At 42.3% G+C, this 60,948-nt stretch overlaps 3 protein-coding genes across 8 annotated transcripts; 1 reads left to right on the top strand and 2 right to left on the bottom strand.

Moving 5' to 3' along the window:
- Nucleotides 1-5,478: 5,478 nt before the first annotated feature.
- On the bottom strand, nucleotides 5,479-7,761 carry LOC118395909 (gastrula zinc finger protein XlCGF26.1-like). Its single transcript, XM_035789991.1, has 2 exons — nucleotides 7,620-7,761; nucleotides 5,479-7,285 (listed from the first exon to the last, which is right to left on the bottom strand). Exon 2 carries the CDS (start codon nucleotides 7,243-7,245, stop codon nucleotides 5,623-5,625), a length of 1,623 nt encoding a protein of 540 aa, XP_035645884.1. The 5' UTR covers nucleotides 7,246-7,285; nucleotides 7,620-7,761; the 3' UTR covers nucleotides 5,479-5,622.
- Nucleotides 7,762-14,079: 6,318 nt separating this feature from the next.
- LOC118395907 (AMP deaminase 3-like) lies at nucleotides 14,080-38,572 on the top strand. 6 transcript variants are annotated; one of them, XM_035789985.1, is made up of 16 exons: nucleotides 14,080-14,387; nucleotides 24,342-24,444; nucleotides 31,226-31,448; nucleotides 31,665-31,833; nucleotides 31,978-32,143; nucleotides 32,389-32,608; nucleotides 32,718-32,847; nucleotides 32,987-33,181; nucleotides 33,447-33,578; nucleotides 33,655-33,818; nucleotides 34,300-34,426; nucleotides 34,745-34,908; nucleotides 35,105-35,225; nucleotides 36,051-36,224; nucleotides 36,484-36,594; nucleotides 36,862-38,572. In XM_035789985.1, exons 2-16 carry the CDS (start codon nucleotides 24,387-24,389, stop codon nucleotides 37,036-37,038), a joined length of 2,331 nt encoding a protein of 776 aa, XP_035645878.1. In that variant the 5' UTR covers nucleotides 14,080-14,387; nucleotides 24,342-24,386; the 3' UTR covers nucleotides 37,039-38,572. The 6 variants fall into 6 exon arrangements, with proteins under 6 accessions (XP_035645878.1, XP_035645877.1, XP_035645882.1 ...); XM_035789984.1 differs by having other exon boundaries at nucleotides 31,223-31,448; XM_035789989.1 differs by lacking the exon at nucleotides 24,342-24,444 and having other exon boundaries at nucleotides 14,081-14,387; nucleotides 31,223-31,448.
- A 94-nt stretch (nucleotides 38,573-38,666) lies between these two features.
- LOC118395908 (RING finger protein 141-like) lies at nucleotides 38,667-46,158 on the bottom strand. The gene is made up of 6 exons (XM_035789990.2): nucleotides 46,000-46,158; nucleotides 42,629-42,814; nucleotides 41,719-41,827; nucleotides 41,358-41,536; nucleotides 41,081-41,188; nucleotides 38,667-40,971 (listed from the first exon to the last, which is right to left on the bottom strand). Exons 2-6 carry the CDS (start codon nucleotides 42,763-42,765, stop codon nucleotides 40,821-40,823), a joined length of 684 nt encoding a protein of 227 aa, XP_035645883.1. The 5' UTR covers nucleotides 42,766-42,814; nucleotides 46,000-46,158; the 3' UTR covers nucleotides 38,667-40,820.
- Nucleotides 46,159-60,948: the final 14,790 nt, after the last annotated feature.

Raw genomic sequence — 60,948 nt, 5'->3', positions numbered from 1 at the left:
TTATTCGAACTCAATCAGCATGACAGAGTGATCTCCAGCTTTGTCCTCGTCAACACTCACACCTGTGTTAAGGAGAGAATCACTGACATGATGTCTGCTGGTCCTTTTGTAGCAGGGCTTAAATGCAGTGGGGATTTAGTTCATTTGCATGGCAAAGAGGGACTTTACAATCAATTGCAATTCATCTGATCACTCTTCATAACATTCTGGAGTATATGCAAATTACCATCATACAAACTGAGGCAGCGGACTTTGTGAAATTAATATTTGTGTAATTCTCAAAACTTTTGGTCACGACTGTACATCAAAACACAATAACGTTGACATAAAGACCCCTACAACAATTCAAATCATTTCAAATTTTATTTGTCACATACACGTGTTTAGCAGATGTTATTGTGGGTGTAGTGAAATGATTGTGTTTCTAGCTCCAACAGTGCAGTAATATCTAAACATTTCACAATAATACACACAATACACACACATCTCAAGTAAAGGAATGGAATTAAGAATATATAAATATTTGGGTGAGCAATGTCAGAGCAGCATAGACTAAGATACAGTGGAATAGGACAGAATACAGCATATACATGTGAAATGAGTAATGCAAAATATGTTAACATTATTAAAGTGATTAGTGTTCCATTATTAAAGTGACCAGTGATTTCATGTTAATGTATATATGGCAGCAGCCTCTAATGTGCTGGTGATGGCTATTTACCAGTCTGATGGCCTTGAGATGTAAGCTGTTTTTCAGTCTCTCTGTGAACGGGGTGAACAGGCGGTGGCTTGGGTGGTTGCTGTCCTTGATGATCTGTTTGGCCTTCCTGTGACATCAGGTGCTGTAGGTGTCCTGAAGGGAAGATAGTTGGCCTCCGGTGATGCGTTGGGCAGACCGCACCACCCTCTGGAGAGCCCTGCGTTTGCAGGCGGTGCAGTTGCTGTACCAGGCGGTGATACGGCCCGACAGGATGCTCTTAATTGTGCATCTGTAAAAGTTTGTGAGGTTTTTAGGTGCAAATTGAAGTGGGTCTAGGGTGTGAGTTAAGGTAGAGGTGATACCTTTTTGCGTCACCTGAGTGGGTTGATTCACTGATGTGGTCATCCTGTCTGGGTTGGCACCCCCCTTGGGTTGTGCCATGGCGGAGATCTTTGGGGGCTATACTCAGCCTTGTCTCAGGATGGTAAGTGGTAAGTTGGTGGTTGAAGATATCCCTCAAGTGATGTGGGGGCTGTGCTTTGGCAAAGTGGGTGGGGTTTATCCTTCCTGTTTGGCCCTGTCCAGGGGTGTCCTCGGATGGTGCCACAGTGTCTCCTGACCCCTCCTGTCTCAGCCTCCAGTATTTATGCTGCAGTAGTTTATGTGTCGGGGGGCTAGGGTCAGTTTGTTATATCTGGAGTACTTCTCCTGTACTATTCGGTGTCCTGTGTGAATTTAAGTGTGCGTTCTCTAATTCTCTCGGAGGACCTGAGCCCAAAGACCATGCCCCAGTACTACCTGACATGATGACTCCTTGCTGTCCCCAGTCCACCTGGCCGTGCTGCTGCTCCAGTTTCAACTGTTCTGCCTTATTATTATTTGACCATGCTGGTCATTTATGAACATTTGAACATCTTGGCCATGTTCTGGAATAATCTCCACCCAGCACAGCCAGAAGAGGACTGGACACCCCACATGTGCTCTCTCTAATTCTCTTTCTTTCTCTCTCTCGGAGGACCTGAGCCCTAGGACCATGCCCCAGGACTACCTGACATGATGACTCCTTGCTGTCCCCAGTCCACCTGGCCGTGCTGCTGCTCCAGTTTCAACTGTTCTGCCTTATTATTATTCGACCATGCTGGTCATTTATGAACATTTGAACATCTTGGCCATGTTCTGTTATAATCTCCACCCGGCACAGCCAGAAGAGGACTGGCCACCCCCCATATGCTCTCTCTAATTCTCTCTTTCTTTCCCTCTCTCGGAGGACCTGAGCCCTAGGACCGTGCCCCAGGACTACCTGACATAATGACTCCTTGCTGTCCCCAGTCCACCTGGCCGTGCTGCTGCTCCAGTTTCAACTGTTCTGCCTTATTATTATTCGACCATGCTGGTCATTTATGAACATTTGAACATCTTGGCCATGTTCTGTTATAATCTCCACCCGGCACAGCTAGAAGAGGACTGGCCACCCCACATATGCTCTCTCTAATTCTCTCTTTCTTTCCCTCTCTCGGAGGACCTGAGCCCTAGGACCGTGCCCCAGGACTACCTGACATGATGACTCCTTGCTGTCCCCAGTCCACCTGGCCGTGCTGCTGCTCCAGTTTCAACTGTTCTGCCTTATTATTATTCGACCATGCTGGTCATTTATGAACATTTGAACATCTTGGCCATGTTCTGTTATAATCTCCACCCGACACAGCCAGAAGAGGACTGGCCACCCCACATAGCCTGGTTCCTCTCTAGGTTTCTTCCTAGGTTTTGGCCTTTCTAGGGAGTTGTTCCTAGCCACCGTGCTTCTACACCTGCATTGCTTGCTGTTTGGGTTTTAGGCTGGGTTTCTGTACAGCACTTTGAGATATCAGCTGATGTACGAAGGGCTATATAAATCAATTTGATTTGATTTGATGGCTGGAATGGAATAAATAGAAAGTATCAAACAGATTAAACATTTGGAAACCCCACGTTTGACTCCGTTCCATTGACCCTCTATCTCATCTGCAACTTTGTATGCAACCAATAAACTTTGATTTGACTGTTCCCAAGCCACCGTACAATGTTTACATACAGAAGGCATGTTTAGACAATGCTTTGTGAATTCAAAGCTTACACACACCACAGAAGCCATTCACTTCATTAGTAAATATTCCCATCATTCTGGTGATGGGACTCTAATTTGACCGTCTTCCTAAGTGTGTGTGGGCTACCTTTCTCACATTGTGGGTCGTATAGCCTATTCACAATGGGAGAAGTAAATGCATGACAGCAAAATAATACGCCCAAGAAACAACATTGGAATGTACAGTGCCGTATAGCACTTTTCCCTACTAAAGTGAAAGCTCAAGGGAGGAATGAACTTTATTGCGAATGTATGGGGCCCAAGAGATACTTGTTTGGGGATTTACTCTAGGCTTAGCTTCGACTTGCATCATGAAACCAATACAAACAGTAACTCAAATACCAGGTGAAAAATAATAGCTAGCATTGAATATACAGTAAGCTAACCAACATACTGTAGCTGCACATTGCCTGAATAAACATCAGTCATTTAGTATAATCTATAACTTAGACAGAGTTGGTAATAATGTAATGGACAGTATACTCGACACTGTAATGACAGAGAGATGTGAACCAAGTATTTAAACCATCTTTTCTTGGCATCAAGTTATCACTAATTGCATTAAAGCAGAAGATGACCTCTGTACTTTAGATGGGAGAAACACCAGCAACGATCTTCTCCTTGCTGTTGGCGCATCTTCCAACAAATGTGCTGCAGAATCAATTGAAGAAGAATTGAAGACCAAAAAAAGAGAACATGTTCCATTCAAAGCTGTTTACAGATCATATCACAAGATCAGAGCAGCAACACTTTCTCATAACACAAAAGTAACACTTACAGTACAAACAGTCTTCCCTGTATGCTTCCAGAATCAGTGCCTGCCTGCTCCGGAACACGAATGTGATTAGAGCGGTAATGACACTGAGTCTCAGCCTGTAAGTGCACAGTGCACTGAGCACCATACAGAGAGAGCAGGCCAAAACGCAGACCCAGAGGATGTAAGTGAAGGAGGATTCGATTTCATTCAAAACGGACACATTCCCGTCTCCCTCTGATTGATACCCGAAGTACAGTACAGTAAAAGGGAGGAATTTACCTGGACATAGACATGGAACACAGACTAGTTACTGAGGTATGCTCACCTTGCCTGGGTGTACAGTAGTACAGTACAAGACAGGGGTTTACCTTAGAAACATTGAATACACTGATGTTCTCTCCGTTGTTAGCCATGTCCTGTGTGAAGTGGATATGATTCAGCAATAACATAATTAGAACATACCTTGTCTTGATAAAATTCACCCAAACATAGAAATGTAACTCATAGTGTGGCCTCTACAAGTGCATCGTCTCTAAATACTAATACAGTTGCAGCAAAGAAAAATAACACAGAGCAGTCATTTTTTTTGGAATACATGTATTCAAATGGTAAAAATAAACAGTGAAAATGGCTAGTTTAAGCCATGCTACAGAGGGATGTTCGAGATTATACAAGGCATATTCAGGATTATTTTGTTCTTATTTTACAAAGCAATATACACGAAGAGGCCAGTATATTAAGTACACCAACCCGTTGACGAAAATGGTTTGCTCCTACAGACAGTGAGTCAAGTGGCCTGCTATATAAAGCTGGCAGACAGGCATCGAGGCATTCAGTTACTGTTCAATTGAACGTGATAATGGGCAAAACAAGTGATCTAAGCAGCTTTGAACGTGGTATGATTGTCGGTGCCAGGCGTGCCGGTTCCAGTATCTCAGAAACACGTGCTTCTCACGCACGACAGTGTCTAGGGTTTACCGAGAATGGTGCGACAAACAAAAAATATCCAGTCAGCGCCAGTTCTGTGGACGAAAACAGTTCATTGATAAGTGGTCGAAGGAGAATGGCAAGAATCATGTAAGCGAACAGGTGGGTCACAAACAGGCAAATAACAACGCAGTACAACAGTGGTGTGCAGAACAGCATCTCAGAACGCACAACTCTTTGGTCCTTGTCACAGATGGGCTATTACAGCAGACGACCACACCGGGTTCCACTCTTATCAGCTAAAAACAAGAAGAAGTGGCTCCAGTGGGCACGCGATCACCAACACTGGACAATTGAGGAGTGGACAAAAGTTGCCTGGTCCGACGAATCCCGGTTCCTGTTGCGTCATGTGATAGCAGAGTCAGAATTTGGCGTAAGCAACATGAGTCCATGGCCCCATCCTGCCTGGTGGCGGTGGTGTAATGGTGTGGGGAATGTTTTCTGGCACACGTTAGGTCCCTTGATACCAATTGAGCAACATTTCATGCCTGAAGAATTCTATTCTGGAGGCAAAGGGGGGTCTGACGCGATACTAGATGGGTGTTCCTAATAAGCTGGCCACTGAGTGTATATACAGTATAGCATATTGACAGAAATAACGTAGCTGTATATTCTTTCTAAGTAAATTTGGAGAACGTACATATCAAGGCATTGAATAAAGCTGGAGGTTTCTCTGCTAGAGTGATATGATAATATCCAGATCCTTGGTTTAGTTCTACCCTCTAGGGTTCATTTTGGACACCACATGTTTACATTCAAATCAATCATTCTTCACTGAAAGTTCGTCATACAGTACAAGTATCCCCATCACACAATATGGCCCAGCCAAAGTAGGCTACATAGAGCATGTCATCTACTTTGTTGCCACAACAACATACAGATTATAAATGGATAAAGCAAATGTAATGCAAATTCAATGCAAAATAAGTCACCACCTTTATTTAATGTATTATTAGACTAGTTTGGCATAGAGCACAATGTATCATAGGCAGAATATTAGAAAAAAGGAGCCCCACAATAACATGCTGTGGAAAGTTCAGTTTGTGGTGAAATGAATCACTGACATATTTTCTTGTGTTGCTTTAAATTCCAAGCACGATTGAAGCTCTTCCCACAATTAGAGCAGAGGTAAGGTTTCTCTCCAGTGTGTAGTCGGATGTGTGCTCTTAAATGTCCTGGCAGAAAGAAACTCTTGTCACAGTAAGTACATGTGTGCCGTCGTTCACCCTTGTGAAATAGCAGGTGCATTCTGAGTCCTTGAGCATGATGGTATCCCTTCCCACAATCAGGGCATTTATGTGGTTTCTCTCCTGTGTGAATGCGCATATGAAGCCGTAATGTCTTTGCGATGTTGAATGTCTTGCCACACTCCTTACACGAGAATGACCTCTCTCCTGTGTGGGTTAACATATGAACCTTCAAGGAGCTGGCCTGCGTAAATGTTTTACTGCATTCTTTGCAAGAGAACGGTGTCTCCCCTGTGTGAGTGCGGCGGTGTATTCTCAAACCTCCGATCTGTTTGAATTTTTTACCACACTCCTCACAAGTGTGGGACTTAACATTGGAATGAACTTGTTTATGTCTGGCCAGTTGGGTGAGGTTAAGAAAGCTTTTTCCACACTCCTCACAGAGGCAGGATTTTTCTGGTTTGGGCCTGTGTGTGTACTGGTGCCTCTGAAGACCATCCAGAAGGCCAAAGCTCTTCCCACACTCCTCACAAGAATGCGGTTTGATACCAGTATGGTTTGACTGATGCTCTTGCAATATGGACAGTGTGGAGAAGCTTCGCCCACATTCAGGGCAGGGGAAGGCTGTTCTGTGTACTTGCTTCTGATGCTTTCGCAGACGGTACTCTGAAACAAAACTTTTCCCACATTCAGAGCAGGGCAATGCTTTTTCCTCTCCATGCGCTGCTGACATATGCATTTTCAAGTTGTAGAGGAGTGTGTAGCTCTTCCCACACTGAGAGCAGATGTGGGGACCCTCATGGACTTTCATATGTTCTTTAAGGAACTTCAGCACACTGTAGCTCTTTCCACAGTCGTGGCAGGTGTGCAGCTTCTCCCCTTGGTGATTTAGCTGATGATTCTTTAAGCTCTCTGGTCGGGTAAAACTCTTCCCACAGGCGGTGCAAACATGTGGTCTTTCCCCGCTATGTGTTGTCATGTGCCTTTTTAAGCGAGATGCTGAACAGAATTTCCTATCGCACTCGGTGCAACCGTGATTCTTCTCACCGTGTGTTGTCAGGTGCTTCCTGAGGCACGGTGCAGATCGGAAGCTCTTTTCGCATTTTGTGCAACAGTATGTTCTGTCAGCATCATGCATTGTTAGGTGCTGCTTTAAGAGCGATGCATAAGGGAAGCTCTTCTCACAAGTTATGCAATAGTGTAGGGTTTTATCAGTGTGCCTAATCTGGTGTTTTTTCAAATGTAAGGCTGTACGGAAGCTCTTGTCACACTGTGTACAAGAGAAAGACTCTGAATCAGACTCAGAATCCTCCTGTGATAAATCAGAACTGTCTGCTTGGTTTGCTGGCTGATCACTTAGATTCTCTTCTTCCAGTGTGTTCATCTGTTGAGTGTACTCAATGCGCACCTCATCTATTTCAATCTTTATTTCAGGTGAATCATTGTTCTCTGGATCATTGCGGCTTTGGTGTTCATTAATCAAGTTCTCCATCTTGATAGACGGAGGGAAGGGGTGCAGTCTAATTTTCTGTCTGGGGAAAGTGACAGAACATGTGTGAAGAGAATATAATATAAAAAGGCATGGCTAATGCAAACAAGACCTCACTTGACACAGACGTTCAATGTTTCATGGTGTTGTGGATGTGGACGACCACAGATTTCAAAGCAAAAAGTGTACGAACTAAACCAAACGTGAACGTTTGCTGACTAGCTAGCCAGCCAGCCAGCTAATTGGCTAGTTTGATTGCCTGCAGTGCTCATACCGAATGGAAAGACAAGATTGTTGGTTTAGCTATATGACTCAACCAGAATGCACAACACCAAAACACACAAAACTGTTGCGAACACCTAGATAAGTCAAAATACCTTTCGCTATGTTCGTTTTTGGACAAAAACAACGGCGCAAAAATCAGCGTCTCGTCAGCAACACTAAAAAAGTACTTCCCGGTCACGACATTTCGTAAATTTTCGAAATTAAAGTCCCCCACATAATAGTAGAAAAGTGTCATCAACATGTCTTTAATTATGACGTTTAAAATAATAATTGTCTAAACATGAACAAATAAGTACTTCCAGGTCACGGCTTTGTGGAACCTTTCAAAATAAGACTTTGTACATTAATAATTAGGGCAAAAATGATGGAAAATGTGCACAATTATTAATATATTGTATAATAGTTATCATACAAATAATTTTTTTAAGAGTTTCTAAAATATATTACATGATTAAAAAATATATTTGGTGAGCAAGGTTTTTTTGTCTATGTACTCTATTTTTTATTGGACTGTACACACACACACACACACACACACACACACACACACACACACACACACACACACACACACACACACACACACACACACACATATATATATATAATATATATATATACTAAAGCTGCTCCTTAGCTGAATGGACCCCCCTTTTACTGCGAAATAAAGGTTACATTATATGTGTATATATATATATGTATGTATGTATGTATCTATGTTTGTATGTATGTATGTGTATATATATATTTAAATATATATATGTAAATGTAACCTTTATTTTGCAGTAAAAGGGGGGTCCATTCAGCTAAGGAGCAGTTTTAGTTTCCAAATTCACAGATATTACACCCCAACATTGTCGCTGCTCATTTTGAGGCCCTTAAAAAGTAGCCAACCAGCTGAAATCCAATTCGTATTCCATATTGGACACAGGGCCAGTTTGTATTGCATGGCCTGGTGCCCCGCGTGGGTGGATATTTCACTTAAGGGCCAATGGAATGGTCTAAAATGTGCAAACTCTGGCCATTCGGTGCAAGCAAAACATACATATTGGACCGTACACAATTTACTGTACACCATGTCACAGTAAAAGACGTGTCCATTCAACTCATGAGCACCTCTAGTTTCCAAATCCACAGAGTTTACAGGTGCTCCTAAGTAAAATGGACCCCCCTTTTACTGTGATATAATATACAGAAAATTGTTTATGGTGTAATATCTATGTACAACATGAAAAAACTATTAGATTTCAGCTGATTGCCATAATTAAGGGCCACAAAATTAGCAGTGACGATGATTGGGGTGTAATTCTGTGCATTTGGAAACTAGAGGTGCTCCTGAGTAGAATGGACTCCCATTAACTCCGACGCAATGTACAGGAAATTGTATACAGTGTAATATGAATTATATAACATTATGTGCAGTGCAATATGAATTACAGAACATTATGTACAGTGTAATATGAATTATATAACATCATGTACAGTGTAATATGAATTATATAACATCATGTACAGTGCAATATGAATGACAGAACATTGTGTACAGTGCAATATGAATGACAGAACATTGTGTACAGTGCAATATGAATGACAGAACATTGTGTACAGTGCAATATGAATGACAGAACATTGTGTACAGTGCAATATGAATGACAGAACATTGTGTACAGTGCAATATGAATGACAGAACATTGTGTACAGTGCAATATGAATGACAGAACATTGTGTACAGTGCAAAATGAATGACAGAACATTGTGTACAGTGTAGTATGAATGACAGAACATTGTGTACAGTGCAAAATGAATGACAGAACATTGTGTACAGTGTAGTATGAATGACAGAACATTGTGTACAGTGCAAAATGAATGACAGAACATTATGTACAGTGTAGTATGAATGACAGAACATTGTGTACAGTGCAAAATGAATGACAGAACATTGTGTACAGTGCAAAATGAATGACAGAACATTGTGTACAGTGCAGTATGAATGACAGAACATTGTGTACAGTGTAGTATGAATGACAGAACATTGTGTACAGTGTAGTATGAATGACAGAACATTGTGTACAGTGTAGTATGAATGACAGAACATTGTGTACAGTGTAGTATGAATGACAGAACATTGTGTACAGTGTAGTATGAATGACAGAACATTGTGTACAGTGCAATATGAATGACAGAACATTGTGTACAGTGCAAAATGAATGACAGAACATTGTGTACAGTGTAGTATGAATGACAGAACATTGTGTACAGTGCAAAATGAATGACAGAACATTGTGTACAGTGTAGTATGAATGACAGAACATTGTGTACAGTGCAAAATGAATGACAGAACATTATGTACAGTGTAGTATGAATGACAGAACATTGTGTACAGTGCAAAATGAATGACAGAACATTGTGTACAGTGCAAAATGAATGACAGAACATTGTGTACAGTGCAGTATGAATGACAGAACATTGTGTACAGTGTAGTATGAATGACAGAACATTGTGTACAGTGTAGTATGAATGACAGAACATTGTGTACAGTGTAGTATGAATGACAGAACATTGTGTACAGTGTAGTATGAATGACAGAACATTGTGTACAGTGTAGTATGAATGGGCTAAATAACAACAGGATTTAAATATGTGTTCTAAAGTTGATTATTATAATTATAATATTAGTGGTAGTAGTAGTGCTATTACTATTATTCATAATACTAGCATTATAAATAATGTTTTGTTATTTTTATTGCTGTTGTTATCATATATATGCCATTTAGCAGACGCTTTTATCCAAAGCGACTTACAGTCATGTGTGCATACATTCTACGTATGGGTGGTCCCGGGAATCGAACCCACTACCCTTGCGTTACAAGCGCCATGCTCTACCAACTGAGTTACAGAAGGAGCATTCATCTCAATGCTGTTAACAATATTGCCAACGCTATAATATTATTTGTGCTATTAAGGCTATTAACTATTTAGATTTTTTGAAATTGTTAAACAAAATGTAAGTCTGCTAACATTTCCATTTAAAATGTTACGAGTTTCGACCATTTGTATAATTCTTTACGACCATTGCGACATTTTTATTTTATAAATCGCCGAGGTCACTGCCTTATTTCTCGCTAGGTCTTGCTTATTCTTGCTGGCGTCTCAAACGTTCACTTACGTGGAGCAAAACACAGCATGCTTCATAAAGTCGGCTTCCTTTTCCGACGAAAAGAAACAGTGGACACTTTGGCGCCATCTGATGTGCAGGAGGCGCAATCAGGAGTTATCAACCTGGGCCCGGTTTCACAAAAGCATTTTAAGACTAAATTCATCTTCAGAACCTTCGTAGGAGCATCCATCGTTAAATCTCCGATCGTTTTCTCCCAAAACACTTGAAAACGCTCGTAATCTAATTCCTGCCTCAGACCACTCATAGAACAGCTAAGTGCGTCGTTGGATGCTGTTTTATCCTCCCGTCTCACTTTATACACTGGAGATATCATCTAAGAATAAAATGACATGGTTTATCTGCCTCTCCGAGACGACCAATAACTACAGAACAAAGTTGACTACAAATAAAAGTTGCCAATGTCTTTGCACCTGAAACAAACAATGCTTCAAATTAAAACCCGAGATGACTGCATTGAAATGTAAATTGCCTACATTATGCTATAGGCCTATTTCATTCAAATTGAAATACATTTCATGTTCACTCAACTGAGTTCTACTTTGCAACTTGTATGCTACTGTCTCTAATTAAGAGATAAAGATCATGTCCAGGAAGCAGATGTTTAGAGGATATATTGGCGCAGGTGTTGTCAGGCCCAAGATCATTACTAATAGAAAGGCAATCCAAATGTTGATGGAGCTAGTTTTGACAGTGCAGCTACAGTTTGACTGACTTTGTGAAATCTCCAATTAGAATAAAGTGTTGTTGTTTTCCTCCCACGCACTACATGCAGTTGAGAGGTCTATAGTTGGCTGAGAATAAACATTCACCAAAACGACTGCCCATAGCGCATATTTTCAAGCAACAAACGTTGAAAATATAAGAGTGCAGTGCTCTATTTTTCCCCTTGCCTTTCCGTACCTGAGATAACAGTCCACAATTCACTATCAGCTCTGACACCCAGGATCACCCTCCTGCTCAGGTTAGACATTCTCTGTCCGATGATGGCTTACAGACCTTCTGACCTTCTGGTACCTACCACAACTATCAGCCCAGTGTCTGACCTTCTGGTACCTACCACAACTATCAGCCCAGTGTCTGACCTTCTGGTATCTACCACAACTATCAGCCAAGTGTCTGACCTTCAGGTACATACCACAACTATCAGCCCAGTGTCTGACCTTCTGGTACCTACCACAACTATCAGCCCAGTGTCTGACCTTCTGGTACCTACCACAACTATCAGCCCAGTGTCTGACCTTCTGGTACCTACCCCAACTATCAGCCCAGTGTCTGACCTTAGCTTCTCTGAGGGTCTTCTCTCCCTGAAGATGGTCCGCTTTAACCCTTGAGGGAGAACGCCACCCTGGAATATCCAGAGTATCCATTAATCCATTTGATATTCTAGTTAGGCCAATGTTAACTTCCACTCTGCCTGTGCCAATGAATGCTTTTCTAATAAAGCTTTCTTACAGTTAAACATGTGGTGTCAGTTTGTGTTAGAATAGAACAATATAGAACCCATTTAACAATAATAGAACACATTTGTCTTCATTGGATTTGTTGAATCAAATGTTTTTGTATGTGACAGGTTGTTGCTGAATATATTACAACAGAAAGTAACATTTAAATCCCACTCAGAAGCTCCTCTACTTTGTTTATGACTGGACTAAGAGGTACAGTTAGTAGCATGTGCCAGATCTTTGTACTGACCAAGGAGAGATATTGAGAAGGAGTGAGTGCTGACTGGACTAAGAAAAGTTCCAATTCAAATTCTTATTAACCCGGAGGAGGCACATCTGACACACCATTGTCTCACATTTCCCCACAACAATTTGTACGACAGTATTTGAAATGATTTCCGTCAGGACCTATCCCTGCTGTAACAACACATTATATCCCACAGGGGGCACTAAAGGTATGGACAGGAGGTTGAGGTTGGAAAGCAGAGAGGAGCAGAGTGCAGTGCACACATACTATCAGAACACTTCGTACATTGAACACCATCTGAACTTCCTCACATCCTCAATTATTTAAATTGAAGAAAATCTAATACCCGCTCTGACATGGTCATCTTCAGGCTGATATGGTTTCAAATGACAATTACAGTAAAGGTTGCAGGAGGAAATGATGCTCTTACGAATGAAGATATAGATGATAGATGATGATCCCTTGGGTTTTCACAGTCCATCATGATAAATACTTTTTTGGGCAACTTACGTATTGTTGTCTGAGGTCCAATATGAAACATATTTGCTCCACCAAAGCTCTGAGGTTATGAGCATTATCGAGGCAGCGCTCAAGTTTACAACCTCTCCCTCAACGTGAGTAAAACGAAGGAGCTGATTGTTGACTACAGGAAAGGGAGGGCCGAACAGGTCCCCATTAACATCGATGGGTCTGTAGTGGAGCGGGTCGAGAGTTTCAAGTTCCTTGGTGTCCACATCACCAAAAAAACTATCACAGTCCAAAAACACCAAGACAGTCGTGGAGAGGGCATAACAACACCTTTTCCCCCTCAGGAGACTGAAAAGATTTGGCATGGGTCCCCAGATCCTCAAAAAGTTATATAGCTGGACCATCAAGAGCACTGGTTGCATCACCGCCTGGTATGGCAACTACTCTGCATCTCACCGTAAGTCACTACAAAGGGTAGTGCATACGGCCATGTACATCACTGGGGCCAAGCTTCCTGCCATCCAGTACCTATATACCAGGCGGTGTCAGAGGAAGGCCCAAAAAGACTCCAGTCACCGAAGTCATAGACTGTTCTCTCTGCTACCGCACGGCAAGAAATACCAGAGCACCAAGTCTAGGACCAAAAGGCTCCTTAACAGCTTCTACCCCCAAGCCATAAGACTGCTAAACAATTAATCAAATAGCCATCTGGACTATTTACTTTGACCCCCCCCCTTTTTGTTTTTATACTGCTGCTACTCGCTGTTTATTATCTATGCATAGTCACTTTGCACGTACCTACATGTACAAATTACCTCGACTAACCTGTACCTCTATATGGCCTCATTTCTGTTATTTTATTGTGTTACTTTTTATAAAAAATGTAATTTAGTTTATTCTGTAAATATTTTCTTAATTCCATTTCTTGAACTTCATTGTCAGTTAAGAGCTAGTAAGTTTGTAAGCATTTCACAGTAAGGTTGTATTCGGCACATGTGACAAATAGAATTTGATTTGACTGGATACCAAATTTCTGTAGACATGTATATGGGGGCAGTGCAAAAACTCACAGAGATCAACATTAACATTGCACTATAAGTTAGGTCATGCATTGCACCCAGTTTCTCTCTAAAGATGTGCATGAGGAAGTTATGACCAATCAATTTGTGGTGTATAAATAGCTTCAGAACTGGTTCAAGAAAGACAAAAAAAGAGAGAGAGAAAAAAAGCATATAAGGAAGTTGGCTTACGGACATTTAAACACTTTCCATCATACTTTCAGGAAAGTTAGGTTTTGTTGGGCTACATGTAGTTAAAAGTGTATCACTCTTATTGAAACATAACTTTTGTTATTTTACAGTTTCACTTCATGGTGCAATTATTTGCATAAACTGGTGATTTTCGTTTCCCAGCCGGCAGTGAAGGCATTAACTAGCTGTGTGCCTGCTCATTTCACTAGCATGCACACATCCATCTAAAGCAGCCGAAAGAGAGGTGTTCTCCACTGCTGAATAATACAGACCAGGTAAGAGCAGTTTCAGACCTAACACACACGCATATAAATACATATAAATACATTTAGATGCACCTGGTTGTTTGTTTATGTACTGTAACTTAAATGTAAATGTAAATGTAAATGTTTATGTACTGTAACTACAGTATATTCAGAAAGTATTCATACCCCTTGACTTTCTGTTGTGTTACAGACAGAATTTAAAATGGATTAAGTAGAATTATAACAACAGAAGGTGAGACCCAGATGCAGATGGTTTGAGCTCTGATATTTATTATAGTCCAAGGGGTAGGCAAAAGGCAGGTCGGGGACAGGCAAGAGTTCATAACCAGGTCAGAGTCCAAAACAGTACAGGGCGGTAAGGCAGGCTCGAGGTCAGGGGCAGGCAGAATGGTCAGGCAGCCAGGCACAGAGTCAGGACGGGCAAGGGTCAGAACCAGAAGGATGAGAAAAACAGAGACTGGGAAAAACAGGAGCTAGGAGAAAAACGCTGGTTGACTTGGCAAACAAGACAAACTGGCACAGACAAACAGAAAACACAGGTATAAATACACAGGGGATAATGAGGAAGATGGGCAACACCTGCAGGAGGTTGGAGACAAGCACAAGGACAGGTGAAACAGATCAGGGTGTGACAATAATTTTGTTTTCAAACTTATTTGCTAATTTATTGAGAATGAAACACAGGAATATCTAATTTACATAAGTATTCACACCCCTGAGTCAATACATGTTAGAATCACCTTTGGTAGCCATTACAGCTATGAGTCTTTCTGAGTATGACGCTACAAGCTTGGAACAGACCTGTATTTGGGGAGTTTCTCCAATTCTTCTCTGCAGATCCTCTCAAGCTCTGTCAGGTTGGATGGGGAGCGTTGCTGCACAGCTATTTTCAGGTCTCTCCAGAGATATTAGATCGGGTTCAAGTCTGAGCTCTGGCTGGGCCACTCAAGGACATTCAGAGACTTGTCCCAAAGATCTCGACCTGTTCCACAACAGCCCAGTCGAAGAGGATGGGGCATGCTCGGCCCTCCATTTCCTGTCGTCTGTGATCAGCTCTTTTGTCTTGCTGACGTTGAGGGAGAGGTTGTTGTCCTTGCTCAACACTGCAATGTCTCTGATCTCCTCCCTGTAAGCTGTCTCATCATCGCCAGGGATCAGGCCTACCACCACTGTGTCGTCTGTCAACTTAATGATGGTGCTGGAGTTGTATGCGGCACGATGCATTCTCACATACAGTCGTATGAAAAAGTTTGTGCACCCCTTTGAGGCTGCATAATAATTTACTCTGTCGTCACAGAAAATGATCACAGTGGCATGCCGTTCATTTTCTAATAAAAGCTGAGTACTGGGGTATTGTCCAGACAAAGATTTTTAGTTTAGCAATATTAAGTTGTATGAAATTAAATCAGATGTGAAAAATAGGCTATGCAAAAATGTGGGCACCCTTGTCATTCTGTTGATTTGAATACCTGTAACTACTTAGCACTGATTAATCGGAACACGCAATTGGTTTGGTGAGCTCATTAAGCCTTGAACTTCATAGACAAGTGCATCCAATCATGAGAAAAGGTATTTAAGGTGGCCAATTGCAAGTTGTTGTTCTCTTTGACTCATGGGGGCATCAAAACAACTCTCAAATGACCTGAAAACAAACATTGTTCAACATTATGGTTTAGAGGAAGGCTACAAAAAGCTATCGCAGAGATTTAAGCTGTCGGTGTCCACTGTGAGGAACATAGTGAGGAAATGGAAGACCACAGGCACAGTTCTTGTTAAGGCCAGAAGTGGCAGGCCAAGTAAAATATCGGAGAGGCAAAGGCGAAGGATGGTGAGAACGATCAGAAACAGCCCACAGACCACCTCCAAAGACCTACAACATCATCTTGCTGCAGATGGTGTCACTGTGCATCGTTCAACAATTCAGCGCACTTTGCACAAGGAGAAGCTGTATGGGAGAGTGATGCGGAAGAAGCCTTTTCTGCACACACGCCACAAACAGAGTCGCTTGATGCAAATGCACATTTGGACAAACCAGCTTCATTTTGGAATAAGGTGCTGTGGACTGATGAAACAAATATTGAGTTATTTGGTCATAACAAGGGACGTTATGTATGGCGGCAAAAGAACACAGCATTCCAAGAAAAACACTTGCTACCCACAGTAACATTTGTTGGGGGTTCCATCATGCTGTGGGGCTGTGTGGCCAGTGTCGGTACTGGGAATCTTGCTAAAGTTGAGGGTCGCATGGATTCCACTCAATATCAGCAGATTATTGGGAATAATGTTGAAGAATCAGTCACAAAGTTGAAGTTACGCCGGGGCTGGATATTTCAACAAGACAACGACCCAACACACTGCTCAAAATCTACCCGGGCATTTATGCAGAGGAGCAAGTACAATGTTCTGGAATGGCCATCCCAGACCTGAATATCATTGAGAATCTGTAGGATGATTTGAAGCGGGCTGTCCATGCTCGGCAACCATCAAACCTAACTGGACTGGAGATGTTTTGTAACAGAATCCAGACACTCATTAGAGGCTATGGAAAGTGTCTAGAGGCTGTTATTTTAGCAAAAGGAGACTCTACTAAATATTGATGTGATTTTCCATTGGGGTACCCAAATTTATGCACCTGTCTAATTTTGTTTTGATGCATATTGCACATCTTCTTTTAATCCAATAAACCTAATTTCACTACTGAAATATTACTGTGTCCATCAGTTATTTGATAGATCAAAATGAAATTGCTGATCCAAACACCCAATTATTTATAAATGGAAATCATGGAAATTGTCAGGGGTGCCCAAACTTTTTCATACGACTGTATGTGTTCGTTTTTTCCAGGTGGGAAAGGGAAGTGTGGAGTGCAATAGAGATTGCGTCATCTGTGGATCTGTTGGGGTGGTATGTGAATTGGAGTGGGTCCAGGGTGTATTGAATGATGGTGTTGATGTGAGCCATGATCAGCCTTTCAAAGCATTTCATGGCTACAGACGTGAGTGCTACAGAGCCATTGTAATTTAGAGTAAGAGTTATTGAAGTGATTATGCATTGAGGTTAGCAGCGGCGTAAAAGAGGGGTTGGGGGGGCTATGCAAATAGTCTGGGTAGCCATTTGATTAGATGTTCAGGAGTCTTAGGGCTTGGGGGTAGAAGCTGTTTAGAAGCCTTTTGGACCTAGACTTGGCACACCGGTACCACTTGCCGTGCGGTAGCAGAGAGAACAGTCTATGACTAGGGTGGCTGGAGTCTTTGACCATTTTTAGGGCCTTCCTCTGACACCGCCTGGTATAGCGGTCCTGGATGGCAGGAAGCTTGGCCCCAGTGATGTAAATGGCCGTACGCACTACCCTCTGTAGTGCCTTGCGGTTGGAGGCAGAGCAGTTGCCATATCAGGCAGTGATGCAAACTGTAGAAGCTTTTGAGGATCTAAGGACTCATGCCAAATCTTTTCAGTCTCCTGAGAGGGAATAGGTTTTGTTGTGCCCTCTTTACGACTGTCTTGATTTGCTTGGACCATGTTAGTTTGTTGGTTATGTGGACACCAAGGAACTTGAAGGTCTCAACCTGCTCCACTACACATCCGTGAATGAGAATGGGGGCGTGCTCGGTCCTCCTTTTCCTGTAGTCCACAATCATCTCCTTTGTCTTGATCATGTTGAGGGAGAGGTTATTGTCCTAGCACCACACGGCCAGGTCTTTGACCTCCTTCCTATAGGCTGTCTCGTCGTTGTCGGTGACCAGGCCTACCACTGTTGTGTCATCGGCAAACTTATTAATGGTGTTGTAGTCGTGCCTGGCCATGCAGTCATGAGTGAACATGGAGTACAGGAGGGGACTGAGCACGTACCCCTGAGGGGCCCCCGTGTTGAGGAACAGCATGGCGGATGTGTTGTTATCGGCCTTACCATCAGGGGACGGCCTGTCAGGAAGTCCAGGATCCAGTTGCAGAGGGAGGTGTTTAGTCCCAGGGTCCTTAGCTTAGTGATGAGCTTTGAGGGCACTATGGTGTTGAACACTAAGCTGAAGTTAATGAATAGCATTCTCACATAGCTGTTCCTTTTGTCCAGCTGAGAAAGGGAAGTCTGGAGTGCAATAGAGATTGTATCATCTGTGGATCTGTTAGGGCGGTATGCAAATTGGAGTGGGTCTAGGGTTTCTGGGATAATGGTGTTGATGTGAGCCATGACCAGCATTTCAAAGCACTTCATGGCTACAGACGTGAGTGCTACGGATCGGTAGTCATTTAGACAGGTTACCTTAGATTTCTTATAAGTTTGAGTTTTTGCTCAAGAGGATAGAGTTATGGTCAGATTTGCCAGAGACAGAGAGCTTTGTATGCATCTCTGTGTGTGGAGTAAAAAGTGATCTAGAGTTTTTTCACCACTAGAGGCACAGGTGACATGCTAGTAGAAATGAGGTAAAACGGATTTTAGTTTTCCTACATTAAAGTCACCTGTCACTAGAAGCGGGGTCTCTGGCCGAGAATTTTCTTTCTTGTTTGCTTATGGCCCTAGACAGCTCATGAGTGTGGTCTTAGTGCCAGCATTGGGTTAAAGGGGTTAATAGACATCTATGAAAAATATAGATGACAAGCATACCCATAACATGATACAGCCACCACCATGTTTGAAAATATGAACAATGGTACTCAGTGATGTGTTGTTTTGTATTCAGGACGTAAAGTTAAATTCTTTGCTAAATGTTTTGCAGTTTTACTTTAGTGCCTTATTGCAAACCGGATGCATGTTTTGGAATATTTGTATTGTACAGGCTTCCATATTTTCAGTCTGTCAATTAGGTTAGTATTGTGAAGTAACTACAATGTTGTTGATCCATCCTCAGTTTTCTCCTGTCACAGCCATTAAACTGTAACTAATTTAAAGTCACCATTGGCCTCGTGGTTAAATCCCTGAGCAATGTCCTTCCTCTCCAGCAACTGAGTTAGGAAGGACGCCTGTATCTTTGAGTGAATGGGTGTATTGATACACCATCCATATTGTAATTCATAACTTCACCATGCTCAAAAGGATATTCAGTGTCTGCTTTTTTTTACCCATCTATCAATAGGTGTCCTTCTTTGTGAGGCATTGGAAAACCTCCATGGTCTTTGTGGTTATATCTGTGTTCGAAATTCATTGCTCGACTGAGGGACCTTACAGATAATTGTATGTGTGGGGTACAGAGATGAGGTAGCCATTAAAAAATCATGATAAACACTATTATTGCACACAGAGTGAGTCCGTGCAACTTATTATGTGACTTGTTAAACCTCTACGGGATCGGTGTCCCTATACCGGGACTGTTGTTGCTAACGTGCGCTAATGTGACTTGAATGACGTTGTAAGTGACAGCCAACAGGACATATGCGTGTCTTATATGTGCAGAAAGCTTAAATTCTTGTTAATCTAACTGCACTGTCCAATATACAGTAGCTATTACAGTAAAAAATACCATTGTTTGAGGAGGGGGCACAACAACAAAAACACTTATCTCGGCATCTGGTTAGTTACATTCACCTCTGAAGGTAAATAATGTACTTACATTCAGTAATATTGTTCTTATTTGTCATCCTGAGGGTCCCTGAGATAAAATGTAGCATAGTTTTGTTTGATAAAATCAATTTTATATTAAAATGTAGGAACTGGGTTCTACAGTTAGAACCCCTGTTGTTTCTGGGGTTTATTGGTCACATACACATGGTTAGCAGATGTTAATGCAAATGTTTTTTATTTTTATTGTTTTATTTCACCTTTATTTAACCAGGTAGGCTAGTTGAGAACAAGTTCTCATTTGCAACTGCGACCTGGCCAAGATAAAGCATAGCAGTGTGAACAGACAACACAGAGTTACACATGGAGTAAACAATTAACAAGTCAATAACACAGTAGAAAAAAAGGGGGAGTCTATATACAATGTGTGCAAAAGGCATGAGGAGGTAGGCGAATAATTACAATTTTGCATATTAACACTGGAGTGATAAATGATCAGATGGTCATGTACAGGTAGAGATATTGGTGTGCAAAAGAGCAGAAAAGTAAATAAATAAAACAGTATGGGGATGAGGTAGGTGAAAATGGGTGGACTATTTACCAATAGACTATGTACAGCTGCAGCGATCGGTTAGCTGGTCAGATAGCTGATGTTTGAAGATGGTGAGCGATTTTTGCAATTCGTTCCAGTCACAGGCAGCAGAGTACTGGAACGAAAGGCGGCCAAATGAGGTGTTGGCTTTAGGGATGATCAATGAGATACACCTGCTGGAGCGCGTGCTACGGATGGGTGTTGCCATCGTGACCAGTGAACTGAGATAAGGCGGAGCTTTACCTAGCATGGACTTGTAGCGAAATGCTTGTGCTTATAGTTCAGACAGTGCAGTAATATCTAACAAGTAATCTAACAATTCCCCAACGACTACCTAATTCACACAAATCTAAAGGAATGAATGAGAATATGTACATATAAATATATGAATGAGCGATGGCCGAGCGGCACATGCAAGGTGCAATAGATGGTATAAAATACAGTATATACATGTAATATGAGTAATGTAAGATATGTAAACATTATTAAAGTGGCATTATTTAAAGTGGCATTGTTTAAAGTAACTAGTGATCCATTTATTCAAGTGACCAGTGATTGGGTCTCAGTGTAGAAAGCAGCCTCTCTGAGTTAGTGATTGCTGTTTAGCAGTCTGATGGACTTGAGATAGAAGCTGTTTTTCAGTCTCTCGTTCCCAGCTTTGATGCACCTGTACTGACCTTGCCTTCTGGATGGTAAGCGGTGTGAACAGGCAGTGGCTCAGGTGGTTGTTGTCCTTGATGATCTTTTTGGCCTTCTTGTGACATCGGGTGCTGTAGGTGTCATGGAAGGCAGGTAGTTTGCCCCCGGAATGCGTTGTGTAGACCACACTACCCTCTGGAGAGCCTTGCGGTTGAGGGCAGTGCAGTTGCTGTACCAAGCTGTGATACCCGACAGGATGCTCTCGTTTGTGCATCTGTGAAAGTGTGTCAGGGTTTTGGGTGACAAGCCAAATTTCTTCAGCCTCCTGAGGTTGAAGAGGCGCTGTTGTGCCTTCTTCACCTCACTGTCTGTGTGGGTGGACCATTTCAGTTTGTCTGTGATGTGTACACTGAGGAACTAAAAACTCTCCACCTTCTCCACAGCTGTCCCTTTGATGTGGATAGGTGGGTGCTCCCTCTGCTTTTTCCTGAAGTCCACGATCATCTCCTTTGGTTTGTTGACGTTGAGTGAAAGGTTGTTTTCCAGGACACCACACTCCGAGTGCCCTCACCTCCTCTCTGTGGGCTGTCTCATTGTCGTTGGTAATCAAGCCCACTACTGTTGTGTCATCTGCAAACTTGATGATTGAGTTGGAGGTGTGCATGGCCACGCAGTCGTGGGTAAACAGGGAGTACAGTAGGGGGCTGAGCACACACCCTTGTGGGGCCCCAGTGTTGAGGGTCAGCGAAGTGGAGATATTGTCTCCTACCTTCACCACCTGGGGACGGCCCATCAGAATGTCCAAGACCCAATTGCACAGGGTGGGTTGAGACCCAGGGTCTCCAGCTTGATGATGAGCTTGGAGGGCACTATAATGTTGAATGCTGAGCTGTAATCAATGAACAACATTCTTACATAGGTATTCCTCTTGTCCGGATGGGCTAGGGCGGTGTGCAGTGTGATGGCGATTGCATCGTCTGGGCAGTATGCAAACTGAAGTGGGTTTAGGGTGTCAGGTAAGGTAGAGGTGATATGATTCTTGACTGGTCTCTCAAAGCACTTCATGATGACAGAAGTGAGTGCTACCGGGCGGTAGTCATTTAGTTCAGTTATCTTTGCCTTCTTGGGTACAGGTACAATGGTAGCCATCTTGAAGCATGTGGGGACAGCAGACTGGAATAGGGATTGAATATGTCCGTAAACACACCAGCCAGCTGGTCTGTGCATGTTTTGAGGACGTGGCTAGGGATGCCGTCTGGGCCAGCAGCTTTGCGAGGGTTAACACGTTTTACTCACGTCGGCCATGGAGAAGGAGAGGGGGACACAGTCCTTGTTAGCGGGCCGCGACAGTGGCACTGTATTATCCTCAAAGTGGTCAAAGAAGGTGTTAAGCTTGTCTGGATGCGTGACGTCGGTGTCCGTGACTTGGCTGGTTTTCTTTTTGTAGTCCGTGATTTCCTGTAGACCCTGCCACATACGTCTCATGTCTGAGCCGTTGTATTGCGACCCCACTTTGTTCCTGTACTGGCAAGACGGTAGGAGCAAGATGGCGTCGTGGTCGGATTTGCCAAAGGGAGGGTGGGGGAGGGCTTTATATGTATCGCTGAAGTTAGAGTAGCAGTGATCATGTGTATTATCCCTGCGAGTACTACAATCAATATGCTGATAGAATTTAGGTAGCCTTGTTCTCAAATTTGCTTTGTTAAAATCCCCAGCTACAATAAATGCATCCTCAATATATATGGTTTCTAGTTTACATAGAGTCCAGTGAAGTTCCTTGAGGGACGTCGTGGTGTCTGCTTGAGGGGGAATGTGCACACCTGTGACGATAACTGATGAGAATTCTCTTGGGAGGTAATATGGCTGGCATTTGATTGTAAGGATTTCTAGTTCAGGTGAGCAGAAGGACTTGAGTTCCTGTATGTTGTTACGATTACACCATGAGTCATTAATCATGAATCATACACTCCCACCCTTCCTCTTCCCAGAGAGGTGTTTATCTCTGTCGGCGCGAAGCATGGTAGAAGCCTGGTGGCTGAACCGATTCGAACAACATATCCCGAGGGAGCTATGTTTCCGTGAAACATAGGATGTTACAATCTCTGATGTCTCTCTGGAAGGCAACCCTCTGGAAGGCAACCCTCTGGAAGGCAACCCTCTGGAAGGCAACCCTTGCTCGAATTTCGTCTACCTTGTTGTCAAGAGACTGGACATTGGCAAGTAGTATACTCGGGAGCGGTGGGCGATGTGCACTTCTACAAAACCTGACCAAGAGACCGCTCTATCTGCCCCTTCTGCGGCACCTTTGTTTTGGGTCGGCTTCTAGGATTAGATCCATTGTCCTGGGTGGTGGTCCAAACAGAGTATCCGCTTCGGGAAAGTCGTATTCCTGGTCGTAATGGTGGTAAATTGACGTCGCTTTTATATCCAATAGTTCTTCCCGGCTGTATGTAATAAGACTTAAGATTTCCTGGTGTAACAATGTAATAAATAATACATTTTTAAAAAACACTGCATAGTTTCCTAAGGACTCGAAGCGAGGCGACAATCTCTGTCTGCACCATCTTATTATTTTACCAGATCTAATGTGTTATATTATCCAACATTAATTTCACATTTCCACAAACTCCAAAGCGTTTCCTTTCAAATGGTTTCAAGAATATGCATATCCTTCCTTCAGATCCTGAGCAGTTAGATCTGGGTATGTCGTTTTTTTTAGGCGAAAATGGGGGAAAAATGGTCTGGTCCTTTTTTTACTTTTTTACTTTATATTTTTACTCCTGAACTTATTTAGGCTTGCGATAACAAAGGGTTTGAGTACTTATTGACTCAAGACATTTCAGCTTTCATTATTTATCAATTTGTAAAAATGTATTAAAAAAAATACTTTCACATTATGGAGTATTGTGTGTAGGCCATTGACACAACATCTCAATTTCGTCCATTTACAATTCAGGCTGTAACAAGAAAATGTTGAAAAAATCAAGCGGTATGAATAATTTCTGAATGCACTGTAACCACTTATTCTGTCTTTCGTAGGATGCATTTGCACAGGCAGCCCATTTCTGATATTTTTTCCTTAAATTATTACATGACTAAATGTATAGCAGTTACAACACTGTAAAGACCAAGCTTTTAGCCTTATGATAATGATAGTGTAGTGTAATCTAGCTAGTGAGTTCTATTTTTCTGCTCTGTTAATCATGGTTTTATCATCTTGCCTTGTAATTCTGCGGTTTAGGTGTTTCCTGTACATTTTGCATATTTGGCCCTGATATTAAAGAAGATGAAGAGAAGAGACACGCCCCAATTCAAGCAGAAGTCCACTCACAACTTGGGGAAAAGTAAGCAGTGCAGTGGAAACCCACTCACATACACAGAGACGCATCTGCACGCACTTTGCACATGCATATTCGCATGTACTTTTACACACATATCAATGCAAGAAACACAGCAACTGGGCCAAAAGTACGTGATCGCATAAGGAAAATCTAGTGTAGAAGCTTCTACTCTGCCCTCAGATACCATGCCAGCCCTGACATTTCTTGACTCTCTGCCCAAAATGAATCTGAGTTCTGAGGTGAGAATGCAGCCCAGGGCATTCCATTGTTCTCTACCAGCATTTATGAGCTAAGAACAGGGCATGAGTGTCCTGGACATACTGTACAGCAGGGTGCAATAACAAAACACACACATTTACACTGAACAATACGGTGTTGATTTAGTTGACACACATACACTCATAATCATGTGCAGCACCGCAAGCATGGGTGTAACATTGTATTTTATTTTGTGATATTGCTGCATTAGTATGTCTTGATAGAGGAAATATGGTATGTGGTATGAGTGACCCACAAAATTTGACAAATGCAAAGGTTGGATGTGGTACTACTGCATGTACCTTCAGTTTTTTTTCATCAGAGAGAGAGCAACAATTTGGAGAGATTGTCACATGTCAGGCCTTTAAGGAGAGCATAGCCTCTGTACCAACAGTCCATATAGTATGTCTGTAAACACTTCCTCTATAACTGAGTTGCTGTTGGTAATAAGAGAGCTGGTTCTCTTATCTCTGCTGAATGGTGTAAGAGACCTTCTCTTTCCTAAATTTAGAGGCCTCGCTGCCACCATACTGTTACGCAGGAGCTGGTTTATCAAGTTAGCTTAAGCCTACAGAGCCCACGCCTACGCTAAGCCTAAGGTGTGTTTTGTGTGCTTTCACACACAACAGTGTAATGATTGACTCTGACTACCATTTGTATGGTGTCCGTCTGGTCTGTCTTCACAATAATTCACAAGAGATGTTACATAATACAATTGCAATGCCAAGTTACTCAAGCATAACAGTAACTTGAGAGAGGTTGTGGTTATGTGTGGCTCTGAGTGGTAGTGAAAGATGGGGAAGTAGTTTTGTGTCTGGGGAGGGCAAGACAAGACAGGACTGACACATATACACAGAACTCTGTGGGATGGGCATGTACTACAGCAACACTTGTCATGTTTCGCCCAATTGTTTTCCTGCAAAGAAAGGAGAGGCCAGGAGATGAAGCTCAGCTGTAAAGAAAAACAAATAAATAGAACTAGTCCCCTGAGAGCACCACACACTCCACTCATCTGATTCTGTAGCAACAGGACACAACACTGAACAGGTAAACAATGCACAACTTACTGTATCTACCACCTTCTCAACTTTATTACACTTTGGAGTAAGTAGTAGGCCTGTGTGTCTACATTCTATTGGGGTTTTGCATGTTTTGACTGGAGATGATTTACATATTTTGAACTGCCCTCTAGCTGTCTTGTTCCAGACCCTTTCCATTCCCTGTCAGTGGACTAGTGTTATTATTACACAGCACAAATAGTTCCTGGCATTTGTCACCCTGGTGATTCAGCATACTGCTGTTGGATTACATGTTTGCTTATGTAAGGGCTTGGGGGGAAAGCTTGTCTGTTGACACCCAGCGTATAGTAAGGGTAAAGGCGGACACTAGGCCACTCACTGCAAACAGGATTCGGTACTCTATGCCTGGTATCCTACGTCAAGGTCTATCAAAGTATATGGGGTTGGGAATGTATGCACTTTACTGCAACATTGTGTCCTGGCTGGTTTCATTCAGTATGGCACAATGTTTCAGGGACAGAGTGTTCCATACATTGCCACTAGCTCTAATGGGCACAGCACATTTTATTCTGTCAGGTACTTGTATTCTTGGTCCTGTTCTGGATTATGGAAACCTGTTGAATCTCAGTTGTCTGGCCAACACAGTAAAGGGCGTGGTTGCTATGCTCCTGGCAGGCAGGCAAGGCCCAGATCTGGGTATGACTTTTAGTAGAGGCAGCTGGTACAGACAGACAAGCATGTGTTCTCTCTTTGTCATTTAGTAGAGCATCTTGCTTGACTCCCTCAAGGACATGGCTAGAAGATCAAAGGCAAAGAGGTTGCCTCCTGCCAGTAATGATCTATTCAAGAAAGCATTATGTCCTCTGCTCTCCTGTTCCCCTTAGAACTGTTATAGTGCGTTGTGGGTGGTCAAGAAGCCATCACCCCATAATACAGTAAGTCACTGCCTCACCCCCGTGCTGAGAGCCAGTTGTGACATACACAGCTTGGATTAGTTGGCCCGGTTTTCTGTGATGCTCCCAGTCTCCTGAAATAGAGAGGGAGAAGGATACTCAAGACACAGCAACAACCAGCTGCCTCATACAGAGACAGGAGTTGATAAACAACTGAGCAAAGCCAGAGAAAGACACACTAAAAGAGATAAAGACACTGTATCACACTGAAGAGACAGAGGCAGTTAGAGACTACTGTCAAAACAGAGACCAAGACAGTCACAACAAGCAGTTAGAGACAACAGTCAAAACAAAGACCAAGACAGTCCCAACAGGCAGTTAGAGACCACAGTCAAAACAGATGCCAAGACAGTCCCAACAAGCAGTTAGAGACTACTGTCAAAACAGAGACCAAGACAGTCCCAACAGGCAATTAGAGACTACAGTCAAAACAGAGACCAAGACAGTCCCAACAGGCAGTTAGAGATTACAGTCAAGAGACCAAGACAGTCTCAACAGGCAGTTAGAGACTACAGTCAAAACAGAGACCAAGACAGTCCCAACAGGCAGTTAGAGACTACTGTCAAAACAGAGACCAAGTCACAACAAGCAGTTAAGAGACTACAGTCAAAATAGAGACCAAGACAGTCACAACAAGCAGTTAGAGACTGTCAAAACAGAGACCAAGACAGTCACAACAAGCAGTTAGAGACTACAGTCAAAACAGAGACCAAGACAGTCACAACAGGCAGTTAGAGACTACTGTCAAAACAGAGACCAAGACAGTCACAACAGGGAGCCACACCTGTATCATAGTAGTGATCAACACAGTCATAGAAAGAGATTCACAAGAGAGACAGAGAGTCACCACTGGGAAATACAGAGTCGTCACTGAGAGCCAGAGAGCCAGGCATGGCCCGGATGACTGCAGAAGGTAAGAGTGAGCGATAAAGCTACCCACTGACCATCTTGTTGTGTTGTGTGATGATGGACGTTAAGTGAAGGGCAGAGGTCATTGAAAGCCTATGGCTTGGGGAACTCTGAGGGTCAGGATCTACAGGATAGAGCACTTCCTATGTGCAAGAAAAGACTGACAATAGCCAAACGCAGAGAAAGGGGCATTTTCAGAGGAAATTAAAATCAGTTAGGATAAGTTGATAGTTTGATGATGATGTGTGTTTCGATTCTATGTTATGGTGTGTAGAGGCTTTGACCTTCCTCACAGTGTAACATGTACGCTGGGAGTTGGGAAGCAAGTTCAGGGAGTGTATTTAATTGTCACGGTTTTCTAATGGTGAAGGAGAGTCGGACCAAACTGCAGCATGTCGATTGCGATCCATGTTTATTTAAACAAACGTAAACACGAACACTACAAAACAATAAACGAAACAAAAACCAAAAACAGCCTATACGTGTGTCAACTAACATCAAACAAGGACATCAAGACACTCAGGACAATCACCCACAATACACCCAAAGAATATGGCTGCCTAAATATGGCTCCCAATCAGAGACAACGATAAACACCTGCCTCTGATTGAGAACCACTTCAGACAGCCATAGACTCTCCTAGAACACCCCACTAAGCTACAAACCCACTAAGCTATACACCACATACAAAAACCCATGTCACACCCTGGCCTGACCAAATACATAAAGAAAAACACAAAATACTTTGACCAGGGCGTGACATTAATAAATAAATGAACATAGACCAAACAAACACACGGGTAGCGTACAGACATGAACACTAGAGCAGAAACAATAAGACCTCGGGAAAGAACCAAAGGGAGTGACATTTATAGGGAAGGTAATCAGGCAGGGGATTGAGTCTGATGAAGCGTTGATGTGCGTAACGATGATGACAGGTGTGCGTAACAATGAGCAGCTTGATGACTTCGAGCCCCGGGTGAGGGAGTATATGTGATACACGGACTCAAAGTCAACAACTAAATCATGACAACAAGTAAAACACTTAATAAATGACATAATAATTTTGCTATCATTAAAACTCACCTAATATGCACTGTTGTTGACTGTGTTGTATGTAGTCACATCCAAAATAATTTGCACCCTTGATAAAGATGCACTAAAAATAAATATATCTAAAATAATACAAATACCGAGCTACAGTATATTGTCAATGCAAACAAAGGGACAATTATAATATTGTATTCTAATACAATTGCTCAGAGAAAGAGAGCAATAATACAATCCAAAATAGATAGGTGCTCAAATGATTGGCACCCCTGTTTTCAATACTCCTGCACCCTCCCCTTGTGAGGATAACGGCACTGAGACTTCTTCTAAAATGTTTTATGAGATCAGAGAACACATTGGGAGGGATCTTAGACCATTCCACAATACAGAATCCTTCCAGATCCTTGATATCCTTTGTCTGCGCTTATGGACTGCCCTCTACAATTCAAACCACAGGTTTTCAATGGGTTTCAAGTCTGGAGACATAGATGGCCATTGAACATTTAAAATGTTGTGGTCAATTAACCATTTCTTTGTGGATTTTGATTTGTGCTCTGGGTTATTTGCTTGCTGGAAGATCCACTTGCGGCCAAATTTCAGCCTCCTACTAGAGGCAACCAGGTTTTTGGCAAAAATATCCTAGTACATGGTAGAGTTCACATGATGCCATTGACCTTAACAAGGGCCTCAGAAACAATGGAAGCAAAACAGCCCCATAACATCAAAGATCCACCACCATATTTTACAGTAGGTATGAGGTTATTTTCTGCATTTGCATTCTTCTTTCGAGGCCAAACCCACCACTGGTGTGCTTGGCCAAATAGCTATATTTTCATCTCATCTGACCATAACACCCAGTTCTTATCCAAGTGCCAATGCTGTTTAGCAAACTCCAGGATTTACATTGGTTTGTTGCTCTCAATAAAGGCTTTTATTATCCAGGGAGTGGTGTCCAATACAGGAAAGTTTACCATTATTCCAATGGTTTTAAACTTCTTAATTCTTGCCCTAATAGTGGTATATTTGTATTTTGTTGGGGGGATTGGGGAAGCTGTTCCCCAATATGGTCCGTAGTACAAAATATATATATTTTTTTGCATCCTGTGCGGTATTCATATTTCCATGATCAGCTATAACTTCATAAACACGTTATATATTGACATATCCTACTATATGTCACACACCTCCTCACACTTATGTTTTTATGCATACTCAACCTCAACCAGTGCAGTAAAAATTACACTACATGACAAAAAGTATGCTCATCTCACTCCAAAATCATGGGCATTAATATGGAGTTGGTCCCCCCTTTGCTGCTATAACAGCCTCCACTCTTCTGGGAAGGCTTTCCCCTAGATGTCGGAACATTGCTGCAGGGACTTGCTTCCATTCAGCCACAACAGCATTAGTGAGGTCGGGCACTGACGTTGGGCGATTAGGCTTGGCTCGCAGTCGGCGTGCCGATTTATCCTAAAGGTGTTAGATGGGGTTGAGGTCAGGGCTCTGTGCAGGCCATTCAAGTTATTCTACACCGATTTCAACAAACCATTTCTGTATGGACCTCGCTTTGTGCACGAAGATATTGTCATGCTGAAACAGGAAAGGGCCTTCACCAAACTGTTGCCACAAAATTAGAAGCTTTGTTCTAGAATGTCATTGTATGCTGTAGCATTGACTTCCCTTCACTGGAACTAAGGGGCCTAGCCCGAACCATGAAAAACAGCCCATTATTCCTCCTCCACCAAACATTACAGCTGGCACTATGCATTCGGGCAGGTAGCGTTCTCCTGGCATCCGCCAAACCAAGATTCGTCCGTCGGACTGCCAGATGGAGAAGTGTGATTCATCACCCCAGATAATGCGTTTCCACTGCTTCAGAGTCCAATGGCGAAGTGCTTTACACCACTCCAGCCGACGCTAGGCATTTTGCATGGTGATCTTAGGCTTGTGTGCGGCTGCTCGGCCATGGAAACCCATTGCATGAAGCTCTCGACGAACAGTTCTTGTGCTGACGTTGCTTCCACAGTTTGGAACTCGGTAATGAGTGTTGCTACTGAGGACAAATTATTTTTACGCGCTCAGCCTGTTTGCATGGGCAGGAGTTTCGGCTTGCCTGGTGACATTACCAGTTGGTAAATTGGTTAATAGATCAAAAACAAGGAGAGTTCCAAACCTCTCTGCCAATAACAACTAGTTTGACCTTTTCCCCTCCCCACTCAGACCACAGACAGTCCTAGCAAAATGATTGCTTGAAAAATAGTTACATTTTTATACATTTTAATGGAAAACTATTACAGTAAGGTACATAATTGTTACGCAGAAATGTTTTGATGTTGATATACAAACAGCTGCATTGGACCTTTCAATACATTATTAATGCTTTTTCTAAAATGATTTATAAACTAAATATATATAGTCACTTACATAATTGGACACAGAGAGGCTGGGTAATTTATAAATCCATTTTAAGGACATTGAGCATTTGTCACAACCATGTGTGTTAAACCTAAAAAAAGGACATTATATTTCATGTATACAGTGTGCTCGATCAATCCTGCATAATAAAAGCTCCTGTGTGTTCCTCTGTTTCAGTAGAGATGCCGCGTCAGTTCCCCAAGGTCTTGCTGAGCGAGGTGGATGAGTCAGTGCGTCTGCTGGCAGAGAAGGTGTATGCCTCGGCGCTGAAGGAGGAGGACACCAAGGATTCCCTGTCCATGTACACGGTGTCCGAGGACTGTCCCATCGGCATGAACCAGGTCCGGGAGCGAGAGATGCTCAAGGAGATCGCTGAGCAGTACTCTGAAGAGAGCACTAAAAGGTCAGACGCCACAAATCAAATAATGGGGTCTAATTGTCAGTTTGATTCCGTTCAAGTCAAATTAACTTAAATGAAATTCCTGACTTTTTGTCAGTTAGGTTAATGTTCCTCAAATGACTTGAACGTCATGGGGTTGACCTCACTTGATTTTCAATAGGAGTCTGCATAGAGTCTGTATTTTCCACCTATCGACTTGTATGATGTTCGTTTCTCCAGGAAGAAGAGTTTCAAAATTAAGCGTTCCCAGTCGTTATCTCAGCAGTTCCCCAGTTCCCTCAACATCTGTCCAGAGTGGGCTTTGTCTGTGGTCGCCCCTCTGTTCACCCCTGGCGCCCACTCCCTAGAGTTCCAGAGGGTCACCATTAGTGGAGACTATTGTGCAGGGGTAAGGGGCATTATACAATAATATATTAATTCATCATGTAATCACATCACAAATCATACTACATGCAATGGCTGAAAAGTTATATCAAGGCATGGGCTGGCCATTTCTAATTCCTATGGTCTTGTCAACACATGTTTTTCCCAGATCACAGTGGAGGACTATGAGCAGGCAGCCAAGACCCTGATTAAAGCCCTGTTTATCAGGGAGAAGTACTCCAGGCTGGCCTACCACCGCTTTCCCAGGACCACCGCCCAGTTCCTCCGCAGCGCTGAGAACCAGAAGTGGAACGTGGAGGAGGAGATCTTGCCAGGTAGAAATTCAAACTGTACACAGCCGGGCATCAACCACATACCAATACCTGTTCATCAATCTAACAAGTTCTACAGTGTAGGACATTTGATCAAAGTGCTCTAGGAACAGCTTTGCCTTGATTACTTCTGAGCTCAAGCTTTTGAAAAGGACCCAAAGGAATAGTAACTCCACTCGAGACACTCAGATTCTTCTGAAGCCGTTTCCTCTCTCTCCTGTTCACCCATCTAATCCTGTCCTCTGTAGACATGTGCCCCTGCCCTCAAGAGGGGGAGGATCCATACACTACGGAGGGCATCCCTGATGATCTGAACTACGCATTGCAGATGAAGGACGGCATTGTTTATGTGTACAATGACGCAGAGGCCCTGAAGCAGCAGCAGCCCCGCAGCCTGCCCTACCCTGACCTGGAGACCTTCGCCATTGACCTCAGCCATGTCCTCGCCATGATCGCCGACGGGCCCACGTGAACACCCCGCCTCCTACATCACCACCTCACACTGACTGTTGCCCAATTCTCAATGACCCATCTATTACTGTGTTTGTAATATCATCTAATATCATTCTTCTCACAGGAAAACCTACTGCCACAGACGACTGAACTTCATGGCCTCCAAGTTCTATCTGCATGAGATGCTGAATGAGATGGCTGAGTTGAAGGAGCTGAAACGTGTTCCTCACAGAGACTTCTATAACGTCAGGAAGGTTGGTGATATATAGAATATAAGGTGTAATACAAATAAATAGGGTTGAACAACTCCCATGATTACATTTAACTGACTCAAGCTGTGCTTTAGAACAAACTGACACATTTTTTCTGGCTTATGTTTCCTCATACATGCAGGTAGACACTCACATCCACGCAGCTGCTTGCATGAACCAAAAGCACCTGCTGAAGTTCATCCAGACCACCTACAAGACCGAGGCGGACCGAGTGGTGCTGGAGAAGGGGGGCCAAAAGCTCACCTTGAAACAGGTGTTTGACACCCTGACCATGGACCCCTATGACCTCACTGTGGACTCCCTGGACGTTCACGCTGTAAGAATGTTCCCAAAACACTTCATATTCTAATGCTTGAAATAATATTGGACAGTATTTAGGTTATTACAGTTTATAGGTTACATCAATTTAACACATTTAAAACACCTATTCTGCTTCACGATTAAACTGTTCATGAGCAGTTTATAGCACCTTTATAATGCACATATGAATATTCAGAATTAAGTTTGTAAACAATTGCAGTTTGGCACTAGGTTCCATGTAACTTGGCAGCAGTTTCTCTGAGAATGGTGTTTACTCTTAGGGAAGGCAAACATTCCACCGCTTTGACAAGTTCAACTCCAAGTACAACCCAGTGGGAGCCAGCGAACTCCGAGAGATTTACCTGAAAACAGACAACTACATCAAAGGGGAATACTTTGCTCGCATCATCAAGGTATAGCGTCAACTTATGCACAACTTCACTATCGTGGGCATCTCTAACATCCTGCTATTCACTTCCTCTATAACAGGAAGTGGCTCATGAGTTGGAGGAGAGTAAGTACCAGCACGCAGAACCCCGTATGTCCATCTACGGCCGCTCCCCTGTCGAGTGGGAGAGCCTGGCCTCATGGTTCATCCAGCACAAGGTGCACTCCCCCAACATGCGCTGGGTCATCCAGGTGCCCAGGATCTAGTAAGTGCCACGAATAGAAGAATTATGCACATCCAAACCTGGCACAGAAGCTGGACAAAATTAAGATAAAAGCAATGCTGCTCTCAATGCTGATTTTAAAACGAGTGACACTATAATGCTTCAGCCGTAATGGTCTTTGTAAGACTTACACTACTTGTAATTGTTCCATGGCAGTGGACACGTATAAAATGTGACATGTTACATTGTAAACCAGGGTGATGGTCCATATTCAATAGCTGTTATTTAACTTTTACCCAGTTGATTAACAGCTCTTGTTTGCACATACCAATCAATGGTAGGTGTGTAAGACGCACAAAGACTAGAAGGAATGGTGCTGCTACTTGTACAAACAAAGGCAGTGGTCAACATTATTATCAAATCGATCAACAGTTGAACTGAATCAATCATCAGTCTTACAGTGATCAAGCAAATTACATGTCTAAAGATATCCATTTCACAAATGTATCGTTTTGTCTTGCAGTGACATTTTCAAATCGAAGAACATAATACCGAACTACGCCAAGCTGCTGGAAAATATTTTCCTCCCACTGTTCAAGGCTACAGTCAATCCACAAAAGAACAAGGAGATGCACGTTTTCTTGAAATATGTGCGTATTTACAACACATGGCAGGGTGGCTAAACTTTATCAGACTGCTTCTACAAGTCAGAAATGTTGGTGAAAGAGCTATAATTCACATTCATCCTAATAATCAAAATGTTGATATTAGATTGCATTTATACAGTGGTACTTTACCCTGGGTCTCAAAGCATCTTACAGTGCATGAGAGTACCTCACTACTTCCTCCACCACCAATAGGTAGCACCCTCCTGGGTCTAGCATCATGCATGGCAGACATTTTGTGCCAGAATGTCTACCGTGCACCAGCTATGGCACATGCTCAGATCCACACCTCCTGTCTTGTAGGTAACTGGGTTCGACAGTGTGGATGATGAGTCCAAGCACAGCGACCACATGTTCTCCTACAAGAGCCCCAAACCTGAGGAGTGGACCTCAGGCGAAAACCCACCCTACAGTTACTACCTCTTCTACATGTACGCCAACATCATGGTGCTCAACAACCTGAGGAAGTAAGTCCATGCTCCGGACCAGGGTGTCAAGTAAACATGTATTGTATTGATAGTATTCCCATGTGTAGCCTACTGCTATGATTAAAGGTAGACTCAGCAATATAAGGTATAATATATATTTATTTGTCCTACTGTTACATAAATATGTCTTTTCCGTCTTTATGTAATGTGACGCGTCATTGTTTGTTTCCCCCAGGGAACGAGGCCTCAATACCTTCCAGTTCCGGCCCCACTGTGGTGAGGCCGGGTCCATCACCCACCTGGTCTCTGCCTTCCTCACGGCAGACAACATCTCCCACGGCCTCAACCTAAAGAAGGTCCGACACCTCAACTCTGACCCCTAATCATTACCTATGAAATGGCCAAGATTGGGTAGTAACGGATTACATGTAACTGTGATTATAATCTTTAAATGCGGTGCTGAGTCACAGCTTTCAGTGGGAATGGAAGAGTTTCACTTCTGCTCTAATCCATTTCAAATCTCCAAAACGGCCAAAATTGCTTGCTTTCTACAGAAACTTTTTTTTTTGCCAAAAAAGTCAGACAGCCCACTGACTGAGAACTGAGTTATTCCACATTTCATCAGGATCTTTGTGTCAAAAGGGCATTATTGGTCAACGCAGCTCCATCCTGTTTAGTTCCCAATGTTTGGGATGACACATGATAAATCAGCTGCTTACTCAGCTACATTTCTAGTTTCAGTGGAAACGAGTACACCAAAAACGACCTGCGTCTTTACAGACAGATCTACGTGTTTTTGTAAACTTTTAGTCTAGTCAGAATATTTGCACAATTGATCATCCAAATCATGAAGTAATCAGATTTATCTGGGATCTGTTATATCTGTCTATTGAAGGCGTTATCATACCTGACTGTTGTGTTAAGGGTTGGTCAGTAAATCAAGACCTATAATTGCACAATCGGAGATGAGGTTTGGGAAAGCTTTCTCTGGAAGTTGACAGTGAAGCTGACCTTCTAGTTGTGATGCCATTTCATCAAGAAGATGCAGCAGACAGCCGAGCCAGCACTTGCCTAAATTAGGTAGGCAGTTAGAAAGGGAACTGATCGGTCATGGCCCTGGACATGGGTCATGGCCAAGACAAAGGGAGTGTTGACATCTCTCCATCACTCTCCTTCCCCAGAGTCCTGTGCTGCAGTACCTGTACTACCTGGCCCAGGTCCCCATCGCCATGTCTCCTCTGAGCAACAACAGCCTGTTCCTGGAGTACTCCAAGAACCCTCTCAAGGAGTTCCTCCAGAAAGGCCTGTGTGTGTCCCTGTCCACCGACGACCCCATGCAGTTCCACTACACCAAGGTCACTGGGCACTTCAGTAGATAGATCTAAAAGGATTGGATAGGTGTAAGCAATGTGGCAGAAGTTACAACTGGCCCACCAGAAGGCAAGATGAAGCTATCACCATAATGTTTTATATCTATCCAACCCAGCCGCACAGCTGCAATAGTAACAATTGTAAAATCAATGTTTGACGGTCAATCTTCTGTGTGTGAAATAAAATAGCATGTTAGCAAAGAAGCTTTGGGAAAACTCCCCTGTCTGTTTGTCCATGCTGCAGGAGGCCTTGATGGAGGAGTATGCCATTGCAGCCCAGCTGTGGAAGCTAAGTACCTGTGACACGTGTGAGATCGCCAGGAACAGTGTGCTGCAGAGTGGTCTGTCTCATCAGGTACAGTAAACAACAGCAAATACTTGGTAAATAGAACTGCTTGATACATTGTAGTGTTGTGGTAAACACTAGTAATGCCTGGCATGCTGACTATGACAGATGTCTTCAACCTCCTGAAAATTACGCTCATGCCGACAGTTCAGAAGAACACACCATGACGTCACCTCATAAGTGATTTCTGTAGCCATCCCCCTCCTCATGTAATTCCTGAGTATGCCTCAGTGTGCTGTGTCACAGAGGTGACATATCCCCCTTTACTCCTGCCAGGAAAAGATGCACTTCCTGGGGCCCAACTACCTGCAGGACGGGCCAGAGGGAAATGACATCAGACGGACCAACGTGGCTCAGATCCGCATGGCCTACCGGCACGAGACTCTGTGCAATGAGCTCAGCTTCCTGGTGGAGGCCGTAAAGACTGAGGCCAGCGGAACCCAGGTAGAGTGACCACAGCAGAGAGACCCTTTTCACACTACCGAGCTGAGCCAGGCTTAACCGAGCTGAGCCGTACAGTGCTTGCCTGGTCAGTGGTTACACATTCACTGCACAGTAGTTGCTAGAACCATGCTGGAAAGGTCAATGTGAAAAGATAGTATCTGAGACAGCACTGTATGGTTTGGGTCAGGAGCTAATGTGACCTTTAGTCTCTCTCTATTTCAGCTCTAGGCCACAGCCAAATACTGTACTGGGTCGTTCCATGAAATTAGTGCCTTTTGCATCCCTTTGTTATTTTATGTAGAAATTGTGCACCAATATTGAATTTTAAAGCCTTTTATATTAAATAGTGACTTTTAATATAGTCCACATGGAGAATTCAATCAGATTTTTTACTTGAACGAAGACTTGCTAAAGTGCAAAAACTCACTCAACTGTTTAGTGGCAGAAAACTGAGAAGGTCGAGCATTACAGGTCAACCCTGTTACCCATAGATATACAGATAGAAGCTTGTATTCAATTGCCCCTCCCTGTTGCACACAAGCTTCTATTCCCACTCTCACATGGGGATTTATGGCTGTTTTAAGATGAAATTGTCAACCCTGTTACTTTATTTGGCACTTAATAGGCTCTAGTAAAAGAAAAATTACATTGAGATGGGAAAATGTGTTTTTTTATTAAGATGAATGTGTGCTCTTTATGACAATGTAAAATTAGGAGAACAGACATTATTTTTAGAGCAAGTTACACTTCTCAAAAGGCACCGAATTGGTGGAAAGATCCAACTGTTACTGGGCTATGGTAATACTGAGAGAATAAGGCACCATGCTATATGAATAAGACCGTACTGTGTAAGCTACACCACATCAAGCCAAGCTAACAGCACCATACTAGGCAAATCATAGTACCCATGTCCTCTGTTGACTCATTTGCATGCAGTTTTTTTTTATCTTTGAGAAAGCAGAACTTACTCGCTACCTAATTTTCTCATGTTCAACTAGAAAACCAGTTTTGTATTTGAACATGAGAGCCAGAGGGACACTGCCTGTACACTGCCTGTACACTGCCACTCCCAGGGCCTGTTAAAAAAATACTACCAACTGTGCCAATACAAGAGTTCTCACGCCAGAATGAAAGCCAATCCGAGAGCATAGCCATTTTTTAAAATGTTCTTGTCTTTCTATTTGAATTACAGTACATAATGGTAGAAGGGATATTATTGTGTTCTATCAGGTGAAGGGGCTCACATTTAAAGAAGTTACTAAGTTCGTAGCTGGGTATGAGAGCGAGTGGTGTTTTCTATTATACAACTTTGGTAAGAGGTTAACTACAGAGCACTTTCTATAATGTTGAATGCTTCTCTCATGTGGGCATCATATCATGGACAAAAAGCACTTGACAAAGGGTGAACTGTAATCATGTGGCGACAATGACAAACTTTCATCCTAGAATTGGTTCATTGTCTGAATGCAGCATAAATGTCACTCAACTGTACGTGTATGATCGGGAAATTTGTTTTTATATGACAATAAAGAGATACTTAGAATAGGCGTCTGTGTCAAATACTGTAACAAATGCACCTGAAACACAAAGTTGGTCAAATATGAGACTGACAACCAGCTGAGGTTGCCAACATGTAATAAAATAAGACAATAGACATAACTGCCCTCTTTATTAGCCTGTTGTTGGTTTATGTTATGAATGTTCAGAGACAGTTCAGTTTATCAATTAACAAGAAAAGACCATAATCATAGTTATCTAGCAAGTTGCGTCCTAAACATCCTGAATTAGTCATTCTAAAGTACTCCAGCCAACTACAGGTGCAGTTACAGAGTACATGCTACCACCTATAGGCGACCTTAGAACATTGCACGCAAACGCTAAATGCAGTTTGTCTTTCATAAAATTACTAGGCTGTGCGCTTCTGTAAACAACCAGGTTGAACACAGGATATTGATGTAACTGAAGAATGCGTTAGCCCACTGAGCTAAAGCCTTGTTGTTAGCTCTGGTTGCTAACACAAGTCCTCAGGCAAAGTTACTCATCTTGAAAGCGTGGAGCCCTGCTACATGTCTAAAGGACATCAATTATGTTGTGGTGGATTTAGCTTTACTCAAAGACGCACAATAATAATATGATTGTCACAGCGAAATACAAAAGTGTTCAAAAGTGCAATTGGTCAACATTACAACCCCCAAATACTTTGTCAGATTTGGTTAAACATGTTCTGTGGACTAATATTTGTTTAAATATGTTAAATCATTGTATAACTAAACAGTGAGTAAAGTGCATATACAAAACAGCTTCAATCTTTAGTTACCTAATGGGAATAAAAATATATATATGTATTATTTTAACATTCACTCAGTCTCTCACACTTAATAAAAATGACATTATTTATAACATCCAATGCACTGGCCTGGGTATCAGTGATATAATAAATAATTATTGTAAATAATAATGCAGAAGTTTTGTTTTAATTATGTTAAACAGTAATTTAGAATAAAAGCTAAAAATAGTTGATAGAAATCACCTCACCCTAACATGTTGATTAAAGAGAAAATAGAAAGCTTTATCCTGGCTAAAGCATCCATGAGATTATTGTACTTATTTTCACATTTCATGAAATTACAAACCATTCCCACAGTGTGTGGATTTCAAAATTAAAGTATTCATGTGACTACAGTGATTTATGCAAAGTTCAACAGCAGTTACAGAGCTGCATATAAGTTATATTAAAACATCTACTATTATCCAGGATTCAATGCGCAATTCTAAGAGTAGGTATAACCAAGCTGAACGGAAACAATGTGGCCAACTTATTAGGTACACTCATCTAGTACCAGGTCGGACCCTCATTTGCCTCGAGAACAGCCTGAATTTTAAAGGGCATGGAAACGTTGCTCAATTGATATTAAGGGACCTAAAGTGTGCCAGGAAAGCATTCCCCACACCATTACACCACCAGATTGTACTGTTGAGAAAAGGCAGGATGGGGCCATAGACTCATGCTGCTTATGCCAAACCCTGACTCTACCACCAGCATGACGCAACACGCACCAGGATTCGTCGGACCAGGCAGTGTTTTTCCACTCCTCAATTGTCCAGTGTTGGTGATCATGTGCCCACTGGAACCAATTCTTCTTGTTTTTAGCTGATAAGAGTGGAACCCGGTGTGGTCGTTTGCTGTAACAGCCCATCTGTGACAAGGACCAAAGAGTTGTGCGTTCTGAGATGCTGTTCTGCACACCACTGTTGTACTGCGTTATTTACCCGTTTGTGGCCCGCCTTTTAGCTTGCAAGAGTCTTGCCATTCTCCTTCGACCTCTCATCAACAAGCTGTTTTTGACCCCATCCTAACATTCAATCGAACAGAATGCTTCGATGACTGTCTGCCTGCTTTATATGGCAAGCCACGGCCACGTGACTCACTGTCTGTAGAAACAAACCATTTTCCTGAATGGGGTAGTGTACCTAATAAGCTGGCCACCAAGTGTATATACACACCTTTAAATCTTATATACACATCCACTTTGGAGAGCAATCATGTAAAAATATAAAAAAAGAGAACATAAAATAAATATAACCAGTGGTTATTGCTAAAAGTGAAGATCATATAGGCACATTTCTATAAAGCAAACTAAATCCTATCTACATACCCCAAAACTAGGCCAAGGTTTTTTCCTGATGAGGAAAAACTACAGGCCCTACACTAAGTCAGGAAAACCCCCAAACTATTCCCGATGTCAGTTTGTCTGTCACTAGTTTATCAAAGTGTCTTAGTGTTGAGCAGTTTAAGGTCTGTGTGGATGGCCTGCCTCGTCAGCCAGGTTGAGGATATAGGCAGCTACGTCCTCCTCTGTAGGGGCATCAGGCATCACCCACGACTCATTAGCAGCGGTCACTTGCAAGCGGCATATCGGACAATTCCTGCTCTGCCCACTCCTATGAAAACAAACCAATTCATTGAATTGACTCTAATTACCCATGAAAATGGACCTTGTGATAACAGATTTAATTGTGGACTGTTGTGGCTTGTGTCCATCTCTCTTACCACTTGTCAATGCACTTCTGACAGAAGCTATGAGCACAAGGCAGGATGAGGTCAGATTTCCCATCCATGCAGATACAGCACTCTTCCTCATCAGTCAACTGCTTTACCCTGTATGGGAATAAACATGATGGCTTGCATCACAGACAGATCACTCAGCTTCCAGACTTCCTCTTTCTCACAATAGAGAAGAGCAAAGTAATACATGAGACTTGGAAGGATGGCAACGCAAGACTACACACAGAAATATGAAAGAAAACACACACAGTGATGTACTAACCTGCCCATCCACATGCTGGCCTGACAGGAGTCCCCTGATGGGAGGTTTCCAGACGGGAGCCTGGCGCCCTCTGCTGACAGCACCTCTGCTGCCTGGCCGGTAATATCACGGTACAGCTGAATGAACTGGTACAGGTTCATGATGCGAGACGCCTCCACCATCCCATTCTCTTTGTTGATCTGACAAACCACAGGGCAATAAGACACTTTTCAGTCTCAAAAACATGCACATGCCTTGAACACACACTGCAAATGATAAACAATTTAAGTTTCAAAAACACACACATGCCCCGTAAACAGCTAGCGAGAATGGAGACAAGTCTTATTCATTAGAGACCAACTTCAGTTTGTCCCTCTCTCACCTTGGTACAAACTATCCTCACAGCCACTTTCCACAGAGCAGAGGCGTCCGAGCCAGTCTGGACTTCAAAGATCAGGTGTTTTTGCTGTCCAGCTGCAAGCTTAGCTGTCCTGTCCAGTTCACATTCATGGAGAAACATTATTTAAATTATTTGACCGTAAGGGAAGGACTCACTAAAGGGAACAATGTAATAGTCATGGAGAAGATTAGGCTCACCCCCACCAATTAAAGGGATGTTTGATTATCATGAGTCATGACATTTTTGCAATATTTTACGATCACTCTTAAAGTTATCTAATAGTTTGTTTTATGCCACTGGTTAAGTGCTGTCGTCCAACCAAAACACTGACACCAAGCTTATTTTCTGTCACCTACTGCCTATGAGAGCTAAAAGCCTACTGATTCAATTCCAGTTGGCCGAGAATGCTCTAGCTAGAGCTGGGACACTAATCGACACCGACCATACCGATCACGTAACGATATCAGCAAAATGCCTGCAATAATAAGTAGCCTATACTATAGAAATGTGAAGTTTGAAATGAAATACATTTACTATTATGTGTGATTGTTAATGGGACAATTGATAGATACAACCATCAAACTATTAGTAGTAGTTTAAATGATCATTTAAAAAAATGTAAACATTCCATTTATCGTCATATCAATTGAGGCAATTTATCGCCGCTCTCTAGCTCTTGACTATGTTCATAATCTGGATCGTGTCAGTTAATAACCAGTGGTGTAATTGGATAATGATCAAGAAGTGCCAGAGGAGGACCAGTATCACTTTTGGGCCTTAGCCTACCATCTGGAAATGAAAGACAGCTATTCTCTTTGCCTACTGACTTATTACAAAGAACAGTGGAAACATGGAGTATATTGACAGTATGACAAAACATGGTCAGCCTTACATGTCATTGAGCTCTGCCACCCTGCCCAGGAACTCCTCGTAGTTGAGGTAACCGCTGTCTGTTACCAGCCTGGCGTGTTTCATCAGCTTCTCAGGTAGACTGGTCATCACCGCCTGCCCTGAGATCTGCTGGCCCATCCCAACCGCGCTCACACAAAAGCACTATGAGAAGACAGTGCAGGGGGGCCTGACCGGGGGAAACCCAAACAAACACAAGCAAAGTCACCAAGTCATGTACCTACTGTCTAGAGCAGTGGATCCCAAACTTGTTATAGTCTCGTACCCCTTCAAACATTCAACTTCCAGCTGCGTACCTCTTGTACAGAGTCAGCACACTCTCAAATGTAGTTTTTTGCCATCATTGTAAGCCTGCCTGCCTGCCAGCCACACACACACACACACACACACACACACACACACACACACACACACACTATACAATACATTTATTAAACATACAGTGCCTTGTGAAAGTATTCGGCCCCCTTGAACTTTGTAACCTTTTGCCACATTTCAGGCTTCAAACATAAAGATATAAAACTGTAATTTTTTTGTGAAGAATCAACAACAAGTGGGACACAATCATGAAGTGGAACGACATTTATTGGATATTTCAAACTTTTTTAACAAATCAAAAACTGAAAAATTGGGCGTGCAAAATTATTCAGCCCCTTTTACTTTCAGTGCAGCAAACTCTCTCCAGAAGTTCAGTGAGGATCTCTGAATGATCCAATGTTGACCTAAATGACTAATGATGATAAATACAATCCACCTGTGTGTAATCAAGTCTCCGTATAAATGCACCTGCACTGTGATAGTCTCAGAGGTCCGTTAAAAGCGCAGAGAGCATCATGAAGAACAAGGAACACACCAGGCAGGTCCGAGATACTGTTGTGAAGAAGTTTAAAGCCGGATTCGGATACAAAAAGATTTCCCAAGCTTGAAACATCCCAAGGAGCACTGTGCAAGCGATAATATTGAAATGGAAGGAGTATCAGACCACTGCAAACCTACCAAGACCTGGCCGTCCCTCTAAACTTTCAGCTCATACAAGGAGAAGACTGATCAGAGATGCAGCCAAGAGGCCCATGATCACTCTGGATGAACTGCAGAGATCTACAGCTGAGGTGGAAGACTCTGTCCATAGGACAACAATCAGTCGTATATTGCACAAATCTGGCCTTTATGGAAGAGTGGCAAGAAGAAAGCCATTTCTTAACGATATCCATAAAAAGTGTTGTTTAAAGTTTGCCACAAGCCACCTGGGAGACACACCAAACAGATGAAACCAAAATTGAACTTTTTGGCAACAATGCAAAACGTTATGTTTGGCGTAAAAGCAACACAGCTCATCACCCTGAACACACCATCCCCACTGTCAAACATGGTGGTGGCAGCATCATGGTTTGGGCCTGCTTTTCTTCAGCAGGGACAGGGAAGATGGTTAAAATTGATGGGAAGATGGATGGAGCTAAATACAGGACCATTCTGGAAGAAAACCTGATGGAGTCTGCAAAAGACCTGAGACTGGGACGGAGATTTGTCTTCCAACAAGACAATGATCCAAAACATAAAGCAAAATCTACAATGGAATGGTTCAAAAATAAACATATCCAGGTGTTAGAATGGCCAAGTCAAAGTCCAGACCTGAATCCAATCGAGAATCTGTGGAAAGAACTGAAAACTGCTGTTCACAAATGCTCTCCATCCAACCACACTGAGCTCGAGCTGTTTTGCAAGGAGGAATGGGAAAAAATGTCAGTCTCTCGATGTGCAAAACTGATAGAGACATACCCCAAGCGACTTACAGCTGTAATCGCAGCAAAAGGTGGCGCTACAAAGTATTAACTTAAGGGGGCTGAATAATTTTGCACGCCCAATTTTTCAGTTTTTGATTTGTTAAAAAAGTTTGAAATATCAAATAAATGTCGTTCCACTTCATGATTGTGTCCCATTTGTTGTTGATTCTTCACAAAAAAAATACTGTTTTATATCTTTATGTTTGAAGCCTGAAATGTGGCAAAAGGTCGCAAAGTTCAAGGGGGCCGAATACTTTCGCAAGGCACTTTATCTCTGCAATGTTGGGTTGAGAGTCTATCTTAAATCATTTTCCACACACAGTCTGTGCCTGTATTTAGTTTTCATGCTGCGAGGGCCGAGAATCCACTCTCACATAGGTACGTGGTTGCAAAAGGCATCAGTGTCTTAACAGCGTGATTACTCTGGAGTGCAGCCCAATCCAGAAACCTGGCAGTGGCTAATGTTCATCATCAATTGAGGAATTTTTACCTCATTACACCTAGAGAGTTCGCCATAGTCTTTGATGCTATTCCATCTGGAACTCTCATGTTGTTTAGAGGTGTAACCAGACCTCACCTTCCTGACCTGGCCTTGCTTGATCCAGTTGTCGCTCCAATAGTAAACATGTGTTTCTCCTTGCTCCCTCAGAATAACAGATCTATACGTGCTTAATTTCAAAAGGGATATTGTATCCATTCCTTATGTCACAACTTACTGAAATTCTTCTCAATAATGTCGGGAAAAAAGTATGTTTATTACCACATAAATACCTGCTTGTTAACAAGGTCAAAGAGGTCTAATTCAGAATGATCTGTAAGTATTACATGAAGACACTCAGACATGAACAGTACTTTTTATGTTGAGCATCCAGAAACAGTTTCTACATGTAAAGAAATTATGGAAAGATATTCATAGTTGAATAATTGTTAATATTCTTGATTAGTTTTCTTTTTAATGGGAGAACGTTCTGCTTGCTTAACTATAAACAGGATAAAGAAAAACAATTCTCAATCTAATTGTGCTAATGGAAAACTTTCATATTGATAAATGTAAATTCACTTGTAATTAACCACTCTTCCGTGTTTTCTATAAGGAATTCGAGCAGTACATTAAACCATTCTACATTTTTCTAATAAGAAAGCTGCTAAAACAATCAATGTGTGCATCTTTTAATGTATTTGTATAATCTGTAATTTGTTGTACCCCCTAGCACATGTTATCATTGTCTGTTTGCATATTTCTTGTATGCATACTGTTTTTTCTGCAATAAAATAAAATGTGACCAAAAAAGATAATAAAAAAAACGTCAGTTAGCAAGCTAGCTAGCGTAGTTTGCCTTGAAACGAAAACTTGCTGTCACACGAAAGGCTTGCCCAGCCTTTGGCATTTTATCTACAGTACTGTATCTGGCACATGCATCGCACTAATTATCTACGTTAGCTAACTAACGTTATCACAATTTATTTATTGGTAGGCTCCGATGCTAACTTAGATAGCTAACGCTAGCTAAGAGAAAAACACAAGCCCATATAAGAAAATCAGTCTACATTTGGTGACAACAGTTCAGCTTACCTGGTATTGCTACGTGTCAACATCGATATTTCGCAAACCACATGCAATCAGCAACGTTTATTTTGTTTGAGTGTCTGTGTTGTGGTTTTTGTGTGCTGGCAAGCCTGTCGCAGAATGATGACGAAAGAAAATAGTACGCAAACGTCGCACTGGATTTTTGATGCAGATCACTGGTGGCTCTCAAACAAAATTACTGCCAACTCAATTAATTAATTAATGTGTTCTTAAATAAATAAATAACTGGAATAGTAATAAAAACATGGACAGGCAAACATTTTGCACAATGTTTTTTATGTTTGTGTATATTAGTATTTTGTAACTAAGCAAATGAATGAATGTAGGCTACACCAGAGAAGAGCCAAAGCGAGAGGGTAAGCAGCAATGCCAGAGATCAACTATGGGCCCACTGTGCCACCATCAGGATTTTGTTTTACACATTGCCTTAGGACAAGTTACTTCTCTACTGTTTACCATGCTTGCCAAATATCAGAACTCCAAATCAAACTGTTCATGCAATATAATGTTTTGGACCATTTTCAATTATGTTTATAACTTTAAAACATATTCTTCTACAGAACCGGAAAGTTTACAGAACCAGAAAGTTTTGGGCAGAAATTGCTTCCCAAAACATGCTTCACAGAGTTCACAGACACATCAACTGTTCAGAGGAGACTACGTGAATCAGGCCTCCATGTTCAAATTGCTGCAAAGAAACCAATAAGAAGAAGACAAGCAATGGACATTAGAGCAGTGGAACTCTGTTCTTTGGTCTGATGAGTCCAAATTTGAGATTTTTGGTTCCAACCGCCGTGTCTTTGTGAGACACAGAGTTGGTGAGCGGATGATCTCTGCATGTGTGGTTCCCACAGTGAAGCATGGAGGAGGAGGTGTGAGGGTGTGGGGGTTCTTTGCTGGTGACACTGATTTATTTGGAATTCAAGGCACTCTTAAGCAGCATGGCCACCACAGCATTCTGCAGCCATACGCCATTCCATCTTGTTTGGGCTTAGTGGGACTATCATTTGATTTTCAACAGGAAAATGACCCAACAAACCTCCAGACTGTGTAAGGGCTATTTGACCAAGAAGGAGAGTGATGGAGCGCTGCATCAGATGACCTGGCCTCCACAATAGCCTGGCCTCAACCCAATTGAGATGGTTTGGGATGAGTTGGACTGCAGAGTGAAGGAAAAGCAAGGTGTTTGTAATGTTTGGTATGCTCTATTTTATTATTTAACTAGGCAAGTCAGCTAAGAACAAATTATTTACAATGACAGCCTACCAAAAGGCAAAAGGCCTCCTGCAGGACGGGGTCTGGGATAAAAATGTAAAAAAGACAAAACACAAGAGAGATAACACTACATAAAGAGAGACCTAAGACAACATAGCATGGCAGCAACACAACAACATGGTAGCAACACAAGGCATCAGCACAAAACATGGTACAAGCATTGGGCACAGACAACAGCACTTAGGGCAAGGTAGATATATACATAGTGTATATACACATTCAAATACAACACAGTCATGGGAAGCACAAATAAAACATTACAAATCACTCAGAAAAATACATTTCTCCACAAATAAGTCCCCAATCAGTACTTTGAATTGCCCAAACAGCAGCAGAACATCCTCGCTTGAAAATCATTTTCAGGTCTTGCTATAGATTCAAGTAGATTTTACCTTTTACTGCAGTGGGCTAAATCAGGGTCAGTGTTTTTTGGTAGTCAAATAAATACATGGGACATGTTTCGTATTGCGTCAGATAAAAATATTGACGAATACGCTGATTCGGTGTGCAAGTTCATTAGAACGTGCGTCGAAGATGTCGTTCCCATAGCAACGATAAAAACATTCCCTAACCAGAAACCGTGGATTGATGGCAGCATTCGCGTGAAACTGAAAGCGCGAACCACTGCTTTTAATCAGGGCAAGGTGTCTGGCAACATGACCGAATACAAACAGTGCAGCTATTCCCTCCGCAAGGCTATTAAACAAGCTAAGCGTCAGTACAGAGACAAAGTGGAATCTCAATTCAACGGCTCAGACACAAGAGGCATGTGGCAGGGTCTACAGTCAATCACGGACTACAAGAAGAAACCCAGCCCAGTCACGGACCAGGATGTCTTGCTCCCAGGCAGACTAAATAACTTTTTTGCTGCTTTGAGGACAATACAGTGCCACTGACACGGCCTGCACCGAGGTGAGTAAGACATTTAAACGTGTTAACCCTCGCAAGGCTGCAGGCCCAGACGGCATCCCCAGCCGCGCCGTCAGAGCATGCGCAGACCACCTGGCCGGTGTGTTTACGGACATATTCAATCAATCCCTATACCAGTCTGCTGTTCCCACATGCTTCAAGAGGGCCACCATTGTTCCTGTTCCCAAGAAAGCTAAGGTAACTGAGCTAAACGACTACCGCCCCGTAGCACTCACTTCCGTCATCATGAAGTGCTTTGAGAGACTAGTCAAGGACCATATCACCTCCACCCTACCTGACACCCTAGACCCACTCCAATTTGCTTACCGCCCAAATAGGTCCACAGACGATGCAATCTCAACCACACTGCACACTGCCCTAACCCACCTGGACAAGAGGAATACCTACGTGAGAATGCTGTTCATCGACTACAGCTCGGCATTCAACACCATAGTACCCTCCAAGCTCGTCATCAAGCTCGAGACCCTGGGTCTCGACCCCGCCCTGTGCAACTGGGTACTGGACTTCCTGACGGGCCGCCCCCAGGTGGTGAGGGTAGGCAACAACATCTCCTCCCCGCTGATCCTCAACACGGGGCCCCACAAGGGTGCGTTCTGAGCCCTCTCCTGTACTCCCTGTTCACCCACGACTGCGTGGCCACGCACGCTCCAACTCAATCATCAAGTTTGCGGACGACACAACAGTGGTAGGCTTGATTACCAACAACGACGAGACGGCCTACAGGGAGGAGGTGAGGGCCCTCGGAGTGTGGTGTCAGGAAAATAACCTCACACTCAACGTCAACAAAACTAAGGAGATGATTGTGGACTTCAGGAAACAGCAGAGGGAACACCCCCCTATCCACATCGATGGAACAGTAGTGGAGAGGGTAGCAAGTTTTAACTTCCTCGGCATACACATCACAGACAAACTGAATTGGTCCACTCACACTGACAGCGTCGTGAAGAAGACGCAGCAGCGCCTCTTCAACCTCAGGAGGCTGAAGGAATTCGGCTTGTCACCAAAAGCACTCACAAACTTCTACAGATGCACAATCGAGAGCATCCTGGCGGGCTGTATCACCGCCTGGTACGGCAACTGCTCCGCCCTCAACTGTAAGGCTCTCCAGAGGGTAGTGAGGTCTGCACAACGCATCACCGGGGGCAAACTACCTGCCCTCCAGGACACCTACACCACCCGATGTTACAGGAAGGCCATAAAGATCATCAAGGACATCAAAAACCAGAACCACTGCCTGTTCATAATATATAATAATAATAATATATGCCATTTAGCAGACGCTTTTATCCAAAGCGACTTACAGTCATGTGTGCATACATTCTACGTATGGGTTGTCCCGGGGATCGAACCCACAACGCCGGCGTTACAAGCGCCATGCTCTACCAACTGAGCTACAGAAGGACCACGCTATCATCCAGAAGGCGAGGTCAGTACAGGTGCATCAAAGCTGGGACCGAGAGACTGAAAAACAGCTTCTATCTCAAGGCCATCAGACTGTTAAACAGCCACCACTAACATTGAGTGGCTGCTGCCAACACACTGTCATTGACACTGACCCAACTCCAGCCACTTTAATAATGGGAATTGATGGGAAATGATGTAAATATATCACTAGCCACTTTAAACAATGCACTTATATAATGACCCAACATCTCAGCCACTTTAATAATGCTAGACTGCAAACTCTCCTTCCAGACTCACATCAAACATCTCCAATCAAAAATCAAATCCAGAGGGAAATGATGTAAATATATCACTAGCAACACTTTAAACAATGCTACCTTATATAATGTTACTTACCCTACATTATTCATCTCATATGCATAATATACTGTACTCTACATCCTCGACTGCATCCTTATGTAATACATGTATCACTACACTTGCTAATTGTTTACTCCATGTGTAACTCTGTGTTGTCTGTTCACACTGCTATGTGGCCAAATGGCTTCCAACACTGGTTAAATAAAGAAATAAATAAAAATAAAAAAATATACTGTACTCAGCAAACATAGCCACTTTAACTATGCCACTTTGTTTACATTGTCATTCCCATACTGTTTTTATACTGTTTTTATTTATTTACATCACTCCAGTGTTAATCTGCAAAATTGTATTATTCGCCTACCTCCTCATGCCTTTTACTCATCTCATATGTATATACTGTACTGCGATACCATCTACTGTATGCTGCTCTGTACCATCACTCATTCATATATCCTTATGTACATATTCTTTATCCACTTACACTGTGTATCAGACAGTAGTTTTGGAATTGTTAGTTAGATTACTTGTTGGTTATCACTGCATTGTCGGAACTAGAAGCACAAGCATTTCGCTACACTCGCATTAACATCTGCTAACCATGTGTATGTGACAAATAACATTTGATTTGATTTGATTTAAATATACTTTGAAACAAAAGTATACACCTCACACATGATTATGTCACACACTGATCTGTTTCACTTGTCCTCATTATTGTCTCATCCCCCTCCAGGTGTCGCTTGTTTTCCCCAGTGTATTTATCCCTGTGTTTCCTTTCTCTCTGTGCCAGTTCGTCTTGTATGTTCCTAGTCGACCAGCGGTTTTTCCGGTCTCCTGCTTTTTACTATTCTTCTTTTTCTAGTCCTCCCGGTTTTGACCCTTGCTTGTTTCTGGACTCTGTACCTACCTGCCTTGACCATGAGCCTGTCTGCCACTCTGTACCTCCTGGACCCTGATCTGGTTTTGACCTCTTGCCTGTCCACAACCTTTATCTTGCCAACTCCTTTTGGATTAATAAACATTGTAAGATTTCAACCATCTGGGTCTCGCCTTGATAGATTATGGGCTAAAAAGAATACACATGTACCACGTCGGACAGTTAATGTATTGACATTTGAGTTTGCATCCAAATATTACACATCGTAGAAGACAAATACAATCCCTTCAGAAAGTATTGTGATTGGACATGATTTCGAAAGGCACACACCTGTCGATGCATCTTATAGCAAAGTGTCTAAATACTTATGTAAATAAGGTATTTCAGTTTTTTTATTTGTAATACATTTGCAAAATTTCTAAAAACCTGCTTTCAATTTATCATTATGAGGTATTGTGTGTTGATTGAGGACAAAATTCATTTAATACATTTTAGAATAAGGTTGTAAAGTAACAAAATGTGTAAAAGGGGAAGGGGTCTGAATACTTTTCGAAGACACCGTAGTCATGATTTATGTATTATCTTTAAAGTTTCCACCGACGCCCCTGTATAAAACATAGCCATAATCCTGGGGCTGCTTTAGCACGCAGTAAGGTCTTACAGGCTGTGATTATGACACAACGCCCACTCAGGTGAACCAATCAAAAAGCTTTGCAGAAACTCCCTGCCCTTTCCTGTTCTTCCTAAACAGGAAACCTCAATCTCTTTACACCATTTAAAGGTGCAAAATGCAGAAATTGCTCCTCCATTTCCTGGTTGCTGAAATTCTAATAGTTGGCTTAATTTTAGTTTGTGACAAAACAAGCAAATGTAGAGAATCATTATACCATCTAAACCGCTGTGAAATATCTTTTCAATAACCAAAAATATATTTTCAGGAGATTGAATCTGGTGTACGAAACCGAAAGTAAAGAATGGGAAGCATAGAAATAGTGTAAAACAGATACTGTATACAGCTTCTTAGACTTGCTTTCAATGAGAATGACAGATCTATAACTTACATTTCAATGTGAATTTGGTTAGGTCGGCAAAAAAGTTACATATTGCAGCTTTAAAGGGATAATTCATCCAAATTACAAAATGACATATTGGTTTCCTTTGGAAAAAATGCTAATATCAATACCAGGACTTAGAAAGGATTTGTGCCACAATTTTCTGCATATGTGTTCTTTCGACACCATTGAAAACCTGTGGTTTGAATTGAAGAGGGCAGTAAGCGCAGACAAATGATATCAAGGATCTGGAAGGATTCTGTATTGAGGAATGGTCTAAGATCCCTCCCAATGTGTTCTCCAATCTCATAAAACATTTTAGAAAAAGGCTCAGTGTTGTTTTCCTTGCAAGGGGAGTATTGAAAAAAGGGGATCAAATCATTTTTAGCCCATAAAAAATAAATAATGTATCACTTGTTAAACAAAATCTCTTTCTCTGTACAATTGTGTTTGTTAGTATAAAATACAAAGAAAATGCATACAATATAGCTCAGTATTTGCATTATTTATTTTATACAGTCTATTTTGCTCAGTTTTATTAAAGTATACAATAATTTTGGACCCTACCTTATCTTAAATTACTGCATTTTCAAGGATATAATTGTCAAGCCCATTCAAAAGTTTAGGGGACAGGACACTGAAGTATACACATTGTATTACTTTCAGATATAACGAAAAGTCTGTAAAAAAATAATACGTGCTAAAGTTTGCAGTTTTTGTCAAGGTAGAAAATGTATATCTGTTGACGTTTTAAACGTCCAATTAAGTGAAGGGTTAAATCCAGCAGGCCTTTTTATATTATACATTATATTCAAAGCATTCATTTGAAATCCTTGGATTGCTTTTGGTAATTTCTCATTCACGTTGGCCTACATAAAAGAGAAAAATGCATGGCTAACATCCATTCAGTATTCAATTCCTAAACTGAAACTAGAGGCTAAAGTTTAAACCAAACTAAACTATACTCGAAACGAACTAATCATTTCTCATTTATAAAATATAATTTATTTGGATTTAATTGAATCACAAACCATTATCCTATGCATTCCTCAGCAGTTTGATGTGTCATTGGTGCATGTGTTTCTTTTTCATTTAAAATTCATTGCTAAATTCATTACTGCAATCATGGAGCAAAACTCATTTTCATGCTCAAAGAGCCAATACAGCATCTAAGAGCCTGGCAGGGGCGAGAATCTGGGAGGTGATTGGCCCATTTAAATGTTTTGGCCATAGTAGCCTGCCAACAGAAAGCGTTGTCTCATTTCAATGTTCTCCCCAGCTTGTAGAATGGCGAGTGGATTAGATGGAGCCCCTAATTATTTTGGCTTTAGTTCTGGATTAACCCTCTGTACTGTCGACTTCAATTCACACTCCCCATTTGATGAAATGTGAACTGACATAAATACCGTGGCTCAGTTTCAATCCGATTATGCAGTTAAATCACCTCAATGCTAACCCAAGCATAGGACGCTGGCAGGCCTCCTTTCTACCACTCCTGCTAACAAGTGACAGCCCCTCCCCAGAACACAGGGACCCACGCTACCTCGGCATAGCCCCACGCTACACCCTTCACCCTGCATGAATGGGGCCCATTCAGTGAGGTGACGCACACAATGCACTGAATCAACCTAAATATTGTTTTATGAGCAGCAAATAGGTGGCACCCTGTAAAGAAAACTCCCGTCCTTGGAGTGATGGAATTTCCACACTTCTTAAAAGGGGTTAACAGAATAGAATAAATAGGAGAAGCTGTTACAATGGCAAGTCTTGTGTCCCTGCACCAAAGAACAAAACCGGGTAGGGAACAACAAGGAGGTAGTCTAAAAGAACCACATTTTCTGGGTATTGCTCAACCTCCAATTCATTTAGCAGCAATACGTTTCCCAGGTTTGAGTGGACAATGGCCTCTCAGTATGGCAAAGCGTTAGGCCAGTTGATGAGGTATATCTGTGTGTGGATGTCTATGAGCTGCGGTGGGAAACAGTTTTTTTCCCACATGTTGTCTATACATATCCATGGTGGTGTGGGTCTGGGGTTACAGGGAATCCTGAGAGTAACAAAGCTCATGAGAACTCTTTTTAATATCCCACTAACGGTAGCAAATGTTGTCATTTACAGATTTTGAGTTAAGATTTTTATTAAATTCACATTATTTCTTGAATAAAAATATGTTGCTGAAGTTTGAAGTGTATACCACCACGTCAGTATCACTTATTATTATTTAAGTTATTTAATATTTTATTGTTTTCATAATGTGGGCATAAGTTAACAACTGGAATCCTTCTCTGAATACTTAGAGTCATATTTATGAGGAGGAGCTTATGCTGGATCTAAATGTCTGTAAGGGTCGTTCCATGTCATTTCAGCAAGCCACCACACCCACCATCTCAGATTGTTCTGAAATCATTTCTGTAGTAAGAAACGGATAAGATTAGCATTCCTGCAACATTAATTTGTAGAAATATAATTTAATCTCTGAGGAATTAAACTAAATGATTGCACCCAAATTGGCCATTATAATTGATAGGATTCATATAATATTCAATAAAATACTATATAGTACCTAATATCCAATTTGGAACAAAAAAAGGTATAATATTCAGTAAGACATGAGAGCGTCTGCTAAATGACTTAAATGAAATTAAATGAAATCCACAGATATTGTAAAAAGCCACACCCCATGACAATCCCACCTAACAACCAGTAAACAGTATCACATCTCAGTGTTCGACAATTAGTATGACGCTGCGGCTTTGATTATTGTTTCTTCATCCTTTGTAATGTATTCTCAGTGAATTTGGTGGTGGTTTTTTCCCCTGTTCGAGAAGTTAGTCATTGAAGTTGTTAGGTTTATGTCCCATCCTGCACCCTGATATGACCAGGCTCTGAACACTAGATGGTGCTGTTCCTGCTATGTTAAAGGGATAGTTCACCCGAATTACATATTAGTTTCCTTAATCTGTAAGCAGTTTATGGTCAAGTTATGACAGCAACCCATGCTCTGTTTTGGTTAAGGTTCATGTCCACATCCCTGTTCAACCCCAGCCCTAGCCTCAACAACAACCCTAACTCTAAGCCTATAGCTTCATGCCCACATCCCGGTTCAACCCCAACTGTAGCGTCTACCACAACTGTAACCCTAGCTTCATGTTCACATTCGGGTTCAATCCCAACATTACTGTAGCTTCAACCACAACCACAAACCTAACCCAAACCCAAACCTAAATCTAACCTTAACTTCAGTATTCTATTTCCAAGAAATGCCAGACATTAGGCTTCTTCTCGAAATGACCTTCCTCGAATCTATCAGCAGAGGGCGTACTTATCATTTTTCCTTCAGTGTTTGGACATTGAAATGACAATAATCCGCAATTTACATTTTCATGAGATTTGGTAAATACTTAAGTTGAAACTCTTTCAAAAAGTACAGCAAAAATAATATTTATGGAGTGAATACTGATATGAGACAGACTACTAATTACACATTGGAGTCACCTTAGATGTTAGTAGTAATATATATATATTAACCGTAGTAAGAAAAAAAATATGCATTGCAAGTCTATGCGACACTGTACAGGCCAATGTGCTACATCGACCTGCTGTAAAAATAGATATATTTCTACAAAACATAACAATGTGTAATTTCATAGTGTCTAATGACACCCCACTGGCAAAAAAGCCCAAATCTGATTTTCCTAAGAGGGTGCATTTCTATCCTTGAAGAGAATTGACTTTTAGGAACAAAGATAGTAAGAATGAATCATCAATGCAACAGTCAGAATTCAGGATCCCCACTGGTCACAGAGTAGGAAGCTGACCAGTATTTGCTGAGCCTGGGCTCTGGGTCTTTAGCCCAAGCAGTCACTAATTGCCTGCTCAAGAAAGGGAAATGTTGTGGTATTGTTCCTGTCAGTGGGCAGTAATTGCAGTGAGCAGTAGGGAACAGGCTGCTGTAGAGTTTCATGTTGATTCATTGATCATTGGACCAAGTGGATGGTGATGTTCTGCATGGTGTCTTACATGTGTTATCCACTTTAATGTTCCCAAAGACACAGTCATAAATACGCTGCCATTCATCTGCCTTGTATTTCTGAAAACAAACACATTACAATGTAATAGATTTCAAAATTCAGATAGGATTCACTCAGTCTCTAGCTCCTCCTGAAGGGAGAATCAACAGGTACCACTACTGTTGTTGGCATAATGAATATGTAGAATGAATAGCCATCTCTCCAGCTGGCTGCTTCCTTTGTTTAAAGCAACTGTCAGACTTTTTAAGTCTTTAGTCATATTACAGTATACTAATGTTAAAAAAAATTGGAACACGAAGCCTAAATTAAACGTGCTTATTTATATAAAGAATGTGAGTTTGGGTGTTTGAAGTTATTGGATGTTAAAGTATTAAACCTCTCACTAAAAGCTTCACTCATACATAGGTTATACTTAAACCTGAACTGGGCGGCAGGTAGCCAGCGATTAAGAGCATTGAGTCAGTAGCTGAAAGGTCGTTGGTTTGAATTCCAAGCCGACGAGGTGAAAAATCTGTCGATGTGCCTTTGAGCAAGGCTCTTAACCCTAATTACTCCTGTAAGTCGCTCTGCATAAGAGTGTCTGCTAAATTACATTCTATTCTATTAATTGGTTCTCTAGTAAATTACTAAAACATGACTCTGTAAAAAAATATTACATCTTTTCATTTTCAATTCATTCTTGAACAAGCCATACAATCTGGTTACAATTTATATTGTATTCTCCAGAAAAGACAGAACAAATATTGCATTAAATACAATATATGGTTAAACTCAAACGCACTGATTGATATATATATATATATACCCTACCGGTCAAAAATTTTAGAACACCTACTCATTCAAGGGTTTTCTTATTTTTACTATGTTCTACATTGTAGAATAATAGTGAAGACATCAAAACTATGAAATAATCAATTAAGGAATCATGTACTAACCAAAAAGGTGTTAAACAAATCCAAATATACTTTATATTTGAGATGCTTCAAATTGCCACCCAGCAAAGCTGCCTTGATGACAGCTTTGCACATTCTCAGCATTCTTTCAACCAGCTTCATGAGGTAATCACCTGGAATGCATTTAAATTGACAGGTGTGCCTTGTTAAAAGTAAATATGTGGAGTTTATTTCCTTCTTAATGCGTTTGAGCCAATCAGATGTGTTGTGACATGGTAAGGGTTATACAGAAGATAGTCCTCATTGGTAAAGACGAAGAATAGCTCAAATATGCAAAGAAAAATGACAGTCCATCGTTACTTTAAGAGATGAAAGTCAGTCAATATGGAACATTTCAAGTACTCTGAATGTGCAGTTGTAAAAACCATCAAGCTCTATGATGAAACTGGCTCTCATGAGCACCACCACAGGGATGGAAGACCCAGAGTTACCTCTGCTGCAGAGGATATGTTCATTAGGGTTACCAGCCTCAGAAATTGCAGCCCAAATAAATGCTTCACAGAGTGCAAGTAAAAGACACATCTTAACATCAACTGTTCAGAAGACACTGTGAATCAAATCAACTTGTCACGTTAATTTGTCAAGTGCACCAAATACAACAGGTGAAATGCTTACTTTTTTGTTTTTTTACGTGTTATTTCTTACATTAGTACCCCAGGTCATCTCAGGTTTCATTACATACAGTCGAGAAGAACTACTGAATATAAGATCAGCGTCAACTCACCATCAGTACGACCAAGAATATGTTTTCCGCGACGCGGATCCTGTGTTCTGCCTTACAAAAAGGACAACGGAATGGATCGCATGCAGCGACCCAAGAAAACGACTCCGCAAAAGAGGGAAACGAGGCGGTCTTCTGGTCAGACTCCGAAAAAGGGCACATCGCGTACCACTCCCCAGCATTCTTCTTGCCAATGTCCAGTCTCTTGACAACAAGGTTGACGAAATCCGAGCAAGGGTGGCATTCCAGAGGGACATCAGAGACTGCAACGTTCTCTGCTTCACGGAAACATGGCTCACTGGAGAGACGCTATCAGATGCGGTGCAGCCAACGGGTTTCTCCACGCATCGCGCCGACAGAAACAAACATCTTTCTGGTAAGAAGAGTGGCGGGGGCGTATGCCTCATGACTAACGAGACATGGTGTGATGAAGGAAACATACAGGAACTCAAATCCTTCTGTTCACCTGATTTAGAATTCCTCACAATCAAATGTAGACCGCATTATCTTCCAAGAGAATTCTCTTCGATTATAATCACAGCCCTATATATCCCCCCCCAAGCAGACACATCGATGGCTCTGAACAAACTTTATTTAACTCTTTGCAAACTGGAAACCATTTATCCGGAGGCTGCATTCATTGTAGCTGGGAATTTTAACAAAGATAATCTGAAAACAAGACTCCCTAAATTTTATCAGCATATCGATTGCGCAACCAGGGGTGGTAAAACCTTGGATCATTGTTACTCTGACTTCCGTGACGCATATAAGGCCCTGCCCCGCCCCCCTTTCGGAAAAGCTGACCACGACTCCATTTTGCTGATCCCTGCCTACAGGCAGAAACTAAAACAAGAGGCTCCCACGCTGAGGTCTGTCCAACGCTGGTCAGACCAAGCTGACTCCACACTCCAAGACTGCTTCCATCACGTGGACTGGGACATGTTTCGTATTGCGTCAGATAAAAATATTGACGAATACGCTGATTCGGTGTGCGAGTTCATTAGAACGTGCGTCGAAGATGTCATTCCCATAGCAACGATAAAAACATTCCCTAACAAGAAACCGTGGATTGATGGCAGCATTCGCGTGAAACTGAAAGCGCGAACCACTGCTTTTAATCAGGGCAAGGTGTCTGGTAACATGTCCAAATATAAACAATGCAGCTATTCCCTCCACGAGGCTATTAAACAAGCTAAGCGTCAGTATAGAGACAAAGTGGAATCTCAATTCAATGGCTCAGACACAAGAGGCATGTGGCAGGGTCTACAGTCAATCACGGACTACAAGAAGAAACCCAGCCCAGTCACGGACCAGGATGTCTTGCTTCCAGGCAGACTAAATAACTTTTTTGCCCGCTTTGAGGACAATACAGTGCCACTGACACGGCCTGCAACGAAAACATGCGGTCTCTCCTTCACTGCAGCCGAGGTGAGTAAGACATTTAAACGTGTTAACCCTCGCAAGGCTGCAGGCCCAGACGGCATCCCCAGCCGCGCCCTCAGAGCATGCGCAGACCAGCTGGCCGGTGTGTTTACGGACATATTCAATCAATCCCTATACCAGTCTGCTGTTCCCACATGCTTCAAGAGGGCCACCATTGTTCCTGTTCCCAAAAAAGCTAAGGTAACTGAGCTAAACGACTACCGCCCGTAGCACTCACTTCCGTCATCATGAAGTGCTTTGAGAGACTAGTCAAGGACCATATCACCTCCACCCTACCTGACACCCTAGACCCACTCCAATTTGCTTACCGCCCAAATAGGTCCACAGATGATGCAATCTCAACCACACTGCACACTGCCCTAACCCACCTGGACAAGAGGAATACCTATGTGAGAATGCTGTTCATCGACTACAGCTCGGCATTCAACACCATAGTACCCTCCAAGCTCGTCATCAAGCTCGAGACCCTGGGTCTCGACCCCGCCCTGTGCAACTGGGTACTGGACTTCCTGACGGGCCGCCCCCAGGTGGTGAGGGTAGGCAACAACATCTCCTCCCCGCTGATCCTCAACACGGGGGCCCCACAAGGGTGCGTTCTGAGCCCTCTCCTGTACTCCCTGTTCACCCACGACTACGTGGCCACGCACGCCTCCAACTCAATCATCAAGTTTGCGGACGACACAACAGTGGTAGGCTTGATTACCAACAACGACGAGACGGCCTACAGGGAGGAGGTGAGGGCCCTCGGAGTGTGGTGTCAGGAAAATAACCTCACACTCAACGTCAACAAAACTAAGGAGATGATTGTGGACTTCAGGAAACAGCAGAGGGAACACCCCCCTATCCACATCGATGGAACAGTAGTGGAGAGGGTAGCAAGTTTTAACTTCCTCGGCATACACATCACAGACAAACTGAATTGGTCCACTCACACTGACAGCGTCGTGAAGAAGGCGCAGCAGCGCCTCTAAAAACCTCAGGAGGCTGAAGAAATTCGGCTAGTCACCAAAAGCACTCACAAACTTCTACAGATGCACAATCGAGAGCATCCTGGCGGGCTGTATCACCGCCTGGTACGGCAACTGCTCCGCCCTCAACCGTAAGGCTCTCCAGAGGGTAGTGAGGTCTGCACAACGCATCACCGGGGACAAACTACCTGCCCTCCAGGACACCTACACCACCCGATGTTACAGGAAGGCCATAAAGATCATCAAGGACATCAACCACCCGAACCACTGCCTGTTCACCCCGCTATCATCCAGAAGGCGAGGTCAGTACAGGTGCATCAAAGCTGGGACCGAGAGACTGAAAAACAGCTTCTATCTCAAGGCCATCAGACTGTTAAACAGCCACCACTAACATTGAGTGTCTGCTGCCAACACACTGTCATTGACACTGACCCAACTCCAGCCACTTTAATAATGGGAATTGATGGGAAATTATGTAAATATATCACTAGCCACTTTAAACAATGCTACCTTATATAATGTTACTTACCCTACATTATTCATCTCATATGCATACGTATATACTGTACATCATCGACTGCATCCTTATGTAATACATGTATCACTAGCCACTTTAACTATGCCACTTTGTTTACTTTGTCTACATACTCATCTCATATGTATATACTGTACTCGATACCATCTACTGTATGCTGCTCTGTACCATCACTCATTCATATATCCTTATGTACATAATATATGCCATTTAGCAGACGCTTTTATCCAAAGCGACTTACAGTCATGTGTACATTCTACGTATGGGTGGTCCCGGGAATCGAACCCACTACCCTGGCGTTACAAGCACCATGCTCTACCAACTGAGCTACAGAAGGACCACATATTCTTTATCCCCTTACACTGTGTATAAGACAGTAGTT

This window comes from Oncorhynchus keta, chromosome 17 (assembly GCF_023373465.1).
Source record: "Oncorhynchus keta strain PuntledgeMale-10-30-2019 chromosome 17, Oket_V2, whole genome shotgun sequence".
NCBI lineage: Eukaryota > Metazoa > Chordata > Actinopteri > Salmoniformes > Salmonidae > Oncorhynchus > Oncorhynchus keta.
The sequence above is the reverse complement of the archived record's forward strand: the minus strand, read 5'-3'. Positions and strand labels throughout refer to the sequence as shown.

What these genes read in the sequence shown, in the direction of transcription:
- LOC118395908 (XM_035789990.2), bottom strand. Translation starts at nt 42,765, where the DNA reads ATGGGCCAGCAGATCTCAGGGCAGGCGGTGATGACCAGTCTACCTGAG. An exon ending in GTGGCAGAGCTCAATGACAT is followed by an intron (nt 41,828 to 42,628) that starts GTAAGGCTGACC and finishes TGAACTGGACAG; the next exon opens with GACAGCTAAGCTTGCAGCTG. An exon ending in CAGAAGTGCATTGACAAGTG is followed by an intron (nt 40,972 to 41,080) that starts GTAAGAGAGATG and finishes TTGTTTTCATAG; the next exon opens with GAGTGGGCAGAGCAGGAATT.
- LOC118395907 (XM_035789984.1), top strand. Translation starts at nt 24,387, where the DNA reads ATGAAGAGAAGAGACACGCCCCAATTCAAGCAGAAGTCCACTCACAAC. An exon ending in ACTTTGCTCGCATCATCAAG is followed by an intron (nt 33,579 to 33,654) that starts GTATAGCGTCAA and finishes CCTCTATAACAG; the next exon opens with GAAGTGGCTCATGAGTTGGA. An exon ending in AGAGTGGTCTGTCTCATCAG is followed by an intron (nt 36,595 to 36,861) that starts GTACAGTAAACA and finishes TACTCCTGCCAG; the next exon opens with GAAAAGATGCACTTCCTGGG.
- LOC118395909 (XM_035789991.1), bottom strand. Translation starts at nt 7,245, where the DNA reads ATGGAGAACTTGATTAATGAACACCAAAGCCGCAATGATCCAGAGAAC.